The sequence below is a fragment of the Phacochoerus africanus genome, chromosome 4 (genome assembly GCF_016906955.1).
Source record: "Phacochoerus africanus isolate WHEZ1 chromosome 4, ROS_Pafr_v1, whole genome shotgun sequence".
NCBI lineage: Eukaryota > Metazoa > Chordata > Mammalia > Artiodactyla > Suidae > Phacochoerus > Phacochoerus africanus.
The window spans coordinates 9,568,045-9,628,018 of NC_062547.1; the positions used below are offsets into that span (position 1 = coordinate 9,568,045).

The window sequence follows — 59,974 nt, forward strand, 5'->3', positions numbered from 1 at the left end:
CCCTTTTGTCCTCAGTACACACTTTGAACTCCTTGCCCAGCTTACGACGGCCCCATGTGACCTGGCCCCCAACTCCCTTACCAGATTCACCTCTTTCAATAGCTGCCCTTCCTGGGAGTTCCTGTAGTGGCTCAGTGGTTAACGAATCCAAATAGGAACCATGAGGTTGCGGGTTCGATCCCTGGCCTCGCTCAGTGGGTTAAGGATCTGGTGTTTCGTGAGCTGTGGTGTAGGTGGAAGATGCAGCTCAGATCTGGTATTGCTGTGGCTATGGCTTAGGCTGGCAGCTGTCGCTCCGATTAGACCCCCGGCCTGGGAACCTCCATGTGCCATGGGTGCGGCCCTAAAAAAAAAAAAAAGTTCCCCTTCCCACTCCCAAACTCTTTCCCAGACCCCAAGTCTAGGTTAGGGGTTCCTTGATGTCTCTCTCATCCTTGGACCTGTCACACGTGTTGTAATTCGATGGTTGAATCCTTCCATACAACCCTCCCGGAACTGTACCCTTCGTGAGCACAGAAACTTTGTCTTGTCCACTAATATCTCCTCAGCATCTGCTCAGGTGCTTATTAAATATTGTTGACTGAATGAATGAACACGTTTATGGGGCTCCCAGGGTCTTTCTTAATGGGTTTTGTGACTTTTTCATCTCAAAACTGTTAACATTTGGGAGTATTTCCCTAGGCTATTTGCATCTTAATTTTGGTAATTTTTTGGTGGGAGGAGGAATATAGAACCTGGAGAAGTTTTATATTTTAATGTCAACAGATGTATCAACATTTTCTTTTTTTCTTTTCTTTTTTTTTTGGCCTTTTCTAGGGCTGCTCCCATGGCATATGGAGTTTCCCAGCTAGGGGTCGAATTGGAGCTGTAGCCGCCGGCCTACACCAGAGCCACAGCAACGTGGGATCTGAGCTGCATCTGCAACCTACATCACAGCTCACGGCAACGCCGGATCATTAACCCGCTGAGCGAGGCCAGGGATCGAACCCGAAACCTCATGGTTCCTAATCGGATTCGTTCACCACTGTGCCACGATGGGAACTCCTCGACATTTTCTTTTGAGGGCTCTTTATATGCTTCTCCGTTTACAAAGTCTTGCCCTCTCCGGATAGTTGATAAGGGTTCACTTCTATTTTCATCTTCCCAAAGCAGGGCTCCAATCATGTCACTCTTCTGGTCAAAAAAATTTTTAACTGTCTCCTTGGCGCCTTTAGAATAAATTCCAAACCCTTTAACTTGGCCTCCAAGGCATTTCGTGATTCATTCTGAGCCTGCCCATCCCATCCTCACTGTCCCTCAGCCCAGTCCTAGCACAGTGAAGGGATCCCTGTCCTCTGGGCTCTGCCCTGTCCCACCGCCAAGCCTTTGTTCCTCCGCACAGAATGCCCATCCTCTGTCCAGTTCTCAAGAAATGCTACATCAGGGAGTTCCCGTTGTGCCGCAGCGGAAACGAATCCGACTAGGAACCATGAGGTTGCGGGTTTGATCCCTGGCTTGGCTCAGTGGGTTAGGGATCTGGCATTGCCACGAGCTGTGGTGTGGGTCACAGACATGGCTTGGATCTGGCGTCGCTGTGGCTGAGATGGAGGGCAGCAGCTGTAGCTCCGACTCAACCCCTAGCCTGGGAACCTCCATGCGCTGTGGGTGTGGCCTTAAAAAAAAAACAAAAGAAAGAAAAGAAAGAAAATAAATGTTCCATCATGTTGCTGCCTTACAATTCATTTGCTCTGCCAGAATGCAGTCAAAATTATTTCAAATCAGTAGGTAAACAGAATTTTTGAGTTTGGACTAAATGGCTTTTGTTTAACATAGCCTGTATTTTTCTACATGTACTATTATTTCTCCTTATAGATAATTACGTTTCTCTTCTTTTTTGCATTTATTTTCTTGGCTCGTGCCCGTGGCATAGTAATTAAAACCTAGCAAGTAGTCTTCTGTGTTCTCACAGCTGACACCATGTATCTATTTAGCCCAATTTGATTTTTCTTTTCTTTTTCTTTCTTTTTTTTTTTTTTTGTCTTTCTACGGCCGCACCTGTGGCATATGGGAGTTCCCAGGCTAGGGGTCGAATTGGAGCTGTAGCTGCCAGCCTATAGCACAGCCACAGCAACGCCGGATCCTTAACCCACTGAGTGAGGCCAGGGATCAAACCTGAGTCCTCATGGATAACAGTCAGGTTCCTTACCACTGAGCCACAATGGGAACTCCCAATTTGATTTTTCTTGATAAATTATGATGGGAGAAACTCTCGTTATGTTAATGTTATTATTTATTGTTCTTCCATTCCAAAATGTCTGTGGCAGAGGAAGCCTCTAGCATATAGAAATAAAGCAGTTAGAGCAATGAGATTCTACTGTGTAGCCCTGGGAACTATATCTAGTCACTTATGATGGAGCATGATAACGTGAGAAAAAAGAATCTATACATATATGTGTAACTGCGTCACCAGGCTGTATAGGAGAAAATTGACAGAGCACTGTAAACCAGCTATAATGAAAAAAATAAAAATCATTGTATAAAAAATAAAGGCATAGAAATAAAGCAGTTAAAACAGAATGCCCATCCTCTACATCTAATATTTAATAATTATTATATTCTATATATTAATAATTACTGGAGTTTCCCATTGTGGTTCAGTGGCTTAAGAACCTGACATAGTGTCTGGGTGGATGCAGATTCAGTCCCTGGCCTCAGTCAGAGGGTTAAGGATCTGGCACTGCCACAAGCGGCTCAATTTGCAGATGTGGCTCAGATGTGATATTGCCATGGCTGTGACGCAGGCCAGCAGCTGCAGTTCCAGTGCCATGGGTGCAGCTGTAAAATGCAATCGAAATTAGTACATAGACGTTCCCTTCGTGGCTCAGCAGTTAACAAATTTGACTAGGACCTGTGAGGATGTGGGTTCGATCCCTGGCTTCACTCAGGGGGTTAAGGATCCAGACGTTGCCATGAGTTGTGGTGTAGGTCGCAGATGTGGCTTGGATCTGACGTGGCTATGGCTGTGGCGTAGGCTGGCGGCTGCAGCTCTGATTAGACCCCTAGCCTGGGAACCTCCATATGCTGCAGGTGCGGCCCTAGAAAAGACAAACAAACAAAAAGCAAAATGGGAACAGAAAGAAAAGAAAGGACCACATGGTGGTTGCCAGGGTGAACGAGAAGTTTACTATTGAACGTCAAGATCCTCGGGTGGCCCCCACCCTACATGCTGTCATTTGGCATTTTTGTTTTTGTCTTTCTTTTTTGGCCCACCCTTGGCATGTGGAGTTCCCAGGCCAGGGATTCGATAGCCACGGTTGTGGTCTATGTCACAGTTGTCGCAATGCCAGATCCTTTAATCCACTGTGTGTGTCGCAGGGAATCAAATCTGCCTCCTGGTGCAGCAGAGACACTGCCAATCTCATTGCGCCACAGCGGTAACTCCCATGCTGCCATTCTGGAAGGGAGTCGGCAGCCTCCCTGGGGTCATCTCCTCCACCTCATCATATTTGTCCCTCAAGGTTTGGCTGGTTCTAATTCCATTAGGTGGCTAAGCTTTCCGCTCTGGAGCAGGGAGTGGGCCAACAGGTTCCACCCCTAGGAATCCAGCCCAAGCCCCCAGGCACTTTGGTGGGACTCCCACACCCATCTGGGTGCTAAGGAGTCCCCTCCTTCCTTTTATGTGAGTTTTAATGGTTTTATCCCTGGGAAATATTTAAGTCTCCAGAGAGGCCCATTAGCACCCTCTGCCCCTTGCAAGCTTCAGCACCCAGCATGGTGATGAGTCACGTAGAGGAAAAATTGTCCTCCCATCTTTAAGGTAGGTAAACTGAGGCCAGGTGATCTTCCAGGAAGTTGAGTCTAGAACTTGTGTATCTTCACGGCCTTACTCAGGGGGCTCTGGGAGACCTGGACAGTTGTGGCGGGGAACCTGGGCAGGGGGCTCTGGCCTCAGAGGGGGAGGTGGTAAAAAACCTTGACTCTCCAAGTCAAGTTCCCCATCGTGGCTCAGCGGTAAGAGCCCGACTGGGATCCATGAGGATTCGCGTTTGATCTCTGGCCTCTGAACGTTTAACTCCGTGGGTTAAGGATCCAGCGTTGCCCTGACCCGTGGTGTAGGTCACAGATGCGGCTCGGGTCTGGTGTTGCTATGGCCGCCGGCTACAGCTCCGATTGGACCCCTAGCCTGGGAACCTCCATATGCTGTGGGTGTGGCCCTCAAAGGCAACAAACAAACCAACCAACCCAGGCTCTCAAGGTCCGCTTGGCCACAATGGGTTAATGCCACTTTGGGAAGCTGGCGGGGAGCTAGGCGTCTATGCATTTGTCATGAGCTTAGGTTACTTAGCTTGTGTTTTGGGGGAAGAATAACAAAGGCGATTCATTCACTGGTCGCTGGCTGGGGTGTGTTTTGGGGGCTGAGGGTGAGGGTGGGGACAGCCTGGACAGTGAGAAGAGTAAGCTCAGGATCAGGAACCCTGGGGTCCAGCCCAAAACTCCATCCAGCACACTCTGTCACCTGGGATGAACGCCGGTCCCCTCTGGACCTCAATCTCACCATCTGTAAAACGGGAGGTGTGGCAGATGGGCCATTCCGCTGTTGTGAGACCAAAATGCTGTCCTGGGCCTGGCCCCTCCCTGAGCCCAGACTGTCCCCTGGGCCTGACTTCACTCAATTGGCCATATCGAATCTCTGACACCATCCTGCTGCCTCCACCCTCTTTGTCCCGTCCTTCCCCCAGGGGCCTGGGTCTGACTCCAGCTCCCCACCAGGCCAGGGCTGGGTGGGTTGTGGTCCTGGTCAGGCCTGGGGGAGTGGGGTGGGGAAGGAAGGGGGGTTCCAAGCCCACGATGACCTCTTGAGCCTCTTCCAGAAGCCAGCATCCTCTCCTCCTTCCCTCTTGAAATCTGAGCTCAGGGATCCAGGGACGACTCTCCCTGCAAAACATTCCATCCAGTTGTCCAAACACTCTGCACAGCTGGCGGAGGGCGGGGCCGGGGCCAGGCTTTCTGGGAGCTCTTGCGCTGTGGGTTTCATGCACATGGCTGCCTCCTTGCTCAGAGGGCCGGCCCTGCATGCCCAGAGGGGGTTCACGTGGCCAGAGGAGAAAGGAAGGGGGCCCCCCAACCTGCCCTCCTGGGCTTGCCCAAGACGTCCCTTCTGAGTGCCGGCCCCTGATGGGAAGGATCCGGGTCTGCTGGGCTAGATGTGCGCGGCTGCCGCAGGCCAGGCAGTGGCTGGGCAGCGGGTGCCGGCGGCCCTGTGAGCATCCCCTCGTGACTGGGCTCCGTGTGGTGGCGGGGGAAGGGCAGGCTCCGGAATGACACTGAGATAGCAGCCTGAGAGGTGCTGGCAAGAGGCCCCAGACCCGGCTGCCTCTTGGCGCTGACTTACTGGTGATCCTGGATGAGCCTCAGTTTCCTCACCTGCAACAGGAGGGGCCTGGGCCTCTTCTGGTTCTGATTTTCCGCAGTTGCAGCCAGGGACAAGGTTCTAAGAGCTCCCCACGCCGTCCCAGCTGTGCCTAAATGCCCAGAACGGAGCAAGGATTTCTAGACAGCCCCCGGAACCACTCTGACTCAGTTTCCCCTCCGAGAGTTCCCCTCCGAGGGACCGTGGCCTGCACACTTCCGTCATCCAAGTCAGGCTGAGCCCCTTCCCCTCCTGTCACCGTGTCAGGGCGATGGGCGAGGACCCACCCCCCCACACACACATCCTGTTTTTCATAAATGGTTTCCAGGTGGGCCCAGAGGTTGCCCTGCAGAGGAAGGTAGAGGCACCAGGAGGATTTAGCAGAGGGATCAGTGAGGAGCAAAAACAGGAAGAGGGTGGGAGCAGGCCATGGAAAATTCACTGCCAGGAAAGAGACCAGCATCTGGTTTGCATTAGGCTGAGAGCTTCGAAGCCCAAAGCCTGAGTGGGAGATATTGTTATCCGCAGGGCTGGCGGGGTGTGACGCCTGGTCAGGAACTGGCAGCTTCTCCCAGCGGGAACTCAGAGGCGGACAGGAAAGAAGAGAGAAGGCCAGGGAGAAGGGGACAGGAAGCGCGGTGTCTGCCATGGATGCCACCTCCCGAATGGTACCAGATCGGTCCCATGGTACAGTGGTGGGGACTGAGGCCTGGAGAGGTTAAGTGACTTGCCCAAGGTCCCAAAGCCAGGGAAGGGCTGAACTTGATTGGAATTCAGGCCAAAGGAGATAGAGTGGAGCATTCAAACCACCCCTTGGGTGCATTGTATTGAGGCCCGCTGGGCCAGGCACCGACGATGGGGTGATGAGTGGGGGGCAGCCCTGGCCCACAGGTCACTCAGGTCTGATGGTGCCATGGGGACTGTCATTGTCGTGACAGTGACCTTCATGACCCGAGATGGACCATGTGTCTGTCGCCAGCCCAGTGCATGCAGAGGAAGAAGCGGTCCCTGGGGGAGGGCTTCCTGGAGGAGGCGGCATGAATGTTCTCAGAGGGAGGGGGAGGCTGCAGAGAGGGGGCAGTGTGAGGAAAGAGAAAGGGGAGGGATGGAGGGCATGTCTGGGCGTCAGCAGCTGGCCTGATGTGCCTTAGAGGGTGAGATTTCATTTTACAGTTGGGGAAACGGAGGCCCAGAGAGGTTAACATGCCCAAAGGCTCACGGTTTGGGAGTGGGGTCAGATCCAGCCTGTCTAACTCCAGGTCCGTGGAGTCTGATACACCAGCTGGTCTCTCTCTCTCTCTCTTTTTTTTTTCCCCTGAGGCCTCACCCGCTGCATGCAGAAGTTCCCAGGCCAGGGGTCAAACCTGCCCCTTAGCAATGACAATTCCAAATCCTTAACCTGCTGAGCCACCAGGAAACTCCTGACTGGTCCCTTTTTGTTGGTGGTTAAAAGCCTTAAGGGGATATTGAGGCCAAGGACCACAGGGAGGCCCTGCCCGAGGCCACATAGTCAGCCAGTGACAGGGGCCAGGGCTGGACAGGCTTTTTCCAGCTGGCTGACCTGGGCCGGAGGGGGACAGGCAGCCCCGTCCGTGGGCCTGGTAAAAGCTGGGGGCCTTGGGCAAGTGGAGGACGTGTCTCACTTCCCCTCGTGGTGTCTATCTCACCTTCCCTGGCTCAGAGCCCAGGAAGGAGGGCCTCAGCATCTCTGCTGCCCGCTGAGCCACCGGAGTTAATAATTACTTGGTTGAAGGAGATAGAGGCCTGTCTGGGAGGCGCCTCCCTCCCAGGCCGCTGCTCCTCAGAGATAGCAAAGGTTAGTGCGAGTCTCAGCCAGGGGGTGGAGAGAAGGCTCCTGCCACTTCCCCGCCTGGCTGTCTCCAGAGGGACCCTCGGTCCGGCCCTCCAGCCATGGACCCGGCTAAGGAGTATGCCGAGTGCCCTGCCCGAGGAAAGTGCCCTGTGTTCTTGGCAATGAGCTCAGGGACTGTCCGCTACGCTCCATCAGGTCTGGGCCCTGCACTTGAGGGGAACTTGGGAGAGCAGCTCTGGGACACAGACAGGTGAGCTAGGGACCTGGGAAACAGGGTGGCAGTGGGAGCCTTGCCAACTCTGCAGGGGCACTGGGGGAAGGGTGAGAAGCCGGGCTCCAGAGAGGACTGGCTAGGAGGGGTGTCACGAGCCTCCTCCAAGGCCAGCACCAGGAGTGGCCCTGGCTGTCCTGCCCAACTTAGAGGCATGTAGCATCTGAGGCTCAGAGAGGGCAAGGCACTCATCCCGGGTCACACAGGGAACTGAAGTTCAGAATCAGGAGTCATCCAAGCAGGCAGTCTCCTGGATGGGTCTGTGGCCCAGGCTGCCAGGCTGGGTGTAGGAGCTGCAAGGTGCGGGGGTGGGGGTGGGGGGTGGGGTTGGGGAGAAGAGTGGTTGGTTGGGAGGCAGAGGGCACACATTTTATTTTTCCCTCCCCATCTGGAGGCCAGGCACCTTGTAGTCTCCCCTTATTGCCTGACAGTACGTAGCTCCTGTTTCCGGAGAGCCCTCTGGTTTCTGGGCTGTCTGATGTTTCAGAAAACAGGTGTGAGGAGTCTCAGCTTCAGCATCCTTGGCTGTGCGACATTGGGCAGATTCCTTAACCTCTCGGGAGCCCATCCTTTTCATCTCAGAAACAGAGCTCACGGGGCTCTGAGAGGAGCTAGTGAGGCCTTGGGAGTCCACAGGAAGCAGATGCTGAGATCATGGGGTATTTCAGGCTAGTCACTGGGGTGGTGACAGTGACCCCACACTTGTCCTTCGAAGCCTTGCTCAAGGGCCTCCCCAGGCCACCAGCCCTCCAGGGCTGACACTCCCTCCGCTCCTTATCTCTCACCAGTCGGGGTTACCACGACTTGGACCAGGTCTTATCGCCTGCCTGGGCTTGTGAAGACTTGGAGGGTAAGCGTCCTGTCCCGAGCTGCTTTTGTGTCATCCGTTCCACAGTCCCCTAAATAGTGAGCAAGGTCCAGGAAGACCGCAGTTGCTCAAGACTTATTTGGTGACAGATTCGTCAACAAACGTATAATGACAACTTCTCTGGGCCAGACCCTGGGCAGCACTGTGGTGGGTGGAGAAACTCAGCTCCAAGGAAGAGCTGGTCCCTGCCCTTGAGAAACCACAGTTGTGGAAATGATTGCCCTGCAGAGTGAAAGGGCATGGGAGGTTTGGAGGTCTGGGCAGAATGAACAGGCCCTCACGGAGGGCTGCCCAGGTTGTTCACTGCACAAGGCGCCAGCCAAGGCAGCATGCATGTGAGCAAGGCATCAAATCTGGCTTGCCCTCTGCTCACCAAGCCCCGTGGCTTAGCGTGAGCCGTGCCCACCTAGGAAAGGAGCACTGGTCTCTATTTTGAACAGTCCCCATTCACATAGCAGCGTGTGCCCTGGGCAAGCAGTGGCCCTGGAAGTTGAGGTCCTTGAGTAAGTCCCCCAGCCACATCTCCCCACCATGCTGGAGCCCCAGGAGGACAGAGCCTCTGTCTATGCAGTTTCCTTTGGCTCGCCAGCCTATAGGGCCCCCAGATTGTGCGCTCAGAAGGGGTAGCTGAATGCATGCCTGAATGAAATATGTGCCCTGAAACGAAGACCCCAACCTCAAGCCTGAGTCTGAGGGTAGGGAGTGCCCTGAGTTCTAGCAGCATCTGGAAAGGAAGGAAGTACCTCCTCCCAGCCTCCCAGGCTTCCTCTGGACCCGGACGGTGGAAGCCCTGGTCCCTGGCAGGAGAGAAGTGGGATTATGCTCTCACTGGAGCATTCCCAGGTTGAAATTGACCCTAATGATCAGGGCTCAGGATAGGTGACAGAGGGACAGAACGGCTGAAGGACACAGAAGACCATTCAGGGAGTGATTTGGCAGAAGTTGTGGGACTTGACAGGGCTGTGTGTGTGTGTGTGTGTGTGTGTGTGTGTGTGTGTGTGTGTGTTGGGGCAGGAGGGTGCATGTCCCAGATCAGGGATGCGGGGTGTCTGCTCAGAGCAAGAGGGGAGGCCCTGGTTTGGCGGGGTACGGTGGGGAAGGAAGGCTGGGGTTGGAGACTTGGGCCAAAGGTGGAGCCTCTCTCAGGATAAGCTCCCAGGAGGAGAGAGAACACTTGTTTGGGGGTCAGCCCCCCTTCTCACAGGGAAGGATGTGGCGCAGAGACTGGCGCAGAGCAGGGAGCCCAGGGAAGGAGTGATGGCCAGAGGGCCGGGTCAGGGGGTGGGAGGGTGTCTGCCGGCCTTCAGTGACAGTCCGCGACGAATCAGGAAGCTGAGAGCCTGGAGCCATTGTGGGTTCTTGAGCAGGGGTGGCCCTGGGAGGGTGCTGCGCTGAGTTGCGCTGGGCGGGCGGGTGCCTGGAAGGGAGCTGGAGCATCAGAGCGTCGCGCGGGTCGCGGCAGGATGGGGACCGGCTCCTCCCCCACGCGGGCCGCCGCACCGTCCCGGGCGGGCGGCCTGGAGCCGGCTGGGCCGGGAGCGCGCGCGAGCTCCGCGTCGGCCGCCGGAGGGGCGGGGCCGGGCACGTGTCCTCGGGCCACCCCTCGGCCACGTGACCCGCCGAGGGCAGGGTCGCTGCCGGACCCGGGACCGGGGCGCAAGCCAGGGCCGCACAGACCGGCAGGGAGCGGGCCGGACTGACAGGCGGCGGGGCAGCCCGGCGGGCCCGGGGCGGAGTCGGCTGCGGGCGGGGACGGCGAGGAGAGATCGCGGCGGCGGCGGTGGCGGCGGTGGCGGCGGCAGCGCGGGGGACCGACGCCCGGGAGCCCCGAGGCGCCGGGATGTGGAGCGGGTAGGTTGGCGCCGGGTCTGCGGTTGCCTCCGGGGGTGGGACGGTGGCGGGGTGGGGGGTTCCCTGCCGGGTGTGTACCCCCACCAGGAGGGCCTCTGCGCCCCCATCCCTGCCTGCGTTCTAGCGGGAAGACTGACGAACTGATTCGCACCTGGGGCTGGAAGGACACTCCGAGGGCTCGGGGGTCTCTCTGGGGGCAGCGAGTGTAAAAGGTGGACTGCAGACCGTCCGGAGGTGACAGCGCCAACTCCTCGCTCGTCCGGAGCCCAAGTGAGGTTGAGGGGGCGGGGAGAGGCGTGCAAGCCAAAGTCTGGGATATTCATTCACTTAGAGGAGGGACCCCCCCACACACCCCCACCCCGAGACTGGGTGAACCCTTGAAGAGCAGTGCCTTTGGGGAAGGGGGGAGGGGCGCTGGGTTTCTGCCCGATTCGCTTGCAAGTTGGAGAACTTCGATTGAGGGCTCCTGGAGCCTGCTGGGTTCACAGATGTGGGGTGGGAGCTCCCCGCAGCCTGGAGGGGGGCCAGTCAGTGCAGACTCTGGGCCCTGGGCTAGTGGCTCCAGGACCCGTAGCTATTCATTCTCAGGGGGCCGTCCCAGTCCCTGGCGGACCAGGTGTGGGAGGGACCCTTTCCCTGTAATGTGCAGAAAGGCTATATGGTCTTCTGGAGTCGAGTAGGGTAAACACTGGAAAAACCAGGTCCTGGAGAAGTGGCCAGAGTGGGGGTGAATTGTATTCCTTTAAGAACTGGGCCAGATGGGTGGTCCCAGGACTGGGCTCCTCCCAGCCCCAGCTGGGGGAATGAGAGAAGCCCCAGTGGGGAGGCTGGCTCGCTGCAGTTCTGCAGCAGGCTGGATCCACTTTCCTTCTTGGCACCTAGCGAAGCTTGAGCTGAGACGCTAGGGGAGGGATGGGGGATCCACCCCACCCCAGCAGGGGCTGCTTGCTGAGGGAATGGGCTCTCCCGGTAGGGGCGAGGTGTGAAGGGAGAGAGTTAAGCAGAGCTTGGATCCTCTTGGAATCACCGCCCTGGGGCAAGGGGAGTGAGTGTAGGGAGAAGGTGGTTGAAGTGGGTGCGTGACACCTGGGGAGGTTAGGGCCATCCCGTCTGGGGTTAACTGTGTCTGAGGAGCTTGCGCAGGAAGCTTGTGACTCCTGGTGTTGGGAGCACCCGGGCAAAACCCGGCCACCGAGTTGCTGTGTGATCTTGAGAATACGGCCTCACTTCTCTGGGCCTCTAGGTAAAATGTGCCAGATTGCGTGGTGGGAGTGGTCCAGACCAGAGCCGGACAGACAGGTCTGGGAGCTGCCGGTAGATAGATACGCACTTTATTTTTATTTTTATTTTCTTGCTTTTTAGGGCCGCACCTGCGACATATGGAGGTTTCCAGGCTGGGGGTCTAATCGGAGCTACAGCTGCCAGCCTACACCAGATCCGAGCTGCGTCTTCGACCTATACCAGAGCTCACGGCAACACCGGATCCTTAACCCACTGAGCGAGGCCAGGGATTGAACCCGCAACCTCATGGTTCCTAGTGGGATTTGTTTTCGCTGCGCCACGACGGGAACTCCTAGATACTTGCTTTAAGGACAGGATCAGAGAGGTCCTTCTGGATGGACCCGGCTGCCAAGCCGACCCCCACTTGATCCTCACTGTGACTTCATTGGATTCTGCAGGGCTTCACTAGGTGCAGCGCACACAGTAGGTGCTCCATAAATGCAGATGGAAAGCACAAGGGGCAGAATGAGAAGCCGGACATCCGTGGAATGAGAGGCAGAGTGTGGGGGTTACCTTGAGCACTGCCTTTTCAGGGACCCCTCACTTGGCTGTTGGAGGCAGGGATTGAAGGATCAGGGGCCAAGCTGCCAGCACCCACTGGGGCCTGGTGTCCTAGGCGCGCACCCAGACCCCAGTGGCATCTGGGAGGGACGCTGTTTGGGTCACACTTGCCCAGGTAACTGACAGCTGCTGTGACAGCTCTGGGCAAGTGCATACTTGGGATCCTGGCTCCTAGACCAGGAGGGGTGGGGGGGTGACCCTGGCTAAGCCTTGGATGTCTCTGGGGCTTGCTTTCCTCATCTGGAAGACAACTGAGCGATGTCTCTTGGGTGCTTGCTCTGTTAATGGCCCAGGTCGTGGTGCCAGTTCACCTTCTTGGCCCTGGACCCAGGGTTGCTCCCCTGGGGTGGGTGGCAGTGGCAGGACCCTGCAGGCACTTGGGTGGACGCTCTTCCTTGGGACTCTTGAGTGTGGGCCCTGAAATCAGGACCTAGAGGGGGCTCCCCCCAAACCAGGCTGCTCTCCTCCCCATCTCCCACCGGGTCCCATGTTCCATAGTCTTGGGTGCCAAGCCAGCTCCAAGGTGATGGGACAAAGACGGTGACTTGGGTACTTCTGCTGCTAACACAGTGCTGGGCACTCGAGACTTAGACAGCAAAGGCCAGAGTTTGGGTTCTTGGCTAGTTTTCTGCCACGAAGTAGCCACGTGACATTGGTGTAACCTCTCTGTCTCTCTGTCTCAGTTTTCTCTTCTGACGGATGGGACTGACCATACCTGTCTTCAGGGAGGGACAGGCTTGATGGATGGATTGTGGGGGAATGAGAGACCACCCTGACCTCCCAGGGATGGGGAGCTGTATCTTTGCTGCAGGCAGGATGCGGGGCAGCTCCAGGGCTTCCAGATGGGCTGTGTGATCTGGAGAAAGTCACCAACTGCTCTTGGGCCTTGGCTACCCCTAAGGGGCTTGGATCTGTGAGGTCTAAGTGACAGTGAACTACAGGCTCTGAAGCGGCGTCTGCAATCTGGCCTAGGGGATCCAGGATCAGAGAGCAGGGGAAAGGAGTTGTGCAACTTTCACTGTCACCTCCTCCGCTTGGAAGCCCTCCACGATTTAACTACCTTCCCCTCCACCTTGAAGGGCGGAGATAGCGCTCCTGCTGTTCCTTAAGCAGCACATCTGTCTGTGGGCTCAGATTCTCATGAGAGTCCAGCTTGACCTAGACCGTCCCGACATCGGCACAAGATTTGTGCCCAAAAGGGTAGAGGAGGGGGGAAGCAAAATGAATTAGACTGTGAGGTCGGGGGCTCAATGATGTTCCTGCCCGAACCTGTGCAGATTGGGTGAGTCAGGACGGGTGGGGTGTCTGGCACGTGACAGGTGCTCACTGGGTATGTGTGGGATGTTTGAGGTCTTGGGGTGTCTGAATCTTCCATTGTGGCTGAGCAGGTTAAGAACCCAGCTAGCATCCATGAGGGTGCGGGTTGGATCCTGGCCTCGCTCAGTGGGTGAAGGATCCGGCATTGCCCTGAGCTGTGGTGTAGGTCACAGACACAGCTCAGATCCCGCGTTGCTGTGACTGTGGTGTAGGCTGACAGCTGCAGCTCCGATTCGACCACTAGCCTCGCCTGGGAACGTCCATAAGCTGCAAGTGCAGCCCTAAAAAGACCAAAAAAAAAAAAAAAAATTCTTCTAGGACTAAACAGGCAGACGCGAGGCATGTGCAGTGTGCCCTGCTCTGCCCCAGTAGAGGAGGGAGCCCTCCATCCCCTCAGCCCTTGTGCAGGCTCCCAGTGGACACATGGACACAGGGCTGGATTCTCTCATCAGAGCTGGGCTGGGCTGGCAGGCCTGGGGCTATGACAGGGAGAGGCTTGGGCCGGTCCACCTGCCTCAGGTGTTCTGACCTCGCTGCCTAGCATCCTCTGACCTCGCTGCCTAGCATCCTCGAAGCTGCTCCTGCCCTCCTTCCCATCCTGTCCCACGTTCTACCAGGCACGGCTGCTGCCCTCCTGCGCACACCTGCTTCCCCCTTCCTGGAGTGGTCCAGGCCCTCCCTCTCCTACCCCTGGGGTCCCTGGCATTCTTCTCTTGCCATGTATGACACCATTGTCCCATTCTTCTGGAACCCTCCCCTCCGCCCCTTCTGTTCAGGTCTCCAGGCTGGCTCTCTGTCCTTCCCCTCATCCAGGCCGCAGCTGCTCCCTTGGGGCTGGCGCCTCCTGCCTCAGCCACCACTTCCCAAATGCCTCAGCTTCCTGCCTTCCTGTCCCTGAAAGACCCCCCTCTCAGTTCCTCATTCCTGTCATGGGCACCACTGTTCTTACAGTCCTTGGGGGGTTTTTTTGTTTGTTTTTTTGCTTTTTAGGGCCGCACACGCAGCATATGGAGGTTCCCAGGCTAGGGGTCGAATCGGAGCTGTAGCCGCCGGCCTACACCAGAGCTACAGCAACACCAGATCTGAGCCCCATCTGTGACCTATACCACAGCTCATGGCAACGCCAGATCCTTAAACCACTGAGCAAGGCCAGGGATCGAACCCGAAACTTCCCGGTTCCTAGTCAGATTCGTTTCCACTGTGCCACAATGGGAACTCCTTTTTTTCTTTTCTTCTCTCTTTTTTTTTTTTTTGCTTTTTAGGGCCACACCCAAGGCATATGGAGGTTCCCTGCCTAGGGGTCAAATTGGAGCTACAGTTACTGCCCTACACCACAGCTACAGCAATGCCAATCCTTAACCTACTGAGCGAGTCCAGGGATCGAACCTGGAACTTCACGGTTGCTAGTCGGATTTGTTTCCGCTGTGCCACAACGGGAACTTCCCTTGGTTTTTAATTATATTTAATATATTATATTCTATTTAATCATAACAACTTATATTCTGTCTCTCCCACTCCAGTCCCTGGTCCTCCCATAATCGCCCCCCCACACACACACATCTTTTGTCCCCGTGTGTTCCCTCTGCGTGCGTTCCCTCCGCGTGTCCCTTCCTAGCCCAGAGCCTGCCTGGCTAGAACGGCCACCTTGCCTGGAACCCCACCACCCCCGCCACCACTCGGGCACTGTCTCAAACTTCCTCAAACCCCATCTGCATCCTGCTTCACTTCTCTGAAACCACCATTCATCCCCTCTCCTCCGGGCCTGACTTCTCTGGGTGACGGTTCACATGACACATTAGTGCCTGGCCTCTGGTTCAGTCCCCCCCCCCCACTTCCCCTGCTGTGTGTTCCAGCCAGGTTGCCATCCCTCTCTGAGCCTCGGGTACCTCATACCGACCGGGCTGGGAGGTCAGTCCTTGGTGTCTCAGCAGATGAAAGACCCAGGGTTGTCATCGCTATAGCTGTCACTGCTATGGCACGGGTTTGATCCCCGGTTTTAGAACTTCCCTATGCTGCAGGCATGGCCAAAACCAAACCAAGCCAAACAAACAAAACTGGGCTGGGGGGGGGGGTGTCCAGTGTGGCTCAGCAGGTTAAGAACCTGACTAGTATCCATGAGGATGTGGGTTTGATCCCTGGCCTCGCTCAGTGGGTTAAAGATCAGGCATTGCTGTGAGCTGTGGTGTTAGGCTGGCAGCTGCAGCTCCAATTCAGCCCCTAACCTAGGAACTTCCATGTGCTGTGGGTGAGGCCCTAAAAACAAAAAACAAACAAACAAAAAACAACCAAAAAAACTGGGCTGGCAGAGGATCTCCCTGTCTGTCCATCGTGACATCCGTGGAGTTTGTGGAACAGTGGGCTGGCGGGGATGTGAGCGGAGCTTGGGAATCAATGATGTGTTGGTGGGTGTGGAGCCGAAGACGTGGCCATTCTCTGTAGGCCGAGCCTGGCTGGGCTTGCGGGTTGGTCGGGGAGCCAATGTATGAAACCTTTCCTGGGACCCCCTTGGCCCCGGGACCAGAGTCACTTGGCCGTCAGCCTCAGTGTCCTCAGGGCTTGCTGGTCTGCCCAGGAATCCCTGAGCAATGCTGAACTGGGCCCCTGTGCTGAGGCTATTCTGGAGCCAGGCTCTGGGTCGGGCGGGGTTCCTGCAGACTCGACCAGCTGCGGCAGTCCCGGCGCTTGGGCTTGGTGGCTCCAGGCTGAGGGTGAGGGTCCAGTGTGAGCCCCCAGCCCTCTCCTTTCCCTGGTTTTCAGTGTTGACTTGCTGGGTCCTCCCCTGCTTGCTTAGCGAACCCATTGTGCCTGTGCGCAGAGGGGAGGGGGGATCTTTAAGTCAAAGAGTGACCTGGGCTGTGGTGGGCTGGAGGGGAGGGGGTTTGAGGGCAGAAGGACCCCGTGGGAAGTGGGGTGGGCCAGGGCTGGGAAGAGGTATTTGGGACCCTACCTGGGCCCTGCTGGGGGTTACTGGGTGACTGGGGACCATAGAATCCAGGGTTGGCCCTCATTTTGTCTTTTTTTTTTTTTTTTTTTTCTTTTTAGGGTTGCATTCGAGGCATCTGGAAGTTTCCATTTTCCAGGCCAGGGGTCAAATTGAAGCTATAGCTGCTGGTCTACACCACAGCTACAGCAATGTGGGATCCGAGCTGCGTCTGCGACCTACACCACAGCTCACGGCAACCGTGGATCCTTAACCCACTGAGCGAGGCCAGGGATCGAACCTGCATCCTCATGGATACAAGTCAAATTCGCTTCCACTGAGCCATGACGGAAGCTCCAGAAATAGCCTTTTTATTTTTAAATTTTATTATTATTATTATTATTTTGTCTTTTTGCCATTTCTTGGGCTGCTCCCGCAGCATATGGGAGGTTCCCAGGCTAGGGGTCTAATTGGAACTGTAGCCGCCAGCCTACACCAGAGCCACAGCAACGCAGGATCCGAGCCGCGTCTGCAACCTACACCACAGCTCACGGCAACGCCATATCGTTAACCCACTGAGCAAGGGCAGGGATCGAACACGAAACCTTACGGTTCCTAGTTGGATTTGTTAACCACTGCGCCACGACGGGAACTCCCCGGAAATAGTCTTTTTAAATCTGAGATTGAACCTGAATCCTCAGGGATTCTGTGTCAGGTTCTTAACCCACCGAGCCACAACAGGAACTCCCTCATTTGCCAGTTTTTGTGGATGGGGAGAAAAGCCCTGCTGGCCTTCCTAGGCAGGCCTGGGGAGCCAGGATTGCGGTTCCTGCCTCCCCCCACCTTGTGCATTTCCTGGGGAAGTGACCCAGCAGGGCCCTTCCTGTATGAACTGCCCTGGGCTCTAGGCAGTGGAGCTGGCTTCAGGATGGGGCATGTTGGCGGTTCCCATTGACCTCTGACCTTGTCTCTTTCCATCTCCTGCCCTTGGAGTAAACCCCTTCCCAGTGGCTCCTACAGGGTGTCCTGGACACCGAACTCTGTTTCTGCAGGGAATTGGGGACGGAAAGTTTTGCACAGGGGGCCGCGGACCTGGACTGGGTGGGGAGAGAGGCAGAGCTGAACGTGAGTGGTAACCCGTGCTTGCCAAGGACTGAGTCCTCACCGCCACAGGCGTGCTGGTCTGGAAGCCTAACGTGTGGAAAAGAACCGCTTTTGCCTTGGGCGGCCCGAGGGCCCTGGGGACCCTCTTTCATCTGAACATTGAGTCACAGGAGCTGGCCTCTGGGGAGGGTCCGCAGATACCAGCTTCCCTCCCTGTGCATGGTGGAACCTCCTTTCCCTCTGGCGCCTGCTCCCCTGGCCCAGGCACTGGGCCCCCTGGTGACCACGGGGTGGTCCTGCTGTTTGCATGCTTTCTGCCCTGAGGATTTGCTCCTTGGGCTTTTCCACTGGCATCGGGGGGAGGGTATCGGAGACTGTGGGGCCACCCTGGACCACCATTTCCTCTGGCTGCACAATAGGGTCCCATCGCCGCAGCAGTGGGCTAAAGTGAGAGGCTGCTGGGGAAGTGATGGGGGGCTGTCTGGCCACACCCCCAGCCCTGCCCCTGGGACTGGCAGGAGAGTTAGCCTTTTGCTGTGGCCTTTCGCTGTGGCCGGCAGTCTTATGCCCCCCAATCCCCACCAGGCAACACCCGGGTGGTCCCTGCTGTGGAGCTAGATGTCTGAGACCTGGGATACCGCCCTGTGCCCTGTGCTGTGTCTCTGAGTCTCCCCCTGCCTGCCCTTGGCCACCGTTCTTACTCATTCTATTGTAGTGGGTGGCACCGAGGTGGGGTCCCCACCAAGCTTGAGTGACCATGGACTCCCTCTCAACTGAGGAGGTGGGGCTGCCTTAAAAAAAAAAAAAAAAAAAAGAGTTCCCTTTGTGGTTCAGCGGTAATGAACCTGACTAGTATCCAGGAGGACTTGGGTTGGGTCCCTCGCTCAGTGGGTTAAGGATCTGGTGTTGTCGTGGGCTGTGGTGTAGGTTGCAGATGAGGCTCAGATCTGGCGAGGCTGTGGCTTGGTGTAGGCCAGCGGCTGCAGCTCCCATGCAACCCCTGGCCTGGGAACTTCATTTGCCATGGGTGCGACCCTTAAAAAAAAAAAAAAAATGGGGCTAGGCCTCTAGGCTCTCCCGTGGGCCCCCCATTCCAGTTGCAGGACACAGCCTGGGCAGGCGTGGTGAGGGTGGCTGTGGATAGCCCCTCTTTACCCTACTCCTTATCCAGCGACTTCTTGATTCTTTTTTTTTGTCCTTTTTAGGGCCACACCCGTGGCCTATTTGGCCCAGGCTAGGGGTCGAATCGGAGCTGTAGTCTTCGGCCTACAGCCACAGCAACTTGGGATCCGAGCCACATCTGCGACCTACACCACAGCTCACAGCAACAACGGATCCTTAACCCACTGAGCAAGGCCAGGGATCAAACTCCCAACCTCATGGTTCCTAGTTGGATTCGTTTCCGCTGTGCCAGGACGGGAACTCCAACTTTTTGATTCTTAGGGCTGTACCCCCAGGTACAAGTGCAGAAGCAGATTGAGAAAATTTCGGTGACCTTCCCAGGGGCCACATGTGGATCGCAGGTGGGAGCCTGGCATGGACCCGGCCCTGCCCACGTGGCTGTGCTCTCAGCCACAGCTCCTGCAGCCCTGGCCCTCCCTCTCTGGGTGGCAGTTTCTGGGCCTGGGCAGAGGCGGAGAAGCCAGTTTGGGCTGGAATTGGGGCACATGTCCCTAGCACAGCCAAGGAGGAGCCTCATGGGTGCCCCTAGGTCCAGCAGCCCTTGACCCCGAGGCAGATTCTACTTTGGGCCTGGGCTGAAGACCCGGCCACCACCAACTAGCTGTGTGACCCTGGGCAAGTCCCATCACCTCTCTGAGATTCCATCCCTCATCTGTAGGATGGGGACCATACCAAGGATGCTGTTGAGAGTTTGATTTTTGATCTTTGATTTTTTTGGCCTCGCCCAGCATGTGGAAGTTCCTAGGTCAGGGACTGAACCCGTGCCACAGTAGCAACCTGAGCCGCTTCAATGCTGGATCCTTAACCTACTGCGCCACAAAGGAACTCTTGTCGAGAGTTTGTTTTGTTTTGTTTGTTTGTCTTTTTTAGGGACAAACCTGCGGCCTATGAAAGTTACTTTGTTCGGGGGGGTCTTGTTGGCGAGGGAGTCCCTGAGGCTTACGGGCCTGAGGCGATGGCATCCAGGGGACACACGGGTGTCCGTCCCATGTTATCTTATATAAAATTCTGGGGGTTCCCATTGCAGCTCAACGGTCACAAACCCAACTAGGATCCATGAGGCCATGGGTTGGATCCCTGGCCTGGCTCAGTGGGTTAAGGATCTGGCACTGCCATGAGTTTCGGTGTAGGTCGCAGATGCGGTTCAGATCTGGCGTGGCTGTGGCTGTGATATGGGCTGGCAGCTGTGGCTCAATTCTACCCCTAGCCTGGGACCCTCCACATGTTGCAGGTGTGGCCCTTAAAAAAAAAGGGAAAGAAAGGTCCCTGTCTGGTCTAAACGCTGTTGACAGAGTGATGGGTGTGTGCTCCCACTTTATTCATCAAAGCCCCAAAGCGAGGCAGGACCCAGCAGTCGGGCAGGGCCATGAGGCGGGTTGGCAGTGGGCCCATGGCTGGGGTCCCGGGGTGCCTTTTGTCTTAACCAAAGGGGACCCTGAGGCTCAGGGGGCTGCTCAGTGACTGTCCCAGGGTCCAGAGCACAGGGAAGAGGGACAAGACAGCCCCCAGCCTTGTCGTACACATGTCCCCTCTGCAATCCTGAATTTCCTGACCCCTCTGGCCTCATCTTTCCTCCCGCCTGTGCGGGCCCCTCTGAGCCCCCTCTGTTCCCCTGCCCCACAGCTCTAGGCAGCCCAGCCCCCCACTCTCAGCCCAGCCACTGCAGCTCAGAAGCTGCTGGCTCAGGAGCCGCCAACTTTTGCTGAGTGCGCAAGTCCAGAGGTGCTGTCTTGGCACAAACACCACTGCCCAGCCCTCTCCTTCCCTCCCTCTTCAGGGTCCTGGGAGCGGAGTGGGGGGTGGGGGGGTGGAGTCAGGCGGGGGTGGGGAGAGCCGAGGCTCGTGACCCCCACCCCACGCTCTATCTCTAGGGTCTTCAACTTCAGGGAGAGGAGAGGCCTGAGGCCCAAAGTGGGTGTTTGAGGTCACAAGGCAGACCAGCGGAGAGCTGGGACCGCCCTGCCACTCAGTCCAGAGGGCAGGAAGTGGGGCGGCCTTTCCCAGGCCGCTTGCAGAATCTTCCTGCCTGCCCTGGTTGCCCTGGCTGCCCTGGCCGAGTCCTTCCTCTCTGGTCCACCCTGAATGGCATGAATTTGCATACAATTTGCATTAAGAAGCAACAAGGGGGAATTCTCTTCATGGCGCGGTGGTTAACGAATCCGACTAGGAACCATGAGGTTGCAGGTTCGATCCCTTGCCTCACTCAGTGGGTTAAGGATCCAGCGTGGCCATGAGCTGTGGTGTAGGTTACAGACCCGGCTGAGATCTGGTGTTGCTGTGGCTCTGGCATAGGCCAGCAGCTGTAGCTCTGACTAGACCCCTAGCCCGGGAACCTCCATATGCTGCCAGTGCGGCCCTAAAAAGACAAAAGACAAAAAAAAAAAAAAAAAAAAAACAAGCTATGAGGTCTGCCAAGGTTTTCTGCACACCTCTGATCTGTGCAGTGACCCTTGAGGTCGAGCCATGGATTATTTTAATTTTTTTGCTTTTCAGGGCCGCACCCGTGGCATAAGGAGGTTCCCAGGCTAGGGGTCAAATCGGAGCTGTTGCTGCCAGCCTACACCACAGCCACAGCCACACCAGATCTGCGACCTACACCATAGCTCAGGGCAATGCTGGGTCCTTAACCCACTAAGTGAGGCCAGGGATTGAACCCAGAACCTCATGGTTCCTAGTCGGATTTATTTCCACTGCACCACAATGGGAATTCCCTGTTTTTTCTTTTTTTTTTTTCCTTTTCTCGTTTTGTTTAGTTTTGTTTTTCTTTATTTTGTTCCGAGGTGGAGCCATTGGGATTGTCCCCATTTTAGAGACGGGGAAGCAGGCGCTCAGCCCTGATGCGTTTACAGTATCTTCTGGGCAAACACCTATACCTGCTGTGTGCTGAGCACCTACTGTGGTCCTGGAGGGTGGCTGATAAAGATGAACACGTCCTGTCTGTGCTCCCAGGAGACCCTGTGCTTGGTCGTTCTGCCCTGGGACAACCTCGGTGATAGCCCATTTTACAGATGGGGAGACTGAGGCCTGGAATGGCAGGTGCATTGCCCAGGGCTGGTCCCTGGGCTCAGCTCTCCAGGCCTCAGGACTCCACCCTGTATCTACTCTTTGCCTGGCAGCCAATCCCACCCGGACGAGGGCCACCGGCCACCCATTGAAGCTGTCCCGGTCCCCTGGAAGAGCCACAGGGAGTCCCCGGGAGGCCTAGCGGAGACCCCTGCAGGGGAGGAGGCCCAAGGCGAGGAGGGCCCTGCGGCCACCCAGCTGGACGTGTCGCGCCTACGCAGCTCTTCCATGGAGATCCGCGAGAAGGGCTCAGAGTTCCTCAGAGAGGAGCTGCACAAAGCCCAGAAGGTGGGCTCGGACGGTGGGGCATGGGGGATGGGGACAGGGGCCTGCCTGGGGAGCCGAGGGCTCTCACGCAAAGCCCAGAGATGTCACACACTTGTCAAGGCCATCTGCATGCCAGGCCTCTGCTGGGCATGAGGGCAGCACAAACAAAAGAGAGACAGTCCTTGTGCTTTTAAGTGACTTTTAGAAGTCTTGGAGTTTCCTGGTGGCTTAGGATCCGGCATTGTCACTGCTGTGGCATAGGTTCGATCACTGGTCCAGGAACTTACGGCATGCTATGAGCAAGACCAGAAAACCCCAGAGTTCCCATCATGGCACAGTGGAAACAATCCGACGAGAAACCGTGACGTTGCGGGTTCAATCCCTGGCCTTGCTTAGTGGGTTAAGGATCTGGTGTTGCTGCGGCTGTGGTGTAGGCCGGCAGCTGCAGCTCCAATTAGACCTCTAGCCTGGGAACCTCCATATGCCATGTGGCCCTAAAAAGACAAAAGACAAAAAAAAAACCACATAAAACCCCACAAAAACAAAAAACTTGACATTTCTGAAACCCGAGTTCTAACAGACTGACAGCTGGGGTTCAACCTCATGCTATGAGCCCAAGGAAAATGCACCCTAAAACTGTAGGGTCGCAGAGGAAGCAAGCTGGGCCCTGAGGCCCCCATAAGATGACCCAAGAACAGCACCTGCTCAGGTGGGCCTGGTTCTCCCAGCGCCAGGGCTGTGGGTCCCCAGGAGGCTGATGGGCCCCTCCCTTGGGCCCCCCAGGAGCTGAAGCTGAAGGACGAGGAGTGTGAGCGGCTGTCCAAGGTGCGGGAGCAGCTGGAGCAGGAGCTGGAGGAGCTGACGGCCAGCTTATTCGAGGTGCAGGGGCCGAGAGCAGGCTGGGAAACGGGGCTGCGGGGCGTCCGTGGGCCCCTCCCCCCTCCCCACTCACGAAGAGCCCACTCTTTGCCCAGGAAGCCCACAAGATGGTGCGAGAAGCCAACATGAAGCAGGCGGCTTCAGAGAAGCAGCTGAAGGAGGCGCGAGGCAAGGTGAGGCCCTGGCCAGCCCTGACCTCCAGTCCCAGTCCCGACCCCTCAAGCGCTGGCCTTTGCTACCCAATCAGACCCTTGCATGGCCTGGAGTGCATGGGGGGGGGGGGGGCGGGGGGGGGGCAGCAGATGGGCAGATCGAGGCCAGAAGCTAGGGGCAGAGGTATCTGAGATGACCTCAGGGGTGGGAGCCCAGCTCCTTAGAACTCCGGTTGTGTCTTTCCTGCACCATAGAGACGTTTTGGGGGACTTTCTGGGGCCAGAAGGGTCCTGTGACCCTTGTAATTTCTTTTCCTCCTTGCCATACCCCCCTTTCCAGAGCAGAAGCCTCAGTCTGGCTGTGTGCGCCTGGCAAGTTGCCTTACCTCTCGGAGCCCATCTGCCCATCTGCAAAATGGGCAGGCTGGACTGTTCCTGGCTTCTGGGGGTCCCTCAGCCACTGGCTTCCCTGGGGCGCCCTGGCTTCCTGGGCGACCTCATCCAGGCCATGGCTCGTCTCCGAGCCTCAGTTTCCCTCTCTGCAAAATGGGTATCTCAGCCCCCACCTCAAAGGCTGTTCCAAGGGTAACAAGTGGGGTTAGGTGCAGGGCGGGCTGCCCTGAGCTGGCATTGGCAGCCAGTGGCAGCACCAGCCTTGGTCTAACCTTGATGGCTGTCTCGTCCCGGCCAGATCGACATGTTGCAGGCAGAGGTGACAGCCTTGAAGACACTGGTCATCACGTCCACACCAGCCTCTCCCAACCGCGAGCTCCACCCGCAGCTGCTCAGCTCCACCAAGGCTGGACCCCGCAAGGGTCACTTGCGCCATAAGAGCACCAGCAGCGCCCTCTGCCCCGCCGTGTGCCCGGCTGCAGGACACGCCCTCACCCCCGACAAGGAGGGCAAAGAGGTGAGGGACAGCGGGAACTATAAAAGGAGACAGTGCCACTGTCAGCCAGGCAGCAGTGCCCGCTGGAGACCCGGCGTGGTCCCCGCTGTGTGACCAGGAGCCTGTCCTACCCTCCCTAGGCCTCTGTGTCCTCTAGCTGTGACAAGCACTGAGCAGGTTCCTTGTCATATGAGATGATTGGCCCTCAGGAGGGTCCATGGGGTACCTGGTCCAGGCAGGACAGTGGGCTGTGATGCCCTTGGCCATGGGTTCTTGAGCAAGAAAAGTCCCCTGTTGACACGTCAGTCTCCTCCTATGAGCGGGGCCTCCTGAGACATGGGTGCTGCACCCAGTGAGCGCCCATGGGGGCTGTGATGGGATTCAGCTTCCTGGGTCTCTTCTGAGCTCTAAGCTTCCGACTGGGACACTAACGTCGCCTTCCTCTGTCTGTCTCTGTGCACCTGTCTGTCTGTCTGCCCTGCCGGCCCAGCCCGGGCTGCCCCCACTTCTCTCCCTGCTCCTCTGCGTGGTCCCCAGCAAGGCGGTCCACCTCACCTACGAGCCGGCCTGGCAGCTCCCGCCTGGGGAGCTGCCCGTGGGCCCCACCTCTGCTACCTCTCTCTCCTTTTCCCGACAGGTAATGGCCCCAGAGAGGGGCCGCCCCCTCCGCTCCCTCCCAGCCTCTCGCTCTGCATGTGCCCCGCGGCGGCCACGCGGCCACTGCGTCGCCTCCCAGAGTGGCCTGTGTGTGTTCCCTTCTGTGTGCCCGTCGCTGCGTGTACCTGTGGGTCCCTGCGTGCATCTGTGGGTCCCTCCAGTGTCACTCTTCAACTCCCTGTCCTCAAGGAGGCAGTGAGGGGGCTTCAGGAGGAGGCCCCGGGGCCCACGTCTGTCATCTCTAGAGCCAAGAAACTGAAAAACGCACCCAGAAGTGAAACTTTTTGAGTTCTAAATTCTCTGGTGCAAAGGGAAGAGAAAGTTCCTTTTTGGGACGTGACTCTCCCTGCATGGCCACAGGGGACAGGCCTGCTGGCCTGCTGGGGCCTGCCCCGCAGCCTCCCTGGCTCCCCACTCCTTGGGCTCTCTGCCTGTCTCTGCCATGCTGGCCCCCAGCACCCTGACCTCTCTGCCCGGCTCACCCTCTCCCCAGGTGGACGCCACCCTGTTTGCAGAGTTCCAGGCTTGGAGGGAATCACCCACCCTGGACAAGACCTGCCCGTTCCTGGAACGGGTATACCGGGAGGACGTGGGCCCCTGCTTGGACTTCACCATGCAGGAGGTGAGAAGGACAGAGGGTGGCCAGAAGGTCGGAGGGGACGGGGGAGGCAAGGAGGGGGGGGGTCCCAGCCCCTCAGCCCCTTAGCCGGAGGCCAGCCCCTCACCTCCTCACCCGCCGTCCTGCTCTGCCGCAGCTCTCGGCCCTGGTCCGGGCTGCTGTGGAGGACAACACGCTCACCATCGAGCCCGTGGCTTCGCAGACACTGCCCGCGGTGAAGGTGGCCGCTGTCGAGTGTGGCCGAGCCAAGTAAGCTTAGCGCCCTGCACCCTTCCTGCCCCCTGGGAAAGCCTTGGGTTCCGCCAAGGGGGTGGCTGGGGAGCAGTGAACCTCAGGCCTGCCTGCTGGGTCCTGGAGTGGGACCCGAGGGTGGGAGAGGCCCTTGACCAGAGAGGGACAGTGGCTGCCCCCATGCAGGGCAAGGAGGCATCCTGGGCAGAAACTGCTGCCGTTAGTCGTGCAGCAGGGGTCTCCCTGCTCCTGGCTGGCCTGACTTACATCCTTCTCCCACTCCTCTCTCCCACAGTGGGTTCCGGGCCCCGATTGACACGTAAGTGATGTCAGTTATTGGTTCCACCTCTGGCGCTGGCATCTTGTCCTCTTTCTGCTTCTGCTGCTGGCACTGAGCAGGGATAGAGGCAGAGCAAACCTGCCTGCATGGAGCAAGGGTAGGGACTAGGGCTTGTGGCCCCAAGGAGGGAGCCTTGTCACAAGGGGACATTTGAGCCGGGTTTTGAAGGATGAGTAGAAGTTTGCCAAGCAGGGAAGGGCCTTTCAGGCAGAGGCAAATGAATGAGTGAAAGTATGACAAGCAGTCTTAATGGAAACACTGCTGGATGGGTGAGCAGAGCGGTGGTGTGGGTGGGCACAGAGTTGGGGCTCAGGCCACAGAGGGTGTTTTGGGGCCAGTGTGTGTAAAGGGCCTCGAATGCGGTTTGGGCTTTAACCCACTAGGGTGGCACTTCGCAAATCATTGATAAATAAATATTCCCTGAAAAGAGGGTCCCCTGGTCGAATCAGGGAGTCACAGTGAACCTAGAGGCAGCAAAGGCTCTGATAAGTCCTGCAGCCAAGGAGCCCTATTTAACCTTATTTTATTTGGGAATCTCCGTAACTATTTCCTGGGCAGTAGGAAAGCAGCATGGAAAGATAATGGGCTAGATGTGAGTTTTTGGAGGAGCCCTTGGCTATAACATGGAGAAGAAGGGTAGAGACTCCTGCTTAGATGGGGGAAGGGGGGACCTGGTCTGAGAGGGTCCATATTTAGGGGCTATAGAGGGTGGAGCTTTGGTACACCTGGCATGGGGTTGGCCAAGCTCCTATCCAACATGAGTGAAGTGAAAGGTTTAGAATGGGATCCAGCTTGGCTTAAAGGCCTCTCCCAGGGACTTCTGGGACTTCCTCCTCCTTGGCCTGGCTCCAGGGTTTTGGGGAAGCTGGGACCAGGGGAGAGGATGCCAGCCCCCACGGTGAGGTCTCTTTGCCCCCCCACCCCAGCCTCCTTCTGGCTGCTGCATCTTCCCTGCATCTTCCCAGCCAGCCCCTACAGCCCCCTCTGCTTTCCCCTAGTACATGTGCCCTGAGTGGGCTGGTCTGTGCCTGTCGCCACCGAATCCGGCTTGGGGACTCCGAGAGCCACTACTACATCTCGCCATCCTCCCGGGCCAGGGTGAGTCATCTAGTAGCAGTGTTACCGGGTTCCTAGGGCTGCTGGCCTGGGACTCTGGGCCCCAGGCCTGAGAGCACAGCCTCGATCTATAGAGAGGCAGGCCCAGAGAGGGGCAGAGAGTGACCTGGGCCACAGCCCAGCCAGGTGTATTCATCTGATCACTATTGAGGTATAACAAATTATAAGTGGCACCCTTTATCTCCCATCTCCCTGGGTCGGGAGTCTTGGCATAACTCAGATGGGTCCTCTGCTCAGAGTCTCCCGGGCTGCTGTCAGGGTGTCAGGGGCTGCATCCTTTCTGGAGATCAGAGTCTGCCTCGGAGCTCACGTGCCTATTGGCAGAAGTTGGTTCCTTGCGGTTGAAGGACTGAGGTAGCCACTTTCTTGCTTGCTGAAAAGTAATCACAGGAGTGACAGCCATCACCTCTGTTGTTTGATGTAACCTAATCAAGGGAGTGACACTAGCGTTCAGGGGAACCCCAACCTGAGGCAAGAGGGGTTCTATACCCCAGAGGCCAGTCAGTCGTTGGCTGAGGTCTGCAGGGGGAGGGGGTGCAGGTGGGCACCTATGAGCCATTAGCTGCCAACACTCTGCCATGGGGAGATGCGGCCCCAGCCTGGGGAAGAGGCTTGGGCAGAGCACCAAAGCACTGGTATCCTCAGTGCCCTGCAAAGGACCTGGCGCAGAGCAGGCCTCAGGCCAGGCTGGGGACTTCAGGCATGAGGGTTCAGGACAGCCAGAAGAGTAGCTTCTGATCCCCTCATCTTTCCTGGCATTACGAGTGACACCTGATGAGTCCTGGCTGGCCTGGCCTCCAGCATCCAGAGCAAGCCGGCCCTTTGGGGGAGTGTGGATTCCAGGCACTCTGCCGGATTTCACTTTCCAACTCTGCTGCTTATTAGCTCCATGACCTCCTGCAGTTGTCAGGTCGTTCTTGGAGCCTCTATTCTCCCCACGTGTAGAATGGGAATGATTAGGCATGTCTGCCTCATCTGATACATGTACTTAATTATTATATGCTTAGTTAGCACTACCTTTTCATTTTTTTCTTAGGGCCACCCCCGTGGCATATGGAGGGTCCCAGGCTAGGGGTCGAATCGGAGCTACAGCTGCTGGCCTACACCACAGCCACAGCAACACCGGATCCTTAACCCACTGTGCGAGGCCAGGGATCGAACCCACAACCTCATGGTTCCTAGTTAGATTCGTTTCCATTGCACCACGATGGGAACTCCTAGCTTTTTTTTTTTTCTTTTTTTAATGTAACCTGGGGGTAAGGAAAGGATTTTGTAAAACTTATAGTTGATGCTTCATTTAGGAGTAGTAATATTGCTGCTATTAATATAACTTTAGAGCCCAGCGTTATCAGACTTAGATGGGACGCGGGGCTTCCTGGGCTACTCTCCCATCTGCCCTGACCTCTTTTTAGGCGGGGAGTGGAGAGCCGAGGTCACACTCTGCCTTCTCTGTCCGCAGATCACAGCCGTGTGCAACTTCTTCACCTATATCCGCTACATCCAGCAAGGCCTGGTGCGCCAGGACGGTGAGCGCCCCCTGGTGGCCATCGGGGGGGGGGCGCGCGGGGGGGGGGCGGGGCGGGGCGGGGCCAACCCCCGGGCTTGGCCGCCCATACCTGGACCCGGTTACTTTTTCCTGCTCAGAAACCTCAGCCTGGGGGCCCGTGGAGCCAGCGTTCTTGTTTCTGGCATTCAAGACCTGACCTGACGGGGCCTATCCTGTAAATCTCCCCCGCCTCTCAGAGTGGCCTCTGTCCACCCACTGTCCTTCTGTCCCCATTATGCCAGGCCATGGAATGGGCCCTGAGGGCCCTGGACTGACCGCTGTGCCCTGCCCCCTCTGATCAGGGTCATTGAAGAGCCCAGGGAGATGGGGTGGGAGAGGATTTGCAGCCTGTCAAGTGTGTGGCACTGTGTACATGCATGTCCGTGACAGGCTGTGGAGGTGACTGTCAACCTCCAACCCTTCCAGGTGTTCAGCCCTCAGCAGTTTGCAAGGCCTCAGTGGAACCTCAAAGAGGTCCAGCCACTCGCTGAGGTCATCTGTCCTGGGGGACTGGGGAGCCCTAGAGTGCCCAGCTAGCTGCCCTACCCAAAGCTGGGGGAGGGGCCAGGCCATCTGCTTGAAGTGACCCTGAATGGTCACTGAGCTGTCCATCCTCTCTGCCTGCAGCGGAGCCCATGTTCTGGGAGATCACGAGGCTGCGGAAGGAGATGTCGCTGGCCAAGCTCGGTTTCTTCCCCCAGGAGGCCTAGGGCCCGGCCCAGGCCTGGAGGGGGGCTCTGAGCTGAAGCCAACGCCCGCGCCAGGACAGACAAACAGATGGGGTCCTGGAGCCGGCCCTGAGCCAGAAGCTGAACAGAGGGACAAATGGCCAGGCCTTGGATGCAGCCCTGAGCCGGCACCAAACGTCCAGCCCAGGACAAGACCTCGAAAGGTGACCTTCTCTCTTCCCTCGTGGCACTACCAGCCACCAGGAGACTTTTAAGAAAGCACCAAAGACCAAAGGGCTTGGAGCCGTGCAAAGGGGCTCAGCCCTTGGAAGGGGACCCTTAGGGCAGTCAGCACCCCCTTGCGGGTGGGTCCCTGGAGCTGCTGCCTGCCGGTGCCTCATTGGCTGGATCTCCAGGGTACCCCCTCCACCCCGCCCCCCCTCACCCCGGCCAGTTTCCAAGCCCTGGGTACCAGCTCCCCCTGGTGGCCATACTTCAGCCCATTCCCAGGTGGCTTTTCCATCTGAAAGACCCAGAGAGCGTGTGGCTGTCCCAGGTGCCCACGGGGCAGCAGAGCCAGGAGGGGCTGGCATGGCCTCCCCGGCTGTTTTCCATTCCATCCTGTATCTGCCTGAGAAAGGCCCCCAAACGTTCTTAAGATGTATCAGGGTCCCAGCCCTCTCTCTTGACCTCCTCCGCCCCACCAGCTGAGCCTTATGCTGCAGGGAACCCTGCCCCCACCACCGCTGGAAGGATCAGGGGCACTTTTCTCCCAGAGTAAAACCCAGACGGGCCTCGGGATGCCCAGGCCTGTTTGCAGCTGTAGACAGCCATTCAGACAACCGGGGGCCGAGCTCCCCCAGCCCTGCACGCAGGACTGGGGCGTGGCGGGCAGGACCTGGGCCCCTCCACACCCCTCAGTCTGCTCGGGACCCGGGTCCAACCTGGACACATCCCTCACCACGGCCGATTTCCTCCTCTGAATGGAATGTAACACGATCTCTATTTAATAAAGGACGGCTTTGTTGGTAGAGGCTGGGCAGCCACGCGACGCCTTCACTCCTGCGCCCTGGGGCTCCAGCCAAGGCTTGGGCATCTGAAGGAATGAAACGAAATCCTTTCCTTGCTCGCCCTCGTGCTTGGGATTAAACCCAAATCCTGGAGGGATTGCGGTAGGGAGCACCACCCAAGTCCTCCCCAGTTTTCCGCGGGGCTGTAGGTTATTGGGCCGGGGGCGTGGGGCGGCGGGGGGCGGGGAGCCAGCTTCCTCTCCTTGTGCAGCATGGCCTGCTGTCAGGAGGATGGGGGCTCTGCTGCTGCATCACGGGGGACCTTGGTCAGATCCCCTTCTGGTCTCTCTGCCCAGTCTCATGGGAGCCCGGAGTCAGGCATCAAGGCTGCCTGGCGCATGTGGGAACGAAGGCAGGATTGATCGGTGACGTCTGCCAGCAGCACAGGCAGGGACTGTGGTAGCTCCGGATTTCGCCACCCTGGTCAAGGGACAGTAGTCACAGGTGGAAGACGGTAGGGGTGGCCCGGGCCTCTGAGGACCCAGAGTGAGCCTTGGGGGGTGTTTGGTGGGGCCCGATCAATCCCCTCTCCACATGTAGGGGTGCGGGCTCAGGCCGGTGGGTGTCTTTCCTTGCGGTGGGTGGAATGTAGCAGCTTCTAGGTCAGCATTTACTGGGGCTGGCGATACCTCGAGGCGATATTTACCGGAGGTCTTGGGGCCACTCAGAAGGTAGTAGGTCAGGCAGGTGGTGGGCTGGCCAGGACTGTGTCAGGGTCCCCCCCCCCCATCGACCTCTCCAGCCTTTTCCTTCTTGCTCTCCCGCATCCCAGATTCTCCTTTCCACCCCTCTCTGCACTCCACCTGTGATCTGAATCCCCTCTGTCTCCCCAGCTCTCTTGGGTGTTCACTGGTTAGGCTTCCTGTTCATTCATTCATTCATTTATACTGCAAACAGTGGGCAGCTCACTGCTCCTGGTGCTGGGGGGTACCTTGCTTGAGCTGAGAATCTTGGGGAGACTGGCAATAAAAATGCACAGGTGACATATTCAGGGTGTCAGATGGAGAAAGTAAAGCAAAGGAGGCGATGGATGCTGTCACCTCTGTCCTCTCCTGCACACCAGTCTCTTTCTGTCCTATTCTGGCTCAATCCTGAGTCAGCTGGGGGACGAAGGAGGATTAAGGTCTGGGCCCTGGGCTGCCTGTCCCTGCCTTGGGCTTCTGGACTGTTGGCCCAGCCACATCCAGCACCAAGGAGACACCAGGCAATGTTTGAGCCCCGGCAGGGGGTCCCCATTCCCTCCCCACAGGCACCAGGATGTCACACAGGAAGTGGTGGCCCCAGCATAGGAATGAATGAGCCCAGCTTGAGCCCACGGTATTAGCCAGCGTCCCAGACTCTAAGTGAACCACCTGCCATGTTCCTGATGCTACATTAGGCCCTTCCCTATTTTTCAGAGATGTGGAAACTGAGCTTTAGGCAGGGGCAGAGGAGGATTTTGTGGGTTTTTTAATTTTTTATTTTTTTGCTTTTTACGGCTGCACCTGCAGCATATGGAAGTTCCCGGGCCCGGGGTTGAATCAGCCACAGCTGCCAGTTTACACCACAGCCACAGCAGTACCAGCTCCTAGCCGCATCTGTGACCCATGTCGCAGCCTGCAGCCACGCCAATCCACTGAGCAAGGCCAGGGATCCGAACCCGAACCCGCATCCTCGTGGATATTAGTCAGGTTCTTAATCCGCTGAGCCACAGACGGGAACTCCCAGATCAGGATTTTATTTTTATTTTTATTTTTTTGTCTTTTTGCTATTTCTTGGGCCGCTCCCAGAGCCACAGCAACGCGGGATCCGAGCCGCGTCTGCAACCTACACCACAGCTCACAGCAACGCTGGATCGTTAACCCACTGAGCAAGGGCAGGGATCGAACCTGCAACCTCATGGTTCCTAGTCGGATTCATTAACCACTGACCCACGACGGGAACTCCCCAGATCAGGATTTTAATGTCGATCTGTTTCCCACCTTTTACTCCGTGGCAGCTGCCCCCACCCCTGCTCTGCAGGCTTCTGGGGGTGGGGTCGGGCTCTCAGGGTGGAGGTGGGTGGGGGTTTGGGGTTTTGGCTCTTGGTTGAGAGGGGAAGGTTAGCTGACATCAGGAGCTGTTTCTCTGAACGGAATTTTCTAGATAATCCACTCATGTCTCTTAAATGCAGCTGGCACTGGTGGCCACCGTTTAAAAGCCAGCACCAACCACAGCCATTCAGCCCAGCCCAGGCCTTGCACATTGCACGGCATTGTCCGATTTTACCGTTTGCCAGGCCTGTCCTGATTTGGCCCCGCCAGGGCTGTGTCCCTGAGCAAGTCCTTCCTCTCCAGGCCTCAGTTTTCTTGTCTTTGGGTTGGAAATATTGGACTCAATGACTTTTGCAGCCCCCCCTTCTTTTTTTTCATTTATCTTATTGTGGTTAAAAAAACGTAAAAGTTTACTTTCTTCACTATTTGTCAGTGTCCAGTTCAGTTGTGTTAAGTATATTCACATTGGGAGTTCCGGTCATGGCTCAGGGGAAACGAAATCTGACTAGCATCCATGAGGACACAAGGTTTGATCCCTGTGGGTTAAGGAGCCAGTGTGGCCGTGAGCTGTGGTGTAAGTCACAGACACGGCTCAGATCCTGTGTGCGTTGCTGTGGTTGCGGTGTAGGCTGGCAGCTGTAGCTCTGATTCCACCCCTATCCTGGGAACCTCCATATGCTGAGGGTGTGGCCCTAAAAAGCAAAAAAAAAAACAAAACGTAAAACTATATTCACATTGTTGTGGAGTTCCCTCGTGGCTCAGCAGGTTAAGGATCCAGCACTGACACACATTCACGCAGGTCACCACTGTGGCGAAATTTCGATCCCGGGCCAGGGAACTTCCACCTAGTGAGGGGGTGCCTACCCCCCACCAAAAGAAATTATATTCACATTGTTGTGAAACAGATCTCCAGAACGTTTTCATTTTGCAGATCTGAAACTGTAAAGCCATTAAACCACTCCCCACCCCCCACCCCCAGGTCACCCCCATTCTACGACTACTTTACATATATATTTTTTAAAGCCCACACCTGTGGCATATGGAAGTTCCCAGGCTAGGCGTCAAATCATAACTGCAGCTGCCAGCCTACACCACAGCCATAGCAACTCGGGATCCGAGTTGCATCGGCAACCTGTGCTGCACCTTAAGCCACTGGGCAAGGTCAGGGATTGAACCTGAATCCTCAGGGATTCTATGTCGGCTTCTTAACCCACTGAACTCCTACTTTGCAATGGGAACTCCTACTTTACATATTTTATTTATTTTTTATTTATTTGTTTTGCTTTTTAGGGAGGCACCTGCGGCATATGGAGGTTCCCAGGCTAGGGGTCAAATCAGAGCTACAGCCACCAGCCTACACCACAGCCACAACAAGGCAGGATCCGAGTCGCGTCTGACCTACACCACAGCTCACAGCAACGCCAGATCCTTAACCCACCGAGTGAGGCCAGGGATCGAACCTGCAATCTCATGGTTCCTCATCGGATGTGTTTCCATTACACCACCACGGGAACTCCTACATATTTTATATGAGTGGAATCATGCAGTATTTGTTGTTATGACTGGCTCAGATTTCATCTGTGTTGCAGCCTGGGACAGGATTACTTTTTTCTTTTTTTTTCTTGCTTTTTAGGGCCGCACTTGCAGCATATGGAGGTTCCCAGGCTGGGAGTCTAATCAGAGCTACAGCTGCCAGCCACAGCCACAGCCACAGCCACAACCATGCAGGTTCCAAGCCTCATCTGCGACCTATACCACAGCTCACGGCAACCCCAGATCCTTAGCCCACTGAGCGAGGCCAGGGATCAGACCCACATCTTCATGGATGCTGGTCGGATTCATTTCCGCTGTGCCACAACCGGAACTCCTCCTTTTTAAAGCCGGAATAATATTCCATTGTGTGCATAGACCAGATTTTGTTTACCGCCGTGATGGACCTGCTGAGAGTTGCTTCCTCCTCTTGGCTACTGTGAATAAAGCTGCTATGAACCCGGGAGGACAGAGAGCTCTTATTTTGGATATTTACCCAGAAGTGGGATTGTTGGGTGTTATAGTAGTTCTAGTTTTTCTTTTTTTTTGGCTGCACCCACGGCATGTAAAAGTTCCTGGGGCCAGGCATCGAACCCAAGGCATGGCAGCAACCCAAGCCCCTGCAGATCCTTAACCCACGGAACCTCAAGAGAACTCCTAGCAGTTCGAGTTTGAATTTTTTGAGGAATCTCCGTACTGTCTTTCCTAGCAGTAGCACCATTTCACAATCCAGCCAACAGGGCGCAAGGGTTCCAGTATCTCCACATCCTTGCCAACACTAGTTTCATTGGTGCTTTTTAATAAATAGCCATCCTAATGACGGTAGGGTGACGTCTCACTGTGGTTTTGATCTGCAGTTCTCTGAGATCAGTAACGTTGAATATCTTTTCATAGGCCCGTTGGCCATGTGTACCCAGGCTCTTTTTTTTTTTTTTTAAATTCTTTTTTTTTTAAATTAAGGAAGATTCCAGGGAGCTCTAACTGTCCGTCATAGCGATGCCTCCAGGGAGATCGTATATGACCACATCACATAAGCTCTTACTTGATTTTACCTGGAGATCCTACATGGTAGGGCCATAGCTCTTGAATAATTCTCTTGAATAAGATAACTCTTCATTGGAGTTCTGTTGTGGCTTAGCGGGTTAAGAAGCTGACTTGTATCCAGAAGGATGCAGATTTGATCCTTGGCCTCGCTCAGTGGATTAAGAATCCGGCGTTGCTGTGAGCTGTGGTGTAGGCTGCAGACGCAGCTCAAATCCCATGTTGCCATGGCTGTGGCGAAGGCTGGCAACCGCAGCTTGGATTCGACCCCTAGCCTGGGAACTTCCATATGCCACAGGTACGGCCCCAAAAAGTTAAAAAAAAAAAAAGATAACTCCTCATTGATGAGTTGCATCCAGGACCTAATAATCAAGCTCAAAGTACGGTGAGTTTTAACTCAAAGCCAAATAGTAATGCTCTGACTTGGGTCCACTTTGTGTGTTTGCTGCAGAACAAATGTCTGGGCTTTGTTTTTTTGTTTTTTTGTTGTTGTTGTTGTTTTGTTTTGTTGGTCTTTTTAGGGCTGCACTTGCAGCATATGGAGGTTCCCAAGCTAGGGGTCAAATCGGAGCTGCAGCTGCTGGCCTACACCACAGCCACAGCAATGTGGGATCTGAGCCATATCTATGATCTATACCATAGGGGCAAGGCCGGATCCTTAACCCACTGAGCGAGGCAAGGGATCGAACCTTCACCCTCATGGATACTAGTCAGATTCGTTTCCACTGAGCCATCATGGGAAACTCCCAGGCTTTGTTTTTGTTTGTTTGTTTTTTAGGGCTGTACCTGCAGCCTATGGAGATTCCCAGGCTAAGTGTCGAATCGGAGCTGCAGCTGCCAGCCTGCACCACAGCCACAGCAATGTGGGATCTGAGCTGTGTCTGCAAGGACCTGCACCTCAGCTCATAGCGATGCTGGAACCTTAACTCACTGAGCAAGGCCAGGGATCAAACCCGCATTCTCATGGATACTAGTCGGGGTTCGTGACCGCTGAGCCACAGTGGGAACTCCCCGTCTGGGCTTTGTGATCGCTCTTTCTGGGTAGGCCCAGAGCTTTTTCGGAGATTTGCCAGACTGGGCCACTGCTGCCCCCACTCCACTAAGCCAAACCCCACTGGCCTGTACCAGCATCATTTGGCTCCAGGACAGTGGCTGGCAGCGTGTCTGAGAGGCCTGTGTCGCAGTTCAGGGGGGGGCGAGGAAGCCAGCAGAGGCTGGGGGCTCTCCTTAAACCTCTTGCCCCCCCCTCCAATGCTCCAACTGGCCAGACCCTCCCTTGCCTTTTAGATACTCTCTCCCCCTCCCCCTGCCTAAACCCAAGGCCCTGACAGTGGCCTCATGGCAGCTCAGGAATGTCAAGTGGTACCTCTCTCTATCCAAATAGCCCGAGAGGCCTCCCTGCCCTGATTGGGGTTTGGAGACAGTGGAATTGCCAGTTCCCCAGGGCCTCTGACTCCAGGAAAGTTGCCAGACCCACTGGTTTGAAGCCCGAAGGAGCACTGAAAGGCCGTGAGACTGGCAAAGACCTGCAGGCGCTATTGGTTGGGCTCTGGGGAGACAGTTCAGGTTTTACAGCAGCTCAACTCCAGGTGGCAGGAGGGCTCAGCCACCTCTCTCTGCCTGTTGGGATGAAGGAGCTGGAGGCAGTGGCCAGCTCCTGAGCCCTGTCCTTGCTTTACCTCCCAGGGGATCCAGGGGGGTGGGGGGTGGGGGGGCTTCATCTTCCTCATCTCTCTGGGGGCAGCTGGGGCAAGTGGAGGTTCTAACCCCCCCAATTCCCCACCACCTCCCGTGAACTGAGACCTGGCCAGGGCCCAGGGAAGGGGTCAAAGGTCAGCAGCTGACCACTGAGGGCTGCTGAGGATGGGGAAAGGGCAGGGCCTCTGTGGTCACCTCAGCCACACTCCTCTACCCCCTCCCACATGCTCAGGGAGGGGGGCTCAGGCAGCCCACAGTTGTGATGACAAGGCCTTATTTGTTGTCCTGGCAATTGGATGCAGGTACTCCTGGTACCAAGGAGAACCCAGAGGCCCCCCTCAGTTCTTTGGTCCCCGGCACACCTGTCCCATGAATGTTAGTGACAATGATGTCCTACAAGTTGTTAAACCAAGATACAAATGTTAGCGCATCAGAAAACTGTACTTAGGTTTCTCAAAGTGTGTTCCCCAGGCCGGCACATCCGCATCACCCCATCAGCATCACCCGGGAACTTGCCAGAATGCAATTCTTGGAGTACCCTGGTGGCCTAGGGACAAAAGGATCTGGCATTGTCACTGCCGTGGCTCAAATACTATCCCTGGCCTGGGAACTTCCACATGCCACTGGGTGCAAGAAAAGACAAAAACAAAAACAAAACGCCCTTCTTCATGCCCCCCAAAGCAAACCTGCTGGCTGAGTGCCATCTGGGCGTGAGCCTAGTAGTCTGTGACCTCACAGGCCCTAAGGTCTTGATTCTGATGTTCAATCCAGCTTGACACCTGCTGCCCTGTACCACAACCATAGCCTGATTTCATTCCATGTTGGCTGTGAATTCTTAATTTTTAGGAACAGGTATCTTTGTCTCAAAAACAAGGGTAGGGGAGCAACCGACACTCTCAAAAGGATTTTAGGACAAAATAGGGGAGGGTACTATCAGGAGCAAGCCAGCCAGCCCAGCATCTTCATCTGGTGAACGGCAGCACCCCACTCCCCTGCCCCTGCTCCCCTTTCGCCTCACGGGCCACCCCACCTCATCCTCAGCCCTGCAGTCCTGACCGCAGGAAGACCACCGACCTCCACACAGTCCCCCCGGGGTGGGGGCGGTCAGGCCAGTAACCTCAGCCCCGACGGGGCAAGCTCGCTGTGCCGATGCTGGGGACGCATGGTTTGAGAGAGGATGACGGTCACCCCGAGGTAGTGTCCCCATCTCCCCCGTGCGCTCAGAATGTAACGTTGTCGGAGGCGCGGCGGCACGCCCATCATTCGCAGACTCTGGGCCCGCAGCGGGCGGGCGCGGCCGGCACCGGCACAGCGGCGTGGGCTTTTCATCCTTCTGACCCCGCCCCGCCCCGCCGGGCGCGAGCCGGGCTGCGGACCGTGCCCCCCACCAGCCGGGGCGTGGTGGCCGCGGTGCCTCGCGGGCGGGGAGCGCCCGCCTCGACGCCGCCCTCCCCGCCCGCCCCGCCGGAACGCGGCGCAGCCAATGGGGGTCGAGGCGCTGCGCGGGGATTGGGGCAGGCGCGCGGCCGGCGGCGGCGGCGGCGGCGGCGGCGGGGGCCGGGGCGCGGGGAGGGGGCGAGGCGAGCGCTGTCAGCGCGGTTATAAGGGCAGGAAAAGTTGCCCGCGGAGAGCCGGGCAGGCGCACGCTCGTACGGCGGCCGCAGCGGCAGGGCGGGGCCGCGGAGCAGCGGGTGGCGGCGGAGGAAGTCCCGGAACGCGACCTCGCTCCCCTCGGGGTCTCGCTTGGGCCTCGGCGGGGTCCCGGGATCGCCAGGACTTTTGCACGCAGCCATGGGCGGCGTCGGGGAGCCCGGCGGGAGACCCGCGCAGCTGGGGGCGCCGCTGCCCACCTTCCGCTGGGAGCAGATCCGCCCGCACAACCTGCCGGGCGACAAGTGGCTGGTCATCGAGCGTCGCGTCTACGACATCAGCCGCTGGGCACAGCGGCATCCGGGGGGCAGCCGCCTCATCGGTCACCACGGCGCGGAGGATGCCACGGTAAGGCCGCCCACCGCGGGCGGGGCGGAGTCTGGCGCTCGGTGGGGCCTGGTCGTGGGCACCGTGTCCTGCTCCACCCGCGGGGTCTTAGCATTCCCCCCCTGCTCTCGCTGACCTTTGACCTCCCGGCCGGGGACCCAGATGTGGGATGGATGAGCCGGGGCCTGATGGGGAGTAACGAGGCCACTTCCCAGCATGGAGAAGCCGCACGCCGGGCCGTGGACCAGGGCTGGGCTGGAGCACATCTGTGTGGGAGGAAGGGGCTCTCGGAGGTGGGTGTGTCATGGCAGAAAGAGCTTGATGCCCCAGGTGAGGGTCTTCCCTGATGCTCTGAGGTTCCTCCTCTCGGTTCTGGGTGCCCCCAGACCAGGTTCCTCATGCTGGATGCTTGCTGGATGCCAGAGGTAGGGCGGGTTCCCCGGAGGCTGGCAGGGATGTGCCATCAGAGGCTAGAGGCTGGGCAGCAAAGCTTGGGCAGGGCCTCAAGGTCTGTGGCTTTCCCAAAAGCTGCTGTAAATGGCCGTGAGGGGCAGTGACTCACCTCTCCTGGGCTGGCCGCTGCATGTGGGAGAATTTTGCCAGTCAGGCTGGGTGGGCCTCTTTGGGAAGGCCCAGTCATCCCAGGAACAGTGTGGCCCCTGTAGACCCCAACTTCCCCTTTCCAGCCATGTCTAGACATGTCATGGTCAAGGAGGGATGTGGCCTGTCCGGGGGGACATCTGGCAGAGCAGCTCTCAGGACGTGACTCCTCATCAGCCCCTTTTCCCACAGTTCCCCACCTAGACAGTAGGACTCAGGGCCAGGATACACTGTCCTTGACCATCCAGAATCCTAGGTCGGTCCCACTGGGTACCAAGAAGAAGGTCTTCGAGATTCCAGGGGATGAATCCCTAACGGGTGGAACTGTAGGAAGCAAAAGAGATTGGGTCCCATCCCAGGAGGGTCCGTGTCCCTGGTACCAGGACCTTCTGCCATGAGTTGCACCTGAAAGGTTGGGGTCAGAAGCCTCCCGAAGCTCTAGATCCTGACAGAGAAAGCCTTGTGCGTGGAGCTCAGGGGCCAGGCAGTCGGAGCGGACCGTGGGCCGGTGACCATGTTCGGGCCTGTACGGGTGGCAGATGCTAAGCATATCTGTGTGCGTGGCTATACATGTGTGCGTTGCTGCCAGGGTGTAGGGGGCATAAGGTTCCAAGGCCCCATCCTCCTCGGCCTGGCCGAGCCCCAGCCACCCCTCCAGGAGCCTGGGGGTAGCTGCTCTGGCCTTTGGTCTTTTTTCAACCTCTGACCTGTAGGCCAGGGTGGAGGCTGGAGAGGGGGAGATGGGTGGAGGGCACGGCTTTTTCCTGCTTGGTGCCCAGGCCCGTGCTGGGGGCCCTCCTGTGGGCGAACCCCATCATGCCTTTAGCCCTCAACCCCGAAAACTCCTCCACAAGTCAGTTTCCTCATTGATTCGTAACCAGTAACGGTCTGTTTTCCAATTTCCATTTCAAAATCTCTGTCTGCTCCCTGGGGCCAGGTTCCGGCTCTGCCACCAGAGGCTCTGAGTGACGCTGAAACCGTCCTGTCACTCCTCTGAGCTCACTCTGTCAAGTGGGGGCAGCTGGGCCTGACAGAGAGCCAGCTGAGGGCCGAAAGGCGCCTTCTCGACTCTGCCTCGTTGTTCCTGGTCCATGTATATTGCCAGCTGATAAGCGTGGGTGAGCCCTGCAGCCTGTAGAGTGCTGTGGATAGCCGTGGTATGCCAGAGATTGAAAAAAGGCCAGAGGAGTTCCCGTCGTGGCGCAGCGGAAACGGATCCAACTAGGAACTATGAGGTTGCGGGTTTGATCCCTGACCTCGCTCAGTGGGTTAAGGATCCAGCGGTGCCCATGAGCTGTGGTGTAGGTCGAAGATGCGGCTCGGATCTGGAGTTGCTGTGGCTGTGGCTGTGGCCGGCGTCAATAGCTCTGATTAGACCCTTAGCCTGGGAACCTCCATATGCGGCGGGTGCAGCCCTCAAAAGACAAAAGACAAAAAAAAAAAAAAAAAAAGCCAGAGCAGCTACCCCAAGGCTGGCTCTTTGCTGGTTGATCTTGTCTGGTTCATTCATGCCTGTTACAGACCATCTCTTAGCTTCCCCAAAGCCCCAAGCACTGGGCACTGGAGTTGCCAGAAATAACTGGTCTGCTCAGGCCAAAGGGGCTGTGAGGAGGCTGCGGGGTGGGGGACCCCAGTCTTTGTCTGTGGCAGGCACACAGGGCAGGACACGGATTGGTCCACCCCAGGTCCAGGGCCTGGAGCACAGGTGGGGGTGGGGGAGCCACGTCTTACCAGCCCCTGCCACCCATCAGCTGTTCTCCTGTTCAGGCTACAGAAGCCTTCCTGCCAGGAAATTCCCAGAGTTCCCGTGCCATGATGTCAGCTTGTGGCCATCCTGGGATACAAAGCTGGGTACCCTGGGGAGAATGCTCTGGGCCTTGGGCCAGGTTTGTCTTAAGAGTCATAGGCGGCCTGAGAATAGTGGAGCCAGCCAGCGGGGGAGCAGGGCCCAGCCCCACAGGTCAGGAGTGTACCAAGGCAGGGCACCAAGCACCTACTGTGTGCCAGGCTCCAAATTCAGTGTTTGATTCTCTTTTAATCCTCAAGATTCCTCAAAGGGCCAGGCCCTGTTCTTGCTACTTCCACTTTGCTGATGAGCAAACCGACTCAGAGGCTAAGGGACTTGAAATTAAGTGATGGGTCTGAGATTAAAATCCACAGCCCGTGCTCTTAAACGCCTGCTCCACTGTCACTTGGCTGTTTATTTCATTCCTTCATTCTTCAACTACTGGATCATTAAATCCATCAGCAGATATCCAAGGGCTGTGAGTGAAGATACATACAAGCTGTGAGTGAAAGAAAATCTGTTAGGAGGAATTCCCGTCGTGGCTCAGAGGAAACGAATCTGACTCTTATCCATGAGGTTGCGGGTTCGATCCCTGGCCTCTCTCAGTGGGTTAAGGATCCGGCGTTGCCATGAGCTGTGGTGTAGGTTGCAGACAAGGCTCAGATCTGGCGTTGCTGTGGCTGTGGTGTAGGCTGGCAGCTATAGCTTGGATTCGACCCCCAGCCTGGGAATCTCCATATGCTGTGGGTGTGGCCCTTAAAAAAAAAAAAAAAAAGAGAGAGAGAGAGAAAGAAAGGAAAATCTGGGAGTTCTCTTCGTGGCGCAGTGGAAACAAATCCGACTAGGAACCATGAGGTTGTGGGTTCGATCCCTGGCCTTGCTTAGTGGGTTAGGGATCCGGCATTGCGTGAGCTGTGGTGTAGGTTGCAGATGCAGCTGGGATCCCGTGTTGCCGTGGCTATGGCAGGCAGCCTGGCACAGGCTCCAATTCGACTCCTAGCCTGGGAACTATCGTATGCCACAGGTGCAGCTCTAAAATGCAAAAAAATAAAAATAAAATAAAATAAAAATGCTTTAAAAAAAATCTGCTGGGGGGGATGTTGATTGGTGGAGGGGGGCCAGCTGGAGCAAAGGCCCAGATGGGAGGTCCCGTACCCCATGCATTCAAGGGCAGCAAGGCTGTCAGCATGGCTGGAGTGGAGGAGTGAGGAGAGAGGCGGGCAGTGAGGTGCAGGGGTGGCAGGGAGGCAGGACTTTGGTTTCATTCTAAGGGGAGCATGGAGGGCAGAGCTGGGAAGCCAGGGGAATCTCCATTTAAAAGGATCCCTGATGGCTCAGCAGGTTAAGGATCCGGCCTTGTCACTGCGGTAATGCAGGTTCGATCCCTGGCTCGGGAACTTCCATATGCCGCAGGGCAGCCAAAAAAGAAAAAAGAATTCCAAATGCCGGGGACAGGGTGGGGGAGATAAGGCTGAGCCTCCTGGGAGAAGGGAAGAAGGGCTAAAAGAAGAGATGCTGGGGACCGGTCCTCCCCTGGGGAGGCCGCTTGGAAGCGGTGGCCATTTACCTGGGCCCTGAAGTGCGGGTGTGGTCAGGGCGGAGAGAAGGTGGTGCCGAGGGCTTGGACACCAACGGAGCCACTAGGATTTAGCTCAGGGTGGGCTTCAGACGTCAAAGTTAAGAGGCCGTCCTAGTCTTCGCAGGTGAGGAGACAGGCTGCATCTGGGTGGTGTTAAGGGGACCCTCCTGGAGCCCTCAAAGCACAGGGCCTTCATCCCTGGACTTGGAGCGTGTGGCTTGTGTCTGGGTAGGAGTAGGGGAGGGGCAGGCCTAGGCAGAGAGGCCCTGGAGTGAGGGTGGGGCCGCAGAGAGGGGCTGGGCTTGGACGCAGACGACCTGGCTCCAGAGCCCACACTGCTGCCACCTACCACGTTGGCTGCCTTGAAAGCCGCCTGATGGCCCTCTCTGGGCTCTGTGGGTGTTTTCTGCAATGTCCCCGCCCACCCAGGCTCCCTGGGGGGGAGAGTGCAGTGCCCTGGGGGAGGCGTTGGGATGTGGGGCTCTGGGCAGGAACTCCAGGAGCAGAGTGGGGTGGCTTGCAGCCTAAGCACCACCCGCATTTCCTTCCAAGGGCGCCCAAGCCCTGTGGGGTTCTCAGGAGACAGCAGGAAAGAGCCAGAGCTCCGTGGTGGAGAGAGGACCCGGGGCCAAAGGGCCACCGCTGGGTCAGTGACACCTATGAGGCCAAGGGTACTGGATGGAGGAGCACCCACTCCCACCCCATCTCCTGGCTCGTCACGAGGAATGGCAGGGGTGCTGGGAGGATGGGCACCACTTCCTAGGGGCATCTGCCTGGGCTCTGCAGCACAGCGGGCTTGGATGCTCACATTCAGATCTGTGTGCCCTTTGGCCTCAGTCTCCTCATTCATAAAATGGGGGCGTTCCCGTGTGGCTCAACGGTAATGAACCCGACTAGTATCCATGAGGATGAGGGTTCCATCCCTGGCCTCACTCAGTGGGTTAAGGATCCGGCATTGCCGCGAGCTGTGGTGTGGGTCACAGGTGTGGCTCGGCTCTGGCGTTGCTGTGGCTGTGGTGTAGGCAGGCAGCTGCAGCTCTGATTAGACCCTGAGCCTGGGAACCTCCATATACTGCGGGTGTAGCCCTAAAAAAAGCAATATACATATATTGCTTATATATATAAAAATATGTAAGTATATATATAAAATGGGGATAGACATATATATATATAAAATGGGGATATATATAAAAATAAAATGAGGATACACACACACATATATATATAAAAAATGGGGATATCGATGTGTCTCCCTGCTGGCCTCTCATGAGGAACAGCACCAGGGAGAGATCAGAAAAGAGCATCTGGAGTTCCTGTCGTGGCGCAGTGGTTAACAAATCCGACCAGGAACCATGAGGTTGCAGGTTCGATCCCTGGCCTTGCTCAGTGGGTTAAGGATCCGGCATTGCCGTGAGCTGTGGTGTAGGTCGCAGACACAGCTCGGATCCCGCGTTGCTGTGGCTCTGGTGTAGGCCGGCAGCTGAAGCTCTGATTCCACCCCTAGCCTGGGAACCTCCATGTGCTACGGGAGCGGCCCAAGAAAGACAAAAAAAAAAAAAAAAAAAAAAGAGCATCTGACCCCTGGGCAGGAGATCCTGCTTTATCTTCCCACCTGGGAGAGGGAGGGAAGGACAAATTCCTGGCCGTGTCCTCTGAGGCATGTACCCTCACCCCCATCCCCACAGCCCCTTGCGGCCTCCACAGCTGGGGCTTAAGGAGCAGACTCAGACCCCTTGAGCACCCCCAGCAGCCCTGCTTCCTTCCCCTTTCCTGATCTGGAACATTCCAGATTCTTTGGGGGAGTGACCAGAAGTGTTCCCAGACCCCACTTCATCTCTGGGGGTGGAAGGAGGCTACCAGCCCCTCCTGTTTCCCAGCCTCAGGCTGGCCAGGACCTGACCAGCCGGACGCACCTTCACCCTCCTGCCTCCCGCCCGTGGGCCTGCATCTCTGGGTGGACCCAGGAGAAGGACACAGGAGGCCAGTGGGGGCTCAGATTGGAGCTCGGCTGCGGAGCTCGTTGGATGCCAGGCCCCCTCTAAGTGCTCCACCTGGGCTGACTCCATCCACCTTGCAGCCCCAGGAGATGGGCATTTGTGGTTCTGGATTGACCGATGACAGAATACAGAATGGGGGCTGCGGTGCGACCTTGTCTGTGGCTCCACCGCTTGTCTCATAAGTGGCGGCTCAGATTCCATTCCATCCCCGGCAGGCTGGCTCCTGAGTGTCCACCCCCCACCCCGCCCCAGCCCAGTGCTGCCCTTAACCAGAAGCAACCCAGAGCCCAAAGCAGGGCTGGGGGCAGGGCAGGAGCCACTCAGAGGCTTCCAGGGACTGAGGCCGCCTGGGTGGGAGCTGTCTCCGGGGAGGGCATGGGCCTCACGAGAGATAGACTTGGGTTCAAATCCCAGCTCTGCCTCTACAAACTCTGACTTGGGCAGGTGTCTCCGCCACTCTGAGCCTCTGTTCCCTCCCTCATAAAGTGGTTCAGACCCCTGGCTCGTGGGCTGTGGAGAGTTGGTTTCTTCCCCTTATTTGTACCTGCCATCCTGCCCCTGCTCTGGGTGGAGCTCTGAGACCACCATTGTGAACAGGGCCTGTCCCTGCCACCCACAGCTTGTGTTTAGAGATGCTTCTAATTCCAGCAGTTTCACCCAACTCTGTTCCAAGAATTAATGAGAGACCTCAACGGCCACCTTCATGGGAGCGAGTCACAAGGTTTGCACCCATGCCCCTGGGAGGATATTTCCAGGTGCATCAGGGATGGGGGAGGGTGGGGCCTCCTGTGGTACCCCGAAACTTGGTCAGTGCAGCCCCAGAAACACCAAGATGAGTCTCATGATGAGGAACCCCTCCCCCACCTAGGAAACCGACTGTCCCCCACCCCCACCGCCACCAGGAGTGGCCCCCCTGGGGCTATGGCTGAGTGGCCATAAGCAGTTTGATAATCAGACCAAGTTCTGGTCCAGCCTGTATCAAATGGAGCTGTGTGACCTTGGGTAAGTGGCTCACCCTCTCTGAGTCTTCTGCACAGCTGCTGAATCCTTAAGCAGAGGCCCAAAGAAGACAGGGTCACGTGGCCTCAGCCAGTGTCCAGAAAAAGCTGTTTGCCGAGAGAGGGGAGGGAGTGGGAGGGACCGGGAGCCTGGGGTTAGTAGATGCAAACTATTATATTTAGAATGGATAAGCAGTGAGGTCCTGCTGTACAGCACAGGGAACTAGATCCAGTCTCTTGTGGTTGAACATGATGGGACATAATATGAGAAAAAGAATGTGTATATACATGTATTATGACTGGGTCACTTTGCTGTTCGGCAAAAATTGGCACAACGTCGTGAGTCAAGTATGCTTTAAAAAAAACTTCCAAGATTGGATTTACTGTGACAAAGTGTATACCCTTGTTTTTGTCTTTGTTTTTCTTTTCTTTTCTTTTCTTTTTTTGTCTTTTTGCCATTTCTTGTGCCACTCCCTCGGCATATGGAGGCTCCCAGGCTAGGGGTCGATTGAAGCCGTAGCCACCGGCCTATGCCAGAGCCACAGCAACACAGGATCCGAGCCACGTCTGCAACCTACACCACAGCTCACGGCAACGCCAGATCCTTAACCCACTGAGCAAGGCCAGGGATCGAACCCGCAACCTCATGGTTCTTGGTTGGATTCGTTAACCACTGCGCCACGACGGGAACTCCATGTTTTAGTCTTTTTCTTTTTAGGGCCGCACCCGCAGCATATATGGAGGTTCCCAGGCTAGGGAGCCTAATTGGAGCTGTTGCTGCAGGCCTATGCCAGAGCCACAGCAACACCACCCAACTAGAATCCATGAGGATGCAGGTTCGATCCCTGGCCTTGCTCAGTGGGTTAAGGATCCGGCGTGGCCGTGAGCCGTGGTGTAGGTGGCAGATGCAGCTCAGATCTTGCATTACTGTGGTTGTGGCGTAGGCTGGAGGCTGCAGCTCCAATTTGACCCCTGGGCTGGGAACTTCTATATGCCGCGGGTGCAGTCCTAAAAAGACCAAAAAAAAAAAAGAAGAAAAAAAATCCTATGTGATTTGAGAAATTTTGATTTTCTTTTGGGGGATTTATTTCTAATGCCTTTTATCTTTTTTAAAGTTATGATGCTTCTTCTCAAATTCCTTTTCTTTCTTTCTTTCTTTTTTTTTCTTTTCAGGGCTGTACTCGAGGCATATGGAAGTGCCAGCTTAGGAGGTGAATTGGATCTGTAGCTGCCAGTGTACACCACAGCCACAGCAACATGGGATCAAGCCACATCTGCGACCTATAGCACAGCCCACGGCAACGCTGTATCCTTAACGCACTGAGTGGGGCCAGAGATCAAACCTGCATCCTCATGGAATCCTCAAGGATAGTAGTTGGCTTCGTTACCACTGAGCCATAACAGAAACTCCTCAAATTTTTAATTATAGGGTTTTTTTTTTTTTAGGAGCTAATAAAAAATTAAATTAAAAACAAAACCAAAAACTGTTTGCTGAGGTTTGGTCTGAGGCCCTGGACACACCTTGTTGGTTCTCAGAGCCCAAGAAGTCTGGGCTCAGCAGCGCCCAGAGAGCCCCAGGCAGCCTGAGCTGCTTTCTTTTTTCTTTTTTGCTTTTTAGGGCAGCACTTGTGGCCTATGGAGGTTCCCAGGCTAGGGATCGAGTCGGAGCTACAGCTGTCATCCTACACCACAGCCACAACACCACCAGATCCGAGCCATGTCTGCAACCTACACCACAGCTCACGGCAACACCGGATCCTTAACCCACTGAGCTTGGCCAGGAATTGAACCCACAACCTCATAGTTACTAGTCAGATTTGTTTCCACTGCGCCACAGCAGGAACTCCCTGAGCTGCTTTCTGAGCAACCCTGCCCATGCCCTCCCACCAGCCAGAGCCTGGTCCACAAGCTCTGGGATGTCCCCATCCAGCCCTGGGGTGGAGGCGGGGGCTCACACCTCCCCTCCTCGCTGCCAGGGGCACTCCACCTGGCTGGGGGTCCCTCCGGTGGGTCTGGCTCTGTCCCCTCCCTCGGGGCATGTACAGGCTGCTCTTGGGGGCATCTGGACAAAGGGCAGCAGACCTGCTCCAGCAGCTCCAGGCATGGCTGTGGAGCATCCGGGGGCTGCTGGGCACCGGGGTGGCCCTAGAACAAACACAGAGGATGAGAGGAGGGACCGTAGCCACAGTTCACTCATCTGCTCAGTGCCTTTGTGTGCTGTGCCTTTGTGTGCATGCCAGGCTGTGTCTGGGAGTTTGGGTGGCTCTGCCCGTGCTTGGGCTCCTGAGTGTGTCTGAGCCTCGGTGGCAGTGTCTGTATGCGTGGAGGCATGTGCACAGGACATTACACCACGCGTGTGTGCCTCTGGTGTCACACTCTCTTTGAAGATGCTCCTGTGCCCGTGTGGGCTGCGTGTGCCACCAGGGGGGTTTCAAGGGAAGTGAGAGGGGATCCGAACTAATGCTTATCTGGCCTTTTTAAGGAAGAAAATTCTGACACTTGCCACACATGGCTGACCTTGAAGACATTATGCTAAGTGGCAAGTTAGTCCCAGAAGGGCAGATACTGTGCCATTCTTCTTCTGTGAGTCCCTGGAGAAGTCACTTCATAGAGACAGAAAGCAGACCAGTGGTTGCCAGTTGGGGGCGGTGGAAGTGGGGAGCTAGTGTGTCAGGGAGACTGGGTTTCAGCTCGGGAAGATGGAGTAGTGGTGGAGACGGATGCTGGTGCTTGTTAACCAATAATGTGAATACACGTAATACCCCTAAACTCCACACTTCAAAATGGTGAAAATGGGAGTTGCCGGCCTGGTTCAGTGGAACTGAATCTGACTAGTATCCAAGAGGACGCAGGTTCAATCTCTGGCCTCGCTCAGTGGGTTAAGGATCCGGCGTGGCCGTGAGCCGTGGTGTGGATCGCAGATATGGCTCCGATCTGGCATTGCTGTGGCTGTGGCTCTGGCGTAGGCCGGCGGCTACAGCTCTGATTAGACCCCTAGCCTGGGAACCTCCATATGCCGCAGGTGTGGCCCTAAAAGGACAAAAGCCAAAAAAAAGAAATACAGCAGAAATTGACAGAACATTGCAAATCAACTGTAATAAATTTTTTTTTTTTGTCTTTTTAGAGCTGCACCCTCGGCATATGGAGGTTCCCAGGCTAGGGGCCCAATCAGAGCTGTAGCCGTCGGCCTATGCCAGAGCCACAGCAATGCCAGATCCTTAACCCACTGAGCAAGACCAGGGATCGAACCTGAAACCTCATGTTTCCTACTGGGATTTGTTCCCGCTGCGCCACAATGGGAGCTCCTGTAATAAATTTATTTTTTTTTAAATACAATTAAGAAGAAGAAAAAACCTGTTCTACAATCCAGAAGCAGAAAAACCCTAGAGTCTTGCTACTTTGATTTGCCTCCTGGATTTGCCTAGTTCCAGGCAGGAGAACTGACCCGCTGGAGGTTAAGGTGAGCGGGGTCAGCTGAGTCCAAGAGCAGATTTCCCTTTTAGCAGTTCTGCCAGTGCCACCCTCCCCCACTCCCCACTGGGGCAGGGCTGGGGCAGCTTCCTGTGGGGCCAGCCACCTCCCCCCCGCCCCCGCAGCGGGGCTGCCCCCTCATCAGGGTTTGTCCCTGGAGAGAATGGGTCTGACCCTATACAGCCCCTTCCCCTGTTACGAGCTCCAGGGAGGGCCCCCCTGTCGGCCTTCCCAAGGGCCTTAGATTATTCCAGAAGCTGGACCCTCTGGATCCCCAGGTCCTCAGACTGCCCTGGGCGGGTAAGAGAGCAGACAACAGGAAAGGGGACCCCTAACAGGAAAGGGGAGCCCTTACGAGGATGCTGCAGATGTGGCTGCTAAGTGAGGGGTGGGAGTGGGGGCCGAGGTGCTTCTGTCCCCAAGGCAGTGGAGGCTGGTGGACTCATTAGCCAGAGGACAATGGGAAACACAAAGGTGTTTCCTTGAGCAGCCTGCTGTCAACTTCCCCGCGGGGGACACCACCACCCAGGCCCTGCTTCCTCGCTTCCAGCTGCTTGCTGCTTGCGGGCTGGGGCTGGCTCCCTGGAGGAGAGCCTCTGAAAGCGCAAAGATAAAAGGCAGCCGGAGAGCTGCGAACAATAATGAGCCGGTGACACCAGGGCTCCATCAGGAGTGAGCCCCAGGTGTGACATTCAGGTTTATTCTCTGCTGAGCGGGTAGGGGAAGTGTCACTTCCCGTTCGGGCCTCTTTCCCCAGTGCTTTATCTCTCCTGGGGTCTCCCTCTAAGGCTTTCTTCTGCTTTGTGCCCTACCCCACCCCCTCCTCCTACAGAGAACCACACACTGTTTATTTAACTTTTTAAAAAATTTTATTTTCCACTTCTGCTTTTAAAATCAAATGAGAAGTTCCCATTGCGGCTCAGGGGTAACGAACCCAACTAGTATCCATGAGGACTCGGATTCAATCCCTGGCCTCCCTCGCTCGTGGGTTAAAGGATTCAGCGTTGCCATAAGCTGTGGTGTAGGTCACAGACATGGCTTGGATCCTGCGTTGCTGTGGCTGCGATGTAGGCTGGTGGCTATAGCTCTGATTCAACCCCTAGCCTGGGAACGTCCATATGCTGCAGGTGCAGCCCTAACGACAAGGGAAAAAAAAAAAAAAAAAAAACTTTAACTGTTTGAGCATCTTCCTTGCACAACCCCCAAGAAATCAGGATGTGGGGTCCTCGACTGATTTTTTTTTTTCTCCAGGTGGCCCAGGGGTTCTCAGGTACACGTTTCCTCACCCACCCTTTACACACTGCTTGCGGTCCTGAAAACTGGTGTATGGACGTTCCTGTCGTGGCTCATCAGTAATGAACCCGACTAGGAACCATGAGGTTGTGGGTTCGATCCCTGGCCTTGGTCAGTGGGTTAAGGATCCGGTGTTGCCATCAGGTTTGGTGTGGGTCACAGAGGTGGCTCAGATCCTGAGTTGGCTATGGCTGTGGCGTAGGCCAGCAGCTGCATCTCCAATTTGACCCCTAGCCCCGGAACTTCCATATGCTGCGGGAGAGGCCCTAAAATAGCAAAAGAAAATAAAAGCTGGTGTACGATTTCCAGAAAGCTCTCCAGAGATTTTTTTGGAAAAGTCAAATGCTTTCATTTAAGGGAATCGGAGTCTTCCAGGGAGAACTTTCTGTAAGTCCAGATATTAAAACGCCCAACCAGTGGTTGCCTAGAGCGGGTGGGGGAGGGAGTGTGATGGACTGGGAATTTGGGATTTGTAGGTGCAAATTATTGCTTTTTTTTTTTTTTTAGGACCTCTCCCACGACATATGGAAGTTCCCAGGCTAGGGGTCCAATCAGAGCTACAGCTGCCAGCCTACGCCACAGCCACAGCAACAAGGGATCTGAGCCGCATCTGCGACCTACACCACAGCTCACAGCAACGCCAGATCCCTAACCCACTGAGCAAGGGCAGAGATCAAACCCGAAACCTCATGGCTCCTAGTCGGATTCATTTCTGCCACACCACGATGGAATCTCCCAAATGATTACATTTAGAATGGATAAGCAGTGAGGTCTTACCGTTATGGTGCAAGGAACTATATATCCAGTGTCTTACGGTAGAACACGATGGAAGATTTATTAATAAGAGAAAAAAAATATATATATATATGACTGGGTCGCGTTGCTTTGCAGCAGAAATTGACACAACACTGTAAATCAACTACGCTTTAATAAAAATAAATAGAAACAGAACAAAACGCCCAGCCGGGTTTGGGGAAGGGCTGCAAGGAGGGGTGACGCTCGTGGGCCAGGCTGACCCGAGTGGCCCTCTTTCTGTGACAGCTGAACAGCCAGACTGCCTGTCTGCTCTGCCTGCTGCTTCAGGCTGCGACGGTCTGTCTGTCTGTCTGTCCCCCTGACTGTCTGTTCTCCTTCAGGATGCCTTCCACGCCTTCCACCAGGACCTCAGTTTTGTGCGCAAGTTCCTGCAGCCCCTGCTGATTGGAGAGCTGGCCCCGGAGGAGCCCAGCCAGGATGGACCTCAGAATGTGAGCAGAGCCCTGGTGGAGGCTAAGCCCCCAGAGGGGGGCTGGAGGGGATGGGGGGCATTGCCAGTAGCAGCTCCATCCGAATCATCCTTGGGGGCTCTGGGGCCAGGGCTGGGTTTGCGGTCTCTTCCTGGGCACAGTTATAGGCAGAGCTGTAGCACCTGCACCAGCATTTGCTGGGGGACCCCAGGCAAGCCCCCTCCTTGCTTTTAGCCACCACCCCCCCCCCCCGCCCCCGTCCCCATCTATGATGAGCTGGGTTTTTTGGTTTGTTTTTTTTTTGGCTGTCCCTGGCGCATGTGGACGTTCCCGGGCCAGGGATCGAACCCACATCATGGCAGCGACCCAGGCTGCTGCAGTGACCAATGCCGGATCCTTAACCCGCTGTGCCCACAAGAGAACTCCTACAATGAGGATTTGGAGGAGCTGAGTTCTAAGGGTTTTTCCTGCTTCTCATGCATCCCACACCTTTTGCTGGGGGGCAGCCTTTGCAGCCAGCCAGCAACCCAGCTCACGCCCCAGGCTGAGTGCTGCCCGTGGTCCCTCCATCCTCTTTGGCCACACCCCTTGGGCCTGAGGCTGGGAGGAGTAGCTGGGGGTTGTGGTGTTGCTTCTGGGGATAGCTGGCGCCTCCCCGGCTTCCTTGGCTGATCAGCCGTTCTTCCCTGCCAGGCCCAGCTGGTCGAGGACTTCCGAGCCCTGCGCCAGGCAGTTGAGGACATGAAACTCTTTGAGGCCGACCCCGTCTTCTTTGCTCTCCTGCTGGGCCACATCCTGGCCATGGAGGTCCTCGCCTGGCTTATCATCTACCTCCTCGGCCCCGGCTGGGTGCCCAGCACCCTCGCCGCCTTCATCCTGGCCGTCTCCCAGGTGACCCCAGCACTTCTTGCAGCCACCTAAACTGTCCAACAGACACAGGGCCTGGCACACACGGACACTCAGGACCTATTTGCTGAATAGCTGAATGAATGAACAAACGAATGGCCAGCCAGAGGCCCCATGAGGCCGGTATCGGTGGGCCAAGCTGCATAAAAGAGGAAGCTGGCCCCCTAGGGTCTAGAGTGGAACATCAGCTGTGGGGGTGCCCTGCGAGCTGGGAGGGCTCGTTGGGGCTCCCGGCCAAGGCCCCTGATCCTGCATCTCCCCAGGCCCAGAGCTGGTGTCTGCAACACGACCTGGGCCACATCTCCATCTTCAGGAAGTCCTGGTGGAACCACTTGGCCCAGCAGTTCGTGATGGGGCAGCTGAAGGTGAGGGCGGGCTGGGGGCTGGGCAGCCCCGGGGCTGAGTCGGGGTCCCCGCGCTGGATCTAGAGTGGATCCCACCCCTGAGAGCCCCTGTCCCTGCAGGGTTTCTCTGCCCACTGGTGGAACTTCCGCCACTTCCAGCACCACGCCAAGCCCAACATCTTCCACAAGGACCCAGACGTGACCGTGGCGCCTGTCTTCCTCCTGGGGGAGTCATCCATCGAGGTGCATGGGGGACACGCTCAGGCTGGGCAGCTGAGGGGAACTGGTGACCCCCGAGCCCCCCGCTGTGGCCCAGGCCCTCTGCTCTAGCTCCAGGATGAGCTTCTGCCCCCACCCCCACCCCCGGTACCCCCTCCCCACCTCCCAGTTGCTAGAACCTAGAGTTGCCTTGGCTCCTCAGCCCCGGCCGACCCCCTGACCCTGCCTGGGACGAGGAGGCCCAGAGAGCTGCCCTCCTCAGAGGCCACCTGTCCCCACAGTACGGCCAGAAGAAGCGCAGATACTTACCCTACAACCACCAGCACCTCTACTTCTTCCTGAGTGAGTGTCTGCTTGTTCTCCTGGAGTGGGAAGGGGACATGGCTGGGGCGGGGGGACCATACCTGGGCTGGCACTGTCCATGCCACAGCCACTGACACTGGACGGCTTCCAGCCACCCCCAGCATGGCGCCAAGGCCTCCCCCAGTCTCTCTCTGGTCGCTGCAGCCTGAGCAAACCCCCACCGCCAGGCCTTTGCCCCAGCCTGCCCCTTTGCCCTGGGTACCTTCTGGCTCAAGGCAGACAAGCCTTGCCCAGAGCTTTCAAGTTCCTTTCTGCCAGATTTCCCTTCGTGGCTCAGTGGAAATGAATGTGACTCATATCCACGAGGATGCAGGTTCGTTCCCTGGCCTCGCTCAGTAGGTTGAGGATCTGGCATTGCTGTGAGCTGTGGTGTAGACTGCAGACACGGCTCGGACCTGGCATGGTTGTGGCTGTGGTGTAGGCCAGCATCTGCAGCTCCGATTCGATCCCTAGCCTGAGAAACCTCCATATGCCACAGGTGTGGCCCTGGGACGACAAAGAAAAAAGTTTTTAAAACATCCAAAAAGCCCCAGGAGTTCCTTCCCACCCTCACAGCAGGGTGATCCAGAGCCCTCAGGCAATTGCTGGAGCCACAAGGCGAAGATGAAAGGATAGGGGTGTAGGAAGTCCTGCTGTAGGGGTGTAGGAATTCCTGCTGTGACACAATGGCTGGCATTGGCGGAGTCGCTGAAGTACTGGGATGCAGGTTTGACCCCCAGCCAGCAGGATCCGGCCTTGCCGCAGCTTTGGCATAGGTTGCAACTGCAGCTCATGGCCTAGAAATTCCATATGCCATGGAGTGGCCAGAGAAGAAAAGAATAAAATGGGTGCGGGTGGATAAGGCTGGCCCCCGCCTGCCAAGGACCAGCCTGGAGAGGCTCAGACACCGAGGGAAGGTGTGAGGACCAGGCTTGTGGGTGATGCACAATTGTCCCAGCCGGATGGGACCTGCATCAACTCCCACCGGGCATTCCTGGAGGAACGAGCCCCCACTCCCCAGGCTCCCGCTGGCCCAGCCACCCGTTCGCGCCCCCACCCTGTTCCTGAGCCCCTTCACGCCCCTCCTTGCAGTCGGCCCACCCCTGCTCACGCTGGTGAACTTCGAAGTGGAAAATCTGGCATACATGCTGGTGTGCCTGCAGTGGACGGTGAGTGGGGCGCCACCCAGGTCCCCTGGGCATACAGCTGCGGTGACCCGAGGTGGGGCATCAGGGGGCAGCCCCCAGCCACCGGTCCCCACAGGCCTGCAGGCGATGGTGTGGTGACACGTGTGCGGGGGAGTGAGTGTGCCTGTGCCTGTGTGCGTGTGTGTGGTTGCAGGGAAGAGTAGCAGGGGCACAGAGCCTGGTGTGGGTCTCTCACGGGAGGGTGTCCTCCCTGGGAGTGGGGATCCTCTGGGCCCACCGTGCCAGGCATTCCACCCCCGAGAGGTCTGCGCCCCACCCCGCGCCTCTCCACCTCCCACGGTCAGCCCTGCGAGGCCGGGAGGGCGAGGACCCTGTCCCCTTAACCTGGCTGCGAAACCCAGGCCCAGAAGAGACACATCAGGCAGCAGGGTGGATGACCCCAGCTGCCCTCTCCGGGCTGCCTCGCGGCCTCTGCCCTGCCCCCTTCCTCTGCAGGACTTGCTCTGGGCCGCCAGCTTCTACATCCGCTTCTTCTTATCCTACATCCCCCTGTACGGCGTTCCTGGGGCGCTGCTCCTCTTCGTGGCTGTCAGGTATGGCCCCGTTGGGCACAGCAGGAAGGGGCAGGGCTCGGGCAGCCGGGGAACCCTGACCACAGCCCCGCATGTCCCCATCGGAAGAATGGGGGCTGTGGCAGTACTGTCTCCCTGGGTGGCTGAGTGCTGGGATCCCGGGCTTGGCAGATCTCAGGGACGTGGCGTGGCCCACAAGCGGCCCCACAGGTGCCCACCCTCATGAGGAGGGATGCCCTGCCGCAGACCCTGCCCCGCCTAGCCGCTTTAAACACCAGGGGTGGGGAGGGCTTGCTGCCATCCCATCATACAGACGAGGAAGCTGAGGCCCTCAGTGGGCCGCAGGGCAGTGCCTGACTCCCCTCCCAGGGTCCTGGAGAGCCACTGGTTCGTGTGGATCACACAGATGAACCACATCCCCAAGGAGATCGGCCACGAAAAGCACCGGGACTGGGCCAGCTCCCAGGTGGGCGGCAGGGGGGCGGGGCCCATCCCGGGGGTGGGGGGGGGGTCCTGATGGGGCTGCCGTGGGGCCAGGGCTCCAGGCCAGCCCCCCTCACCTGTGTCCCTCGCGCTCCTGGCAGTTGGCAGCCACCTGCAATGTGGAGCCCTCCCTCTTCATTGACTGGTTCAGCGGACACCTCAACTTCCAGATCGAGCACCAGTGAGCCCAGGCCCTGGGGGCCCACGGGGGTGGGGGTGGGGGGTGAGGCCTGAGCCCCTCTGTCCACTCGTCCCCCAGGGAGGCCAAGACCTGAGCCCTGAACTTCCTGGAGGCTCCGGGAGGGGTGGTGGCCTGGCCAGGCTGCCCTCACACGCTCTCTCCTTCCAGCCTCTTCCCCACGATGCCAAGGCACAACTACCGCAGGGTGGCCCCGCTGGTCAAAGCGTTGTGTGCCAAGCACGGCCTCAGCTACGAGGTGAAGCCCTTCCTCACCGCCCTGGTGGACATCATTAGGTAAGCCCCCCACCCCAGCTCACGGGGGCTCCCCTGGGGGCCCTGGCCACCATCGCCCAGCCAGCCCCCACCTGGTGTGCAAAGCCTTTCTCAGCAGCCTTTCCGCCCACAGCCTGTGGCCTCCCTTCCCGGCGTTGACTCACACCGCCCGGGTTTAGGGAGCACCTACCATAGGCTCCGGCCCTGGCCCTGGTGCTACCGAGACATCAGTGAGCAGAACAGCCCGAGATTCCCCGCTTCCTGCAACTGACATCTTAGCGTGGGAAACAAAACAAACAGTTAAACTACATAAAGTACAGGAAATGTGAGAAGGGAAGTGCTTTGGCAAAATAAAACTGAACCAAACCACAAAACCTAAGGGTGGGGGCAGGAGAGGGGACGGGGAGTGCCAGGCAGGGGTGCAGTGTTTCATGGGGTGGCAGGGTCGGTGGTAAGAAGGCAGCGAGTGTGTGGTGTTCCCATGGTGGCTGCAGCGTAGGCTTCCGACTTGACCCTGGCCTGGGGAACTTCCATGTGCCGCAGGTGCCGTGGTACAAGGTAAAAAAAGAGGAGTTCCCATCGTGGCGCAGTGGTTAAGGAATCCGACTAGGAACCATGAGGTTGTGGGTTCGATCCCTGGCCTCGCTCAGTGGGTTAGGGATCCGGCGTTGCTGTGAGCTGTGGTGTAGGTCGCAGACACGGCTTGGATCCCGCATTGCTGTGGCTGTGGTGGAGGCCAGTGGCTACAGCTCTGTTTCGACTCCTAGCCTGGGAACCTCCATATGCCATGGGTGTGGCCCTAAAAAGCGGAAAAAAAAGAAAAAAAGTAAAAAAAGAAAGAAGGCAATGTGTGAGCAGAGACAGGGAAGAGGGGAGAGGGTTGGCCATGGAGACATCTGGAGAAAGAATATTTGGGGTGGGAGTGGGGGAACAGCCGTGCAAAGGCCCTGAGGCGGGAGCGTGCTCGTGTGTGGGAAAGCCACAGAGCAGAGGAGGGGCACATAGGACTGCGATTCCGGAAGGATGCTCTGACCATGGGGGTGCACTGAGGAGGGCAGAAAGAGCAGAGCGGGGCTCCCGCAGCCATCCAGCTCGGCCCTGGTCGTAGCCTTGACTGTGGGGAACAGAGGCCAGATTCCCGGCCAGGGCGCTTCCACCTCTGTGCCTTAGCACATGCCATTCCCTTAATTTGAGTGCCCTTCCTTCTAAACAGATGTTTGAACTCCCGCTTCTCCTTCATGGCCTCTCCGAGCCCAATCCTCGGAGCCCCTGCCACTTGGCCCGGCCCCTTTAGAACCCTGGGCACAGGGTTACCTAGCCCAGCAGAGGGAAGTAACAGAGAGAGCTGGGTGAAGGAGGGACCGGCCCACCCAGGCTCCTGCCAGGACTTGGCCTTGGCTGTCCCCCTCCCCCAACCCGAGGTCTAGATTCCACTCCAGTTAATGAGAGGGTAGCCTTCTCTCCCGTCTTCCGATTCCCGCCCCACCCAGCTGCCTGCCCCAGGGGATTGAGAATATTTCTACTCCCCCTTGGCATCCTGGGGAAGGGGTTAATATCTTGCTACACCTTCTCCACCCAGGTCCCTGAAGAAGTCTGGCAACATGTGGCTGGAAGCCTACCTCCACCAGTGAAGGCAGCACCCAGGACCCTGGCAGCCACCAAGCCGCCTGGATGCTCCCCAGCTGCACCCCCCCACACACACCCCGGCACGCCCTCCCCTGTCTGCTCCACAGCCCTAAGGCCAGCGCCCTCAACCCAAGAGGCCCAGAGCTAGGGGGGTGGTGTATACAGCCACGTGGTGAGCATGGCATGTTTTCCTAGAGCAAAAAAAAATAGGGGAAGATGTTATTTTTATATAAAAACAAACCCAGATATGTTATGGAGTATTGAATTGGCAAGAATTGTGGAGCCGGAGTTCACGTCCTTGGGCCATTAGGGCAAGGGCGCTGGGGGTGTTGTGAGGGGTGGCTTTCCGAGTTCCCCTCTGCTCTGGGTCATGGAGCTGGCATCTGCCACGGGCTTAGGTGCTCTGAGGGCCTGGTGGCTTCCTGTTCTAAACCAGCACCCGTGGCAGATGGCACCAGGCTCACCTTACTTTACTCCTTTGCGCAGTGGGACAGGGGGGCTGGGGGCAGACAGGTGCCCAGGGCCGAGGGCCATGTCTGCAGGTGCCCCTGGAGCACAGGAGGAGGCCGCCCCCACATCCTGGCTCTGACTGGCTCTGTGCTAAGGGGCCTCAGAGGGCCACCAGCAGTGCGCCCCCCTGCCAATCCCAGGACCACACTTGGCATCGCACCAGTGGGGGGGTCCAGCCTGCCTGTGCTCGGTGGCCCACAGGAGGTGGCACCAAGCTCCCCTATGCCTGCCTGGGGCCAGGTGCCTGCCTACAGTTGCTGCAGTGACGCATTCAAGCAGGACGCCTGGGAAGTGGCTGTTTCTGTCCCTGGAGTCTGAGAGCAGGGCGCTGTCCTTCACTAAGCCTTGGGCTCCTCATCTGGAAATTGGCCTGTGGTCTTCGGACACTTCTGGGGAGGCCTCTGAGTTTCCTTGGGGCCTCCTGAAGGTGGGAAGAAGAGAGAGCTGGGCTGCTGGACCCTCTGCTCCCAGTACCCACACGCTTCAGCAGCTCCAAGCTGAGCGAAAGGCTTCATTGAAGAAACATCAGTCTCTTAAAAAAAAAAAAAAAAGAGTTCCCTGTGTGGCACAGTGGAAGCAAATCCAACTAGGAACCATGAGGTTGCGGGTTTGATCCCTGGCTTCACTCAGTGGGTTAAGGATCCGGTGCTGCCGTGAGCTATGGTGTAGGTCACAGAAGCAGCTCAGATCCCGTGTTGCTGTGGCTCTGGTGTAGGCTGGTGGCTACAGCTCCGACTCAACCCCTAGCCTGGGAACCTCCATATGCCTCAGGTGCGGCCCTGAAAAGCAAAAAAAGAAAAAAAGAAAAAGAAATGCTGAGCTAGGATGTCTCCTAGGGACTTTGTGGAGCTGGTGGGAGCCTGAATCTACCCACGGGCGGTAGCACTGCCCCCCTACTCTTTATCAGGGCTCCCATGGGCCCTGTGTTCCCTACTGGAGATGAAAGAGGTGGAGAGACTGAGGTTCTCGTTCTGTCTGTCTGGGGACACCATCCAGCCCCACCTCACACAGCTTCCACCCTGCTTTTCTCTGGAACCTGGGCCTCCCCAAAGAGAAAGTCCTGCCTCTGCCTGGACTCCAGGCTCTGTGACCTTGGAAATTATGCAACCTCTTTGTGTGGTGGTATGACCTCTTAGGGTGATGGAAGATAAAAGAAAAAGCTCTTTGCTCAGGGCCTCCAGGGGCAATAGAGGCTTATTTAAAAATATTTTGCACACAATCCACTGCCCTGGGGCCATCACCTCCTCTTACCTGGGACAGCACCTGGCTGCCTCAGAGCCTGTTTTGCCCTTGAAACTTTCTCCCCGCCTTGAAAGCAAACTCCTTATGTCCAGAGCAAGTCCCACTTCCAAGGCCCCTGCACAGGGAGTTCTCTTTGCAGGAGTCCCCCTTCCTGTGGCTACCTGCTGACTCCTGGTGTCTGTGGCCCTGGGATGGCAATCCCCCTGAGCAGACGGTCAGTGCTTTTCCTGCAGTGACTCTGGATGACCTTATTAGGGAAATATTAACACCGTGGACTCAGGGGCAGCGGGGGCTCTCCCAGCGGGAATGTTGGGCTTGCAGCGCCACCTATGGGCTTATAGAGTATCTGCACCAATGTGGGGCAGGCCGCGCTCCGTGCTGCCCCTGGTGGTGGCCGAGGGCAATGCGCGCCCTCACGATTGCAAATAGGTTAACTTGCTTAGATAGTAACTTGCTTAGAGGATCACTGGGGAGGCCCCCACTCTAGAGCCTGCAGTCTCCAAGCCCCCCACCCCATTCCTGCCACTAGTTCTCCTGGATACTTGCTCTTGCACCAGGTGGTTTGGAAGGAAGACCCAATGCCTTCAGAATTCAAAGAAACATTTACAATAGCAAAGGACTGTTGAGACATTATTTTTATTTCTTGGCCACATCCATGGTATGAGGAAGTTCCCAAGCCAAGGACCAAACCCACGCCACAGCAGTGACAACATCAGATCCTTAACCTGTTGCACTACCAGGGAACTCTCAAGAGACATAATCTTTAAATCCTAGCATCCTGAGTGTCTGCTTGTACAGTTTCTGCATGGTCCAGTCTAGCTAGAAATGTAAAATCCATCCAAAAGAGCATAGGAGTGGAGTTTTCG

At 56.9% G+C, this 59,974-nt stretch overlaps 2 protein-coding genes and 1 long non-coding RNA gene across 5 annotated transcripts; 2 read left to right on the forward strand and 1 right to left on the reverse strand.

Moving 5' to 3' along the window:
• The first annotated feature begins 5,967 nt into the window (after positions 1 to 5,967).
• On the forward strand, positions 5,968 to 30,015 carry RAB3IL1 (RAB3A interacting protein like 1). Of its 3 annotated transcripts, none has more exons than XM_047775548.1 (11): positions 5,968 to 6,057; positions 21,674 to 21,908; positions 22,671 to 22,766; positions 22,862 to 22,939; positions 23,610 to 23,828; positions 24,958 to 25,086; positions 25,220 to 25,332; positions 25,610 to 25,633; positions 26,653 to 26,752; positions 28,230 to 28,296; positions 28,944 to 30,015. In XM_047775548.1, the coding sequence occupies exons 1-11, from the start codon at positions 6,041 to 6,043 to the stop codon at positions 29,024 to 29,026; spliced, it is 1,161 nt and encodes a 386-aa protein (XP_047631504.1). In that variant the 5' UTR covers positions 5,968 to 6,040; the 3' UTR covers positions 29,027 to 30,015. The 3 variants fall into 3 exon arrangements, with proteins under 3 accessions (XP_047631504.1, XP_047631503.1, XP_047631505.1); XM_047775547.1 differs by lacking the exon at positions 5,968 to 6,057 and adding an exon at positions 7,257 to 7,452; XM_047775549.1 differs by lacking the exon at positions 5,968 to 6,057 and adding an exon at positions 10,116 to 10,192.
• Positions 30,016 to 37,917: 7,902 nt separating this feature from the next.
• On the forward strand, positions 37,918 to 57,609 carry FADS3 (fatty acid desaturase 3). Its single transcript, XM_047775550.1, has 12 exons — positions 37,918 to 38,333; positions 51,173 to 51,283; positions 51,956 to 52,153; positions 52,432 to 52,533; positions 52,633 to 52,755; positions 53,013 to 53,073; positions 54,166 to 54,242; positions 54,717 to 54,814; positions 55,163 to 55,259; positions 55,378 to 55,457; positions 55,626 to 55,751; positions 57,310 to 57,609. Exons 1-12 carry the CDS (start codon positions 38,127 to 38,129, stop codon positions 57,359 to 57,361), a joined length of 1,332 nt encoding a protein of 443 aa, XP_047631506.1. The 5' UTR covers positions 37,918 to 38,126; the 3' UTR covers positions 57,362 to 57,609.
• LOC125125081 (uncharacterized) lies at positions 52,881 to 56,248 on the reverse strand. Its single transcript, XR_007134363.1, has 3 exons — positions 55,921 to 56,248; positions 55,354 to 55,470; positions 52,881 to 53,093 (listed from the first exon to the last, which is right to left on the reverse strand). It is a non-coding gene; the product is annotated as an uncharacterized LOC125125081 (long non-coding RNA).
• Positions 57,610 to 59,974: the final 2,365 nt, after the last annotated feature.

Coding starts and splice junctions, on each gene's coding strand:
- FADS3 (XM_047775550.1), top strand. CDS start 38,127: ATGGGCGGCGTCGGGGAGCCCGGCGGGAGACCCGCGCAGCTGGGGGCG. Junction 51,284..51,955: donor GCCAGGATGGACCTCAGAAT/GTGAGCAGAGCC, acceptor CTTCCCTGCCAG/GCCCAGCTGGTCGAGGACTT. Junction 54,243..54,716: donor TGGTGTGCCTGCAGTGGACG/GTGAGTGGGGCG, acceptor CTTCCTCTGCAG/GACTTGCTCTGGGCCGCCAG.
- RAB3IL1 (XM_047775547.1), top strand. CDS start 7,301: ATGGACCCGGCTAAGGAGTATGCCGAGTGCCCTGCCCGAGGAAAGTGC. Junction 22,767..22,861: donor TGACGGCCAGCTTATTCGAG/GTGCAGGGGCCG, acceptor CTCTTTGCCCAG/GAAGCCCACAAGATGGTGCG. Junction 25,087..25,219: donor TGGACTTCACCATGCAGGAG/GTGAGAAGGACA, acceptor GCTCTGCCGCAG/CTCTCGGCCCTGGTCCGGGC.